This window comes from Lactuca virosa, chromosome 4 (genome assembly GCF_052849685.1).
Source record: "Lactuca virosa cultivar CGN04683 chromosome 4, Lactuca_virosa_CGN04683_v6, whole genome shotgun sequence".
In the NCBI taxonomy this organism is placed as follows: domain Eukaryota; kingdom Viridiplantae; phylum Streptophyta; class Magnoliopsida; order Asterales; family Asteraceae; genus Lactuca; species Lactuca virosa.
The window spans coordinates 378,748,317-378,820,405 of NC_136429.1; the positions used below are offsets into that span (position 1 = coordinate 378,748,317).

Below are 72,089 nucleotides of genomic sequence, written 5' to 3' on the forward strand. Positions count from 1 at the left end.
CAAGAGTTTTTGAATTGTTCAAAACTTGCCCTCAAGTTTTGGAATTTGTAAAGTCGCACACAAACTTTAATTCCATACCCTAGAGTTTTAAAAGTTAAAATTCAACACTTGTACTATTTATAACATTAATGGTTAATTATTATATATATGTATAAGATCAAGTCGTTTTACCGTTAGTAGGTTTCATTCACGAAGCCGATCTATAAGGGGGGTATAAGGTTGTTGCCTATAAAATGGCAACTTAATGGGTGTCCACTCTCACCCACCGCTTCCTTGATCGGTGGAGGGTCGTTAGCCGAACGGGTAAGACAATGACTTTAATTCTCATTAAAAGTATAATGATTATAAAGTAACTAAATATTTTTATCAATTCCCAATCTTAGTTACTTTAGGAAAATGTGAATTTGGTGCTAACCCATGAAATTCACACTTTGTACATTACCAAGTCGTTGGCGGAGCGTGTGTGGTTAACCGGCACACTAACTTGGACTAGTAAGGATCACGAAGGGTGACTTAATGTTTATCATAGATCAGTGGAGCGTGTGTGGTTAACCGGCACATCGATTAGGTGATAATATTAAGGGTACCAAGTGAGTTTGCATGGTTATTCACACCTTGTTTTGTGATCCTCGACATCCCAGTCACAAAACTTGAGAGGGCACAATCGAGATTGAAACATGCCATTGAAAAGTTCAATAAATCTCAAAAGATCTAGGAGTTTCAAATCCAATAAAAACCTAATAAATTATTTCGTTTTTCATGGTGGAAATTGGTGAATCGTTATTTGCCTACCTTCAAATATTTTATAGTTTGGATTACGACATCCCTCTTCCAAGTTATAAAATATTGTGGTGGGTCCTAGCCTTAATATTCCATATTGGGTGTTATATTAAGGACTTGAATCAACTAACTTGATTTTCTCCCATTGTAGATGTCTGGTTCAGACAACTATGATCGTCCCAAATCTCTTGGAACAAACTTTCTTCTTGAAGATGATGTCCCTCAACATCATGCTTCACTTCCTCCACCTCCTCCATTTATTCTCCCTGACCCACAAGCCCGAAGACTTGAAAGGTTCAAGATCACTCAAGCTCTACTAGAAATGAAATATAAAGATGGAAGACCTGTGTGCACTCATGTCTTAGGAATGAAGTCACACATTGACAGGCTGAGAATGTTGGGTGCTGTTATTTCAAGGAAGTTCTTTGTTGACTGGGTTCTTCAGTCACTTCCTGAGTCGTATAGTGAGTTTATTAAAGACTACCATATGACAGATCCTGACATAACCCTAATAGATCTTTCTTATTTGCTTGTTGCTGCTGAGTCAGCAATGATTTGGCGCAATGGTCAAGCAAATATTGATGGAAGGTCTAATTCTCAAACTTCCATGGACATGGACAATGGTAACATTGGAAGTCCATAAAAACTTTCTCTTCCCAATGGAAAGGGATCGGCCTTGGTCAACCCGGTTGACCAAAAGGTAAAGGGAAATGCTAAGTCTGTGATTGTCTCGTGTACCATTCCCAAAGAGTCTATATGTTTTTATTGTCATGAGAAGGGACATTGGAAGCGAAGCTGCCCTGAATACCTGAAATATTTGAAAGCAAGTAAAGACAAAATGTTTGACTCAGCTTCAGGTAAGTCCACTATCTAACTTTATTAAAGTTCCTAATTGTTGATTCTTATTACATGATGTGACTAGGTTGCATCTTGATGTTTAGCAGGATCGAGCAAAAGGAAGGTTAAAAGAAGAGTGTGCTGAATCTGATCACGAAGATGGATTTCTATCGCATGGTTCGTGGATCGAATTCTTGAGCTACTACTTAGAAGTTATGATAGATTGCTAGGAAATATGTAATAGCATAGTTTCCATTTAAAGTTGCATTGTAAGGAAAAGTTTTTCCGCATTTTATGAATAAATAAAATTTTGCTTTACTTTATTTTATATCTCCTTGCAATGGCATTTATGGAAAATTGATGTTTGTATGTTTCTAGCAATAATGGAAATATGAGTTTGATTCTCTCATTTGTGGTTGTGTCTGAATTTACCAAATGAGGAAAGGTTCTCATCACCCAAGCTTCAATTGGACAGAAACTTGGAATCATACAAGCTGTATTGTATGATGAATGAGAATTTTCATCTTTGTAAAATAGAGACTAATTCATTGATCACATGCATATGTGAGTCAATTGAAGGACTAAGGAATTAGATACACTGGGTGTGTACTGTTCAAGGTCCACCACAAAGATCGATAAGACTATTCGTCATGATTTACTAAAGTTTAAGTAAATATGGTTGTACCTACAAGTTGTAGTACAATTCTGAAACATTGGAAAAGTTTCAATGTATGGCAGGACGAATGGAAAGAATCAAATTGGGCAGAAAGATAAAAGGTTTCTCAAATCTGAAAAGATGGGAGAGTACTTTAGTATCTTGTTTTATGATCATCTTAATGATTAAGAAACCATGTCACAATTCATCCTCTAAGGACATCTTAGTGCATTTTATGGCTAAGAAGAGGATTCATGAATTGTTGGAATGATTAAATCAAAAAGATGAATCATACTTCGTTCCAAAACAACTCTTAGAGTCATACTCCAAGATTGTAACATTGAGTGACATAAAGTAAGGTTTAAAACACTTATCAAATGTAGTGTAAAATGTTTTCTACTCCTGTACATTTGAAATTGGTAAGTTGTGATGTCTTGGATAAGACAAAGATCAACTAAGACCAATTGTGTGAAGTGTCTATCTTGATAAGAATCCGCACTATCCCTTGAACATTTGTTTTGTAAAGGAATGGTCCTTGACTAGGGAAACTTATATGTCAAGAGGACAGTGGGAGTCTTAAAGATCCTGAAAGGATTTCAAGATTTAATCAAGAGTAAAACCTGAGTTTTATCACTAGCACACGACTTAAGGTTTGCAACCTATTAAGTTGACATGATTCTTGTTTCTGTGTCTGTTCCTATTAAGTTGACTATGCATATGAGTTCTGTTAGTTCTAAACTGTGTGCATAACAGCTTGGAAGCATTGGTGGGCCTTGTGCTACCAGGTGACAAGAAATTAAGATTGAACAAGTTCAATCCATGTAAGGCTGAATTTGTCACTAACCTTGTCTTGTGATTATGGTTTTGACAAATTCACATGGATAGAAACTCATACACTATAAAATCTAAGTGTCATAAGGTTTCTCTCCGATTCATGAAAATGATGGTGAGGAAACGCTTTCACTAAGTAGATTTTAAGTAGATAGCAATTGTGATGTTTGCATTCTCAAAGTCGTTAGTGGAGCGTGTGTGGTTAACCGGCACATTAACATGGACTTGTGAGAAATGGCAAACAGGTCTAAACATTATGATTACGGCATCCCTCTTCATAATTGTTTAGACACACATGTGGGCTATCTAAAGAAAGATGTATGAGTTTGAGAAGCTTAGATAAAGTTTTTTTCGAAGCATCTCGTATCAGAAGTCTGAACTTTGGTGATGAAAGTCAATAAAGTATTGATTTCTAGAAGTCGATTTCTGAGTACATGTCAAAGCTAGTGGGAGCATAATTGTTGTGCTAAATAATTATTATGCTAGTGGGAGCATAATCAATTATGATGAGTATTGTTAATTATAGAAAACAAGAGTTTCACTTGGAAAAGGTTGTTTTGCTATAATTAAGGGAGAGGAGATTATACTTCATTTCAATCCTAAAAAGTTTAGATTGAGATTTCAATCATCTTTAGTCAAGGATATATATATGGATTTTATGTTGGAATGGTTCAACATAAGGAGATTCTATATATATTGCATTCTCAAATTCGATTATGATTACGGCATCCCTCTTCATAGTCGATTTTTGAAAACATGGCAAATAAAAAATATTGTAGCAAAAGACTGATCTAGTATCAGGTCTTTATGTGAGACATCATGAATCGTGTCCCATATGCTTCGGGTATAGGATCGGTCACATGTGCTATAATATTTATCCGTTCTAAATTTTTCAAAATGCTTAGAGCATTAAGAGGGAAAAAGGAATAGAACCGGATATGACTAAAATGATTAAGCAATTGTCGAGGACAATCTAAGGTTCACCAAAGATTGGTTGCTAAGGGACAGTTGGAAGTATAGTGTCAAATTTTGGAAGGACCATATAAATATATTCTAAAAAGAGGTAGCTCTTGTTCAGATATGATAATCAAAATGGGAATATGGAAATTTTCCATATTGGGAGTTGGATATTAAGAATCTATGAGAAAGTTAGAAAATTTATGCAAGAAGGATGTTCAAAGAAATGTACTTTGAATATGAGACTTCGTTTCCATGGAATTGATCTCCTTTGGAATACTCTGTAATGACTGTTGACAAGTTTTGTGACTTTTGTGCATAGACATTGCAAGAGGATCAATGCATATAAGTTTGGAATCTAACAGATTACAGTAAATGACAAGAATTTGGTATTCTTACATTTACGGTAAGGATTTGGGACTGTGAAATGAGCATCATTGGAATCATGTTCAATTGATCTACTTCACAAAGTAAAAAGATCATAGACAAACATAGTGTGCATACTTGGTGTATGTCATGACTATTGTTTAGAAAACATAGTGTACATGCTTGGAGCATGGGACAACTATTGTTTTAATTCAAGTGTTAAGTTGATAAATCGAAACAGAATAATGTGGAATCAATATGGTGATGAATAAAAGGTGTTTTATTTATATTCATAAGTGTTGAGACCATATTGGATTCAATTATTCTTGTGTTTCACTTTGCATGTTTTGACTTCCATAATAACTAGGTTATTCTTTCCGAATGATTAAGTTATTCAAACCATCCACAGTCGGTCATATGTTTGAAGTAGATATGAATCAAGACTGTCATGAGTTGGTTGTAGAGGTCTAAGATGTTGGACATGGCTACAACACTCATGAGTGCTCCTAAGTTATGAGTATTGGATTCAACCCACGCTCACTTGCATCACTTCATGGAATTTATCTCGAGTGATCGTGAGACGGTAATATCATATAAGTCTTCAAACCTAGAGATATGAGTTGTTACCTATGAGTTGGTTGTACATTGATTGCACGAAAACGCATCAGTAACTTGATGTTATAAAACGTGACTTTGTGTGCAATTCAATAAGTAGTAGAACAAGCATATGAGTCGAAGTTTATCTGTTCCTTCTAGAAATAGAAGCGATATCTGGGCCCCTCGATGATTTTGTTTTGACCTATGTACCGGGCCCGGTCAGAACTAAATTGATGTGTTCGATTAAGTTCTTTGTCAAACAAATCGGAAATCGGGAAACAAACAACTGGACAATAAGTAAGACATTGTTCCATGTATTTGTCCGACTGATATCATGAGAGCAGAGGATTATATGATCACTTATCTAAAATGGCGCTTCATAGTTCAACAAGGTTTGAGAGCTACGATTGCCGGTTGGTTCCTGAAGTCATATCTGCAAATATGTTATTAGACTCATCCAAGTGGGAGACTGTTGGATAAGGTGTGTAAGTCCATAACAATATTTGAGATGTACTTGACCCGACCCGGCATGGTCCATTTGGGTTGCACTTCACCCGAACAGTTTGTTTGGATAATCTTTTGAGAATAGTATGTTCATGCTTTATTAATATATTATAATTTATAATATATTAATATTAAATCATATTATTTAATTAGTATTGGTCATAAATTAATTTAGAATTAATTTGGTGATAAAAAAGGTGACTAATTAAATATGGGCTCTTGTATTTTATGTAGTGTGGGCTAATACTCATTTGGAATGGGCTTGGCATGCATGGGAATCCATGGATAGTCCATGGAGCTTTTAACCCATGGATCCTTGGAAAGGAAGAGTCATGGGTATTAGGGTTTACATGGATGTAACCCTAATCCTCTACACTATATAAAGAAGCTTATGATGCTTGAAATGACACTAGTTGTGTGTGAACAAGAGTGGTGGCCTAATTTCTAGAGCACATATATTATTCTCTCAAGGTTCCAAGCTTTGTGGTGATTTGTGATTCCACTTGAGGCATTTACATTATTGGTGCTAGGCTCTCAAACTCCAAGCAATCAATCACTATCAAAAGGTATGTCATTCTTCTAGTGTTTTATGATTCTAGTTCTTCATGCCATGCTAGTTAGGATGTAAACCTTGGAAATTATTATTTGCATGTATTTTAGAGAAAACATAGATCCAAGGTTTATTAGGGTTGCATGTACACTTAGGAGTGTTAGAATGCTCAAAACCCAACAGATACCACCCGTTGCCTTGGGAAACTTGGTTATGAAATCCATTGTGATCCGCTCCCACTTCCATTCAGGTATCTCCGGTTGTTGTAGTAAACCTGAGGGTTTCTGGTATTCGACCTTAACCTTGGTGCAAGTAAGACACTTGCTCACAAAGGTAGCAATCTCTGCTTTCATGTTAGGCCACCAATATAACTTCTTGAGATCCAGATACATCTTATCTGAACCTGGGTGGACGGAATATCGAGTTTTGTGCGCTTCGGTCATGACCAAGTCTCTGAAACCACCGTGCCTCAGTGTCCAGATTCGATCCATGAGATATAAGGCTCCTCCACCCTTGACTTCCAGGTTTTTATCCATCCCTCTCAGGGATTCACCCGCCACATTTTCAGGTTTCAAGGCTTCTAACTAAGAATCCATAATTTGTGTGGACAGATGCGAATGGATAGTCATAATCAATGATTTGACTCTACGAACAGAGTATTCTTTCCAACTTAGGGCGTCAGCAAATACGTTGGCTTTGTCGGGATGATAACAAATTTCACATTCGTAGTCACTGAGTAGCTCGACCCACCATCGTTGTCTCATGTTGAGCTCCTTCTGGTCGAATATATGTTGAAGGCTTTTGTGGTCTGTAAAGATAGTGCTTTTTGTACCATACAGGTAGTGCCTCCAGATCTTCAGAGCAAATACCACTGCTCCTCACTCAATATCATGTGTGGTGTAGTTGACTTCGTGTGTCTTTAGCTATATTGAGGCATAGGTGATGACCTTTCCCCGTTGCATAAGAACACATCCAATCCCATGGTTGGATGCATCGCAATAAACCACGAAGTCTTCTATCCCTTCTGGGAGGGATAGTATCGGTGTGCTGCATAAGGCTCGCTTCAGGGTTTGGAATGCTTTTTCTTGTTTCTCTTCCCAGCCGAAGGCCACGCCTTTCTGGGTCAATGTAGTAAGCGGTTTTGCGATTTTAGAGAAGTTCTGAATAAACCTGCAATAGTAGCCAGCGAGGCCTAGAAATTGACGAATTTCTGTAGGCGTCTTCGGTGCTGACCAGTTCTCAATGGCCTTTATTTTGGAAGGGTCCACGTGAATTCCCTCTTCGCTAACCACGTGACCCAAGAATTCGACGCTTCAAATCCAAAATTCGCACTTAGAGAACCTCGCATAAAGCTTCTCTGCTCGTAGGGTTTCTAAAATCTGACGTAAGTGTTGACTATGCTTCTCCTTACTACGAGAATAGATAAGAATGTCGTCGATGAAAATGATAACGAATTGATCTATGTAAGGACGGCACACCCGATTCATTAAGTCCATGAATACTGTAGGCGCATTGGTCAATCTGAATGGCATCACTACAAACTCATAGTGTCCATAACGAGTTCGGAAGGATGTCTTGTGAACATCTTCCTCTAACACTCGTAATTGGTGATAGCCGGATCTCAGATCAATCTTTGAAAAGTAATTCGCCCCTTGCAGTTGGTCGAACAAGTCGTCTATGCGATGTAGATGGTAACGATTCTTGATTGTAAGCTTGTTTAGTTCTCTGTAGTCGATGCACATACGGAACGATCCATCTTTTTTCTTCACGAACAAGACTGGTGCTCCCCAGGGTGAAAAGCTTAGTCTAATAAAGCCCTTGTTGAGCAGTTCGTTAAGTTGGCCGAATAGCTCCTGCATCTCAGCTGGTGCTATACGATAAGGCGATTTGGCTACTAGGTAGCCCCTAGAACTAAGTCTATTCTGAACTCGACTTGACGATGTGGAGGTAATCCTGGTAGTTCTTCTGGAAAGATGTCAGGAAAGTCGCATACTTCTAGGATGTTCTTTATGTCTTTCGTCTCTTGGCTCATATCGACTACATGAGCAAGGAATGCATGACATTCCTTTCGTAAGTACTTTTAGGCTTGTATGCTCGAGATGATACGTAAGTACTTCGCAAGTTTCTGGTTCACGAAACTCCTCTCCGTTCCACTATCAAACAGTATGCATGCATAAGAGTTATCGAGGAGAAACATACCAGTCACCACCGTAGGGTCTGCTACTGCTTCCTCATGGCCTATCGCCATAACTCTTCCCACTCCACCCGCATTCCCTGCTTTCGGGCAATTCCCTTTGAAGTGCCCCACTTCACCACACCCGTAGCAGGCCTAGCCTGCTCCAGCACCAAGGACCTGGGTGATTGGCCTAGCCGGAGATATGTAGAAATGGGCAGTGTGCCCCTTCTTGTTGCAGTTTGTACACTGCATTTCCTGGCAGGGTCCGTTGTGGTGGAAGCTACACTTGTTGCACTTTGGCAAGCTTCCCATATACTGCTTCACCAGCGCAGTGGCAGTAGGTGCTATCGTGGCATAAACATCCACGACGTGCTGCTTTTTGGCAGAGTTCTGCGCCGCGTTCTTCTTGTTGTTGTCCCAAAACTTCCACTTGTTGTCACCGGCCTTGGATGGTTCTGGGATGGCAAGCGTTGTTGTCGTTGTCGGGGTGCGGACTCCGTGATCGATGAGCCGTTGTGCCAGTCGCTTGGCACTGTCGAAGGTAGTGGGGTTTGAAGCTAATACATTCCCCTGAAATGGAGGCATCAGCCCCCAAATGTACCTCTCGACCTTCTTCCCCTCAGTGGGGACCATTCCCGGACATAGAGCCACCAGATCGCTGAACCTGGAGGTGTAGGCAACTATATCGGAACCCTTCATGGTTAGGCTCCAAAGTTCTTGTTCAAGTTTCTGAACCTCGCCCCTCGGGTAGTACTCCTCAATCATGAGCTCCTTCAGAGCTTCCCAGCCCATAGCATTAGCCACTATCAGGGTTAGTGACTTGACATGGCTATTCCACCATGTCAGGGCTCTGTCCGCGAAGGTGCAAGCATAAAATTTAACTTTGCTCCCTTCCGGACAAGAGCAGACCTCGAAGATCGACTCCGTCTTTTCGAACCATTGCGAGAGGGCAATGATTCCACCAGTCCCGTTAAAGGTCCTGGGCTTTCAGTTGGTGAAGTACTTATACGAATACTCCCTAGGGTGCCCGTGACTACAACCTTGGGTGAAGTTAACACCCGATCCACTCCTGCTAGTACCGTTCGTGTTGAATGGAGCTAGGGTCGTCGTAACAGTCGCAGCCATTGCAGCTTGGATAGCTGCCGGATCGAATTGTGGAGGAGGTAGTGGTGTTTGAGCTGGAGTTATCGGAGTAGTGTGTCTGTTTGATCGACGAGGAGGCATCTTGTAGCTATAAGTTCACAAAGATGAAGATGATAGTAAGAATTCAATTGTGAGAATAATGAGAGTGTTCCATGGACTAAATCGCCATAGCCCAACAAAACAGATGAGAGTATGTTTGTAAGGAAGATCTAACAATAGAAGGATGAAAGCATTTGGATAAGGATTTCCCAAAAGACTAGATGTCTGTCAATAATATTGGCATTAAAGATGTAACGAGTTCTGGAAAAGTGACCTTGAAGTAGGTCTTACATCAAACCATAAAGAGAAAATTTTGACAGCACAAAGACCTAATAAGCTAGAAGTTCAAGGTCTTAACATAACAGGAAGATTACAGGGAAAAGTGCTACTTAGAGCATAGATAAGAAGGCTATTCCTTAAATCAAAAGGAAGGATGAGCAGAGCATCTCCTACTGGCGACGGGCACCTCTCGGATGAACCCTTAATTCGGCCAGCTGACGCTCTATATCTAGCAGGTGTCTCTCATGTACTCTTTGGCATGCTCGGAGCTCTATGACTTCAGCTCGAGTTGCAGCTAGCTCTTGCTGCAGAGCCTCATTGTCTCTCATAGCTCTCCCATGAGCAACTTCAATATTGCAAATACAATTCGTATTGGCGTTCGTATCCGCATCGAGCTCCAAGGTTTGTTGAATGGCTGTCATTCCTAGTTCAACATTGCTAGCCACTCCGCGAACCAAGATGGGAAGAACTCTGTCTGCAGATCCTCCCTAACTTAGGTTGTAGAAACTCCGGTCTCCGTTGTAGGGTAAGGGTTGACCCTGTTCACGGCTCCACCTACCCAAGTTCTCAGCCCACAAAGGCATCGGGCCTTGAAAAGCCGGATGAGGGTTAGGATTTGGGATTGGAGCTACCAGGGATAGATCATTGACTTCTGGCTCGAAGTCAGAATCCTTCGGGAAGTTTTCTGCAAATTCATCATCAAAAGGAATTGCATGATTCTCTTCTGGCTCTACATCGAGCCATCCACCATTTCCTTGGTTAGGGAAGTACGGATCTCCATGAGGATGAAATCCCGCCATGATATCTACGCGAGAATAGGGGTAAAAGAGATAGTTAATAGACGTACTACTTAAGATAATTATAAGATGATCCTTACTAGTTACTCCAATATTTGTTAGTGCATACCAGTCATATGTAACCAAGATAGAACAGACCTTCAAATAAGTGACCCTAACTTTAAGTCCACAACCAAACAAGGAACATGAAGTAAAGCAAAGATCACAGATTCTAAGTCTATGACACCTTAGTCACATATAAGCTTAGCGTATCCACTCAGCAACTATTGACATACTAGTAAAGACTTTTTAGTTTGCACATAGGTAATTATAGTAACACAAAATACTCCTATAGTATTTTAGGTTTATGTTTTGTTCTAAAGTTTTCATTGTAGTAGTGTTGGTAAGTTTTTAGACTTGCTGCAACACCACAACCATTCCTAGGCACATGCTAATCACATCTCGGAAAGATATAGTTGATTAGGTTATATCACTCCCAGATCTGATTATATGTCCCCAAGCCTACCTGTGCTGTCCAACAACCACAATACTTTTGTTCTGTTCTAGTATGACACTGATCCTAGTATGAATGCTTGTATGAATACTTTACTAAAATATTTTATTATTTTAAAAGTATTAATTCTTGGTTAGAGTGTTTTAATCCCGACGTGTTTATAGTTGTATATCTTTTATGGGTTGATATACTCGATTCACTATAAACAAAGCTCTAATACCAATCTGTCACACCCCCAAACCAGAACGACGGAAACGTTCGGGGGCGGAGGATGTCATGTATAATATCATAAAAATGCACAATAGTAAACAAGCAACAACATCATCTATTGCATTAATAATATAATTTAATACATGTGTGTTCTGTGTATAGTTTGAAAGACACCAAAATATGAATCAAAATAAAAGACGGGTCTTGAACATGCTCCGTCTTCTCAAAACCTGGTCATCGGTACCTGTGTACTGGTGACCTGAGAATACAAGTAATTTTGAAGGAGTAGATCAACATTTAAGCTGGTGAGTTCATAAGTATTTTAGTGTCAAGGTTTGTATAGGGTTGATGAAAGTGTTTGTAAGTGTTTGATGTAAATGTTTGTAAGTGTTTGATGTAAATGTTTGTATACTTCCTAGAAAATCCTATATTTTCTACTAAATTGGAAAGTAGTCTTATACCAAGACCCGACTGTTCTTTATATTTGTTCTTTTGTAAAAGTGAGTGTTTTTCCCAAGTATGACTATCATTACCAGAAAATAGTTTACATTATTGTTTATGTGAGAAGATCACTATATGAATGTAATGGGAAAATGAAGATGTACAGTAGTATTGTAATAAGTAACTACCGATGTACTAACTACCTTAAACCAATTGTTTAATTAAGGTAAAATGTGATGAGATTATAACCATACTTGATCGACTAGTAAAACACGACGTTCATAGACGTCAAAATGGTATGACATTCATCACCCGTATACCTGCAGGTCCCACTGTAGTTAGCAGCAAGGTGTAGGATGGTCAATCCCGTATAGATTTATACACAAATTCATGCTCTCCCTCCAGGAGACTCTGGTTACCAAATGTGACACAACAGTATATTGCCATGCCATGAATGTGACAACCCAAAATTTCTATCTTGTGCTATTATTCAAATCAATCAAAGTTAGACTTGTTTCTGCTACCTTCAAGCATTGTTTTGAGTCAAATTGAGTGTTCTAAACCTAGTATCTTCAAGTTAGAGTTTAGATTTGGGTTCCGCAAGTTCACCCCGACCCAAAATTGGCCAAACACTCCAACATAAGGAGTGTACGGCCGCACACTTGGGTGTGCGGCTGCACACCCCTCCTCTGGCAGCACACTCACGTCTATAAAGTGAAGGCTTGGCCTTCATTCAACCCTTTTCACCCTCCTAGACCAAAACTCGTTTTCTCTCAAGTAACATCCGATTTTTCAGCTAGATCTTCAAGTGGTAAGTGTTTCTTTCCTTTGATTTGTTGATTCCTTACTCCATCTAGCATAGATCACTGATTTCATCCATGAAATCACTCCATTTTGGTAGATCTTCAAGTGTTCTTCAGTTTCACCAAGAACACCAAGAACACCTACTAAGTTCTTGGGCTCCAAACACCCCTAAACGCTTCTATATTGTAAGTACCCTTATTCTGCTTGTTACTTGCTAGATATGAGCCTTAGAAAACGTCCAGAATATGATCATCAAGGAGTGTGCGGCCGCACACACCCATGTGGCTGTATACCCCTTTGTTTAGTGCTTAAGGGCCTCAAACTCCAATTGTATGCTAGCACATGATCAAGGATAATTAGGGGATGCAAGATATAACCTTGGAATATGTTTTTGACCATTTTTCCTAGGAGTTTGCGGCCGCACACTCCATGGCCGCACACACCAGGCCGTACACCCAAGGGGCAGCACACCTGGTGGCCGCACACGCACATGTGTGGCCGTACACCCATTTTATGCAACCTTTGGTACTTTTAACACTTCAATCTAAGTTTTTCTTAAGTCCTAGGGTGTTTTCCTTACATGATTAGTTGTATAAACACTAATTATATACATATATGTGCCAATATATGCTTATTAGGATCCGTTGTGCTCAAGTCTTCACTTGGCACTTAGCATCCTACAAACCGACCTTTCATTCATACCACTCACTGCAGGTGAGTTCATACCCTCTTAACTTACCTTTTAAATGATTTTAAATGCTTTTATGGGGGGGGGGGATACAAGTAGAAACATTATAGTTATTATATCAATCGCATGTCATTAATAGCTATCAAACAATGGATTTCTTATACTTCAAACTGTGTTTTCAAACAAACTACTTCAAATCGTTTTACAAACTCTTTTATATGCAAAACTCTTTATCAAACTCTTAAACTTATATTTTTTCAAAAGCATATCTATATAGATATAGTTATATAAGTAGGATTGAAAGGACTTAGGACTGACAACTCGCCTTACTTCCTGTTCCTTATTTGGTTGTGGACTTAGGGTATCGTTTATTTGTCCGAAGGTCGTTTGAATCTTAGTTATATATTATGTCTATGTATATAGATATAAAAGTTCTTATTCAGTTCAGATCCTTTGGGTAGCAAAGGTGTTCAACCATGTTCATTCATACCAACAACATTGCTAGTAAACTATAATAGGTATAGTTTAGGAAGTCACTAATACTATTACTAGAACAACGAAACATACTAAGAGTCAGTTCATACATGAGTCAGTACATACTATAACGAGAAACAATACTTACTATAAAGAGAAACAGATAGAGAATACTATAACGAGAATCAATACATACTATATACTAGAGAACATACTACATACTAGACGGAGAGAATACTACACCAGAACATACTATAATACTAGAATACTATAACATTAATGTGAGATACTACTTCATGGTGCGGCATATACTATTGTGTCACGTTTCGTACCCAGAGTCTCCTGGAGGGAGAGCGTGAATTTGTGTATAGATCTATATAGGATTGACCATCCCACACCTTGCTGCTAGCTACAGTGGGACCTGTAGGTATACGGGTGACGAATGTCATATCATTTCGACGTCTCGAACGTCGTGTTATACTAAGTCAAATCAAGTATGGATACAATCAGATCACATTTTACCTTAATTAAACTAACAAGTTTAAGGGTAGTTAGTACATTAGTAGTTACCTAAATAAAACTACTAATACATCTTTACTTTTCCCATTTCATTCACATTGTGAATCTTCTCACATAACGGTAATGAAAAACTATATTTTTGTAATGATAGTCACACTTTGGGAAAACTCACACTTTTACAAAAGAACAAACATAGAAAACAGTTGGGTCTTGGTAGAAGACTACTTTAGTAGAAAATATAGGATTTTTCTAGGAAGTTTACAAACATTTTCAACAAACACTTACAAACTCTTACATCAAACACTTACAAATACTTTCTTCAACTTATACAAACAACGACACTAAAATAATTATGAACTCACCGGCTTAAATGTTGATCTACGCTTTCAAAATAACTTTTATTCTCAGGTCGCCAGTAGACAGGTACCGATGATCAGGTTTTCAAAGAAGATGGAGCACATTCAAGACTCATCTTTTATTTTGATTATTCATTTTTGGTGTCATATAAACTACTGAACACACTTGTATTAAAATTATTACTATTAATGCAATGGATGATGTTGTTGCTTGTTTACTATTATGCATTGTTGTGATACTGTACATGACGTCCTCCACCCCCGAACGTTCCGCCGTTTCGGTTTTGGGGTGTGACAATGAAGTAATGGCTCACATTAATGTTATTTTTTTATTGCATTTGTATAGTATGTTCCTTCTGTTCTAGTGAATAGTATGTTCCTTCTGTTCTAGTGAATAGTATGTTCCTTCTATTCTAGTGTATAGTATGTTCCTTCTGTTCTAGTGTATAGTATGTTCCTTCTAATCTAGTGTATAGTATGTTCCTTTTGTTCTAGTGTATAGTATGTTTGAACTGACTCATGTATGAACTGACTCTTGTATGTTTCAATGTTCTAGAAATAGTAAGTAGTAATCCTCTAAACTATACCTATTATAGTTTACTAGTACTGTTGTTTGAATGACTGATCATGTTTGTACACCTTTGCTACCCAAAGGTATTGAACTGATTGGAAGAACTTTTATATCTACATACATATACATAATATATAACTAAGATTTAAATGACACTCGGACAAACAACCGATACCCTAAGTCCACAACCAAACAAGGAACAAGAAATAAAACGAGTTATAAGTCCTAAGCCCTTTCAACCTTATTTATATAACTATATCTATATAGACATGATTTTTACAATATATAAGTTTAAAAGAGTTTTGTAAAACGATAAACAGTTTATGTTATAAAAGAGTTTTAACCATTTGAATGGTTATTGATGACTTGATGTCAGTTTATAAAATGATTTGAAACAGTTTGTTTGATAACACAGTTCGAAGTATAAGAAATCCTCTTGTTTGATAGTTATAACTCACATGTGATTGATAGTATAACTATATTGTTTTCAACTTGTATTCCCCCCCCCCCTCATAAAAGCATTTAAAATCATTTAAAAGATAAGTTAAGGGGTATGAACTCACCTATAGTGAGTGATTCGAATGTAAGATCGATTAGGATGCTAGGTATGCCAAGTGAAGTCTTGAGCACAAACGGATCCTATTAAGAATATAATGACACATATATTTATATAATTAGTGTATATAACAACTAATCATGTAAGGGAATAACCTTAGGGACTAGGAAACACTTGGAGTGAAGTGTTACAATCACATATGATTGTATGAAGGGTGTTCACGGCCATACAAGGGTGTGTTTACGGCCAAGGGGTGTTCACGACCAAGGAGTTTACGACCATGGGTTGAAGGGTTCACGACCACCTCATGAACTAAGAAGGGTTTATGGTCCCAAGAAGGGTTTACGGCCGTAAAGTCTTGAAGTTTATGCACAAAGTGTTTGTTTCTTGGTTGTTTATCAAGTGCTTCTAATGGATAACAAATATATGGAAGAGATACTTATGTTTTGGAAGCTTATAGGGTGATTACGACCCAAAGAACTAATGTGTGTTCTTGGTGTTCTTGAAGAAAAGGATGATGATTTGAAGATCTAACCCAAAAGAGTTGAATTCATGGATGAAATCAAAGGGTTTAACAAGATCAAGAAAGATATCAAGAAACAATGGAAGAATTACTTACAAATTTGAAGAGAAATGGAAGTGTTCTTGATGATACTTGAGAGAGAAACGAGTTTTCAGCCTTGAAGATGTGAGAAATGAGGAAGAAATGAAGGAATCCTATACTTGAAGGAAGGGGTTTACGGCCAAGCTTGGGTTTACGGGCGTAAACCCACCTTGGGCCGTAAACATCCCTTGATGGATGTTCTTGGCTCAACTTGAAACCCATTAAATCCTTACTCTCAATACATAGCATTAAGTCTTATGGGCACAAGGCTTAAAAACTTCAAGAATAATCCTTATCAAGGCTAAAAGATAACAGAAACTAGTCTGACCTTTGATTGAATTGAATGACTTTACAAGTTAGAAATTTCGGGTTGTCACAGGGGACAAACCCTAATTTTTAGGGTTTGGACCCTATTTAAACAACATTATGACCCATGATCCCCCCCATTTCTCAACCTCCACTAACCTTTGAGCCTTATTTCGAAACCCTAGCCCCTTTATAGAATATTTGATCCCCTTTGTGTGTGTTGGTGAGCTTTGAGGAAGGAGAGTGTTGAAGAATGAGCTTTGATCAAATAAGAGCTTGTAGATCCAGATTCTACTCATCAGTTCCAACTTTATTAAGGTATAAAGCTTGGAACTTGCTCATTGTATGCTTAGATCTAGTATTATGAAGTTTTGGTCACTTTTGGTCCCATGAATGACATCTAGTTGGAATTCTGCCACTCTAAAAGTTAGGAGTTGCTTATTTTGATGTTTCTGAGGTCCCTAATCCATAAAGTTAGCATCTTGATGGTTGTGGATCAACCATGCATGTGCATGTGTTTGTATCCATTGTACTATCTACACGGATCACAGGAGCCTGAGGTATTTGATTGACCAGCTGCATCTGAATATGAGGCAGTGTAAATGGTTGGATATGGTGAAAGATTATGATTGTGAGATCTTTTATCACCCGGGAAAGGATAACGTGGTGGTCGATGCTCTCAGCTGTAAGGCAGTCGCAGCTCCGATCAGGTATGTGTGTTTGAATATGACAGTGATTACCCCACTTTTAGAGTAGATCCGGGAGGTTCAAGTCAAGGCTATAAAGGAAGAGCACCAGGAGAGTGAGCGCATAGTAGGTCATGTGGCTTCCTTTGATTATGATAGTCGAGTATTATTGACCCTTCACTAGAGAGTGTGGGTTCCATATTAGGGTGGTGTACCAAATATTGATGGAGGAGGTGCACAAGTCAAGATTTTCTATTCATCCCAGGGCAACAAAGATGTATAAAGATCTCCGGCTAGATTATTGGTGGCCATGCATGAAGCGGGATATGACATGGTATGTGGAGAGGTGCTTGAATTGCAGGAAGGTCAAGGCCGAGAATCAGGGACCCCATGGCAAAATGGACCCGTTGGAAGTTCCTGTTTGGAAATGGGAAGAGATTACGATGGATTTTATCACAAAGTTGCCTCGGACGGCGTGCGGGGTGGATTCGATATCGTACATTGTGGATCGATTGACCAAGAGCGCGCATTTCATTCCGATTCAGGAGAGTATTTCAGTGGAGTGGCTAGCCAATATCTACATTCGGGAGGTAATGGCGCGGAATGGAGTGCCGGTTTCTGTGGTCTCTGATAGGGATGTTCGATTTACTTCCAGGTTTTGGAAGAGATTCCACGAGGAGTTGGGCTCTCGTCTACACTTTAGCATGACTTTCCACCCGCATACTGATGGTCAGAGTAAGCAGACTATCCAAACATTAGAGGAGATGTTGTGGGCATGTGTACTGGATTTCGACGGTAGTTTGGATACGTATTTTCCTTTGGCATAATTTTTGTATAACATCAGTTATCACGCTAGAATTGATCGACCTCCTTTTGAGATACTCTACGGGAGGAAGTGTAGGACCCCGATTTTTTGGGGAGAGGCCAGTCAGCGGGTCATGGGGAGTACCGAGGTGGTGCTCAAGAAAATGAAATTAATTTAGCAGGTCCGCAACAGACTTCAGACAGCACAGAGTTGGCAGAAGAGCTACACAGACAGACTCCAGTCAGACTTGGAATTTCAGGTTGGAGATATGGTACTCCCGAAGGTGTTACCTTGGAAATATGTCACCCGATTCAGGAAGCGGGGGAAGCTGGGTCCTAGGTATATAAGTCATTTCAGGGTTATAGCTCGGGTGGGCAGGGTTGCGTATCGTTTGGATCTGCCGGAGAAGCTCAGTCAGATCCATAGTACTTTTCATGTCTCTCAGTTGCGGAAGTGCTTGGTTGATGATTCCGTAGTGGTTCCACTGGAGGACATTTGGGTGAATGATCTCCTAAATTATATAGAGAGACCAATGACGATCCTTGACTGGAGGATGAAGACTCTACGAAGCAAGGTCGTGGATCCAATGAAGGTGCAACGGCAACACCGAAAGGGTTCTGAATGGACGTAGGAGCCTAAGGTGATATGAGGGAGCATTACCCGGAGTTATTTTCGGCAACAAACTTTGAGGACAAAGTGTAATTCAAGTGGGGAAGAATTGTAACACCCGATTCAATGTACTTTTCATTTTTTACCCTTTATGTGTAAATAGTTTGCAAATTTGATCCCTAGGGGGCATTTTTGCCATTTCCGGAAATATGGGGATACGTTGGGCGTACGCACCAAGGGGACAAACCCTAATTTTTAGGGTTTGGACCATATTTAAACAACATTATGACCCATGATCCCCCCATTTCTCAACCTCCGCTAACCTTTGAGCCTTATTTCGAAACCCTAGCCCCTTTAGAGAATATTTAATCCCTTTTGTGTGTGTTTTAGTGTAAGTTGGTGAGCTTTGAGGAAGGAGAGTGTTGAAGAATGAGCTTTGATCAAATGAGAGCTTGTAGATCCAGATTATACTCATCATTTCCAACTTTATTAAAGTATAAAGCTTGGAACTTGCTCATTGTATGCTTAGATCTAGTATTATGAAGTTTTGGTCACTTTTGGTCCCATGGATGACATCTAGTGGGAATTCTGCCACTCCAAAAGTTAGGAGTTGCTTCTTTTGATGTTTTTGAGGTCCCTAATTCATAAATTTAGCATCTTGATGGTTGTGGATCAACCATGCATGTGTTTGTGTCCATTTGGTGAAAGTAGAATGCTAAATTTTGGGTTTGAGTTCTTTTAAGCCATGCAAAGGCTCTAAGTTAATGAATTTATGAATTAAGACGTCCCACTAGGATTGGATCTGAAGTTTGGACGTTTGGTTGCAAATATCAAGTGCTAAAAGGGGAAAAAGTGCTTAATTCGAGTCCCTAATCAGGCATGTTGCCTAGTATGTCGGGCGTACGTCTAATACGTGTAACATACTAGGCCTGGTTTTGGGCTTTGCGGTTTGGTCCGTATTTGGCCTATTAGGGTTTTGGGCATTGTTGGGTCATTAGCCTTTATGATGTTGGGCCATTGTTAGGCTTTGGGCCTTCTTGGATTTTGGTCCATATTGGGCTTTGGGTAACCTTTAGGAAATTAGGCCACTATTGGGCTTTTAGTTCCATTAAGTTAGGCCTCGAATATTGGGCTAAGTGAGGAAATGTTAAAATGGTCTTTTACCCTGGGTGTTAGACCAATGAACTAGATTCTCGATTATGGATTATGACCCAATTATAAATTGGGGTTTTATTTGGTTGGTTAGTACGGGGATTCTCCGGTTCAGCAGCCCGAGCATTTATTGAATGACAGCAAATCGATGTGAGTTTGCTCACTATATTATAGGACACTAGGATATGTTATGTGCTTGTAGTCTTTGTGACTTATGTTGTATGTGTTGTATGCATGTGTGCCTGTTTGCTATATGTGTGTGGGGCAAAATAGACCCGAGGGTGAAATAGACCCGGTACAACCTTAAGCTGACATATGAGTTGAAATATACTCGGGGGTGAAATAGACCCGATACGAATTTGGTCCGACACATGAGTTGAAACAGACTTAGGGGCGAAATAGACTCGGGGGTGAAATAGACTCGACACAACCTTGAGTTTATGTTTTAGGTATTTCCGGATTGAAGGAGAAGAGCTTGGGGTGATCGTATCGCACACACCATGACTTCACACTTATTTGACTCTAATGTGTTTTGGATGATTATGAATACATTATGATTTCCATTTGGTTTTTATTAAACACGTTTGGTTGATGTTTTAATTAATATGAAAACAAAAAATTTTGGTTCAGAATTTTGGGACGTTACAATGTAAGTGCTTTTGGATCTTTATTTTACATCATTTCTATTTTGTTTGCTTTAGTCTAAGTAATTTCGCTAGTTAATTGTTTTAGATGATGATTTAAGTTGTTGAGCTTGCAAAATCAGTAACCCCTCCCAATTTACAATTATTTTCTTTAGTTTAATTAGTAGCAGTAATTTTCCATTGAAATCATACTCGTTCCCATAGAAGTTCGACACCCTACTTACCTTTACTACTCTATTTCGCGACTTGGCACACTGTCTATTTGTGTTTTAGATGGTTTAGATTTGAGAGGTTTTATAAATTTAAAACTAATTCATTAAAAATACACATCATTCGCCAAACATTATGGAAGCAACTTTTGTAGATTAATCGTCTTGTTTATATATTCTTTCAGAGGACTCATCATCTACGTACATGGTGATTCGCATTGAGGACGTACTATTTTCCCTCGTACCTTAAGGCAATCCTTAAATTGCTAATATAGTCCAAATAGTTATGAATGGCGAGTTTCTCCTTTGATAGGATTGAGATGAGAGAGAAGTATGAGTTTGGAGACGAAGGAGGAGGGTTGTTGTTGTCGTTCATCATCTACAAGATGAAAGAAGTTTAATTAGTTTGAATTTATCCTTAACATATTTTTAATCCTAAATGGGTTATTAACAAGGAAAAGATCCATATTTGGTTTTGCGATGTGTAAATAGATGTCGTAAGCACACAACAAAGTTATTTAGGTAGGTAATGCAATTTGCCAATTTCAAACTTTTGAAATTTCTAGATCATTTGAGATTCATTGACGTTCAATAGCATGTTAATCTCGATTGTGCTCTTCTCAGATTTACTGACGGGGATACCACAAACCATTAAATAGATGTTAAATCAACCATGCAAAATCGCTTGACCCTCGACATAAAATTATTCTCATATTGACATACCGGTTAAATACACATGCTCCATCAACAAAACAACTTCACAAGCGACTCATCATTTTAACTTATATTCTTGTAATGACATGCTAATTAACCACACACGTCTCATCATCAGAATATAACTAAAATATATGTTTTCATAGGTAGCACATGACTCACGTTTTTGTATATGTAAAATGGGGATTTTGTTTTATTACTCGATTAATAATTTTAATCTTGAAACAAATTTCGATGGGGTCATGAGGCCAACCCAAAAGGACTATGCTATTATTATAAATATTATCAAAACATTTTAATGATCTTTGACAATGTTTACAACATTTTTTCTTTGCACCATTTAATTCATTGGAATCTTTAGCAGCCTCCCTTCTCCGTCAATCGTTGATCACATTTTTAACACTCCTTAGCTTGCCTACCACCTTAATATCCATAAATTTATTGTTGTTAAAAGATCTCTAAACATTTGTGACTACCACATCAATACCATATTTCGAAATCCAAAAATTGAAAAACTTAAAGGAGGGGGACCAAAGTCTAACACATTTGATCGGATATAATATGAGTGATTCGAGTACACTCAAGGAAGAGTAGTGATGGAAGCAAATGAAATTAAGGATAAGAAGTTGTTGCAGACGAGGAATCTATGAAGTTTACTTAGTTTCATGCTTCCATCCTGCATAAACTATGCCTACCCATGTTGTGTTAAAAAAACACAACATGAATAAAACCGTTAAAAGTAGCAACAATATAAGGACGAAAGACGGATTTGAGACGTTCTTCCGTCCTCTGACAGAATTGAAATCCCCCAAAACTCCCAAATGCCAACAATATAGGGACGATAGACGGATTTAAAACGTTCTTCCCTCCTCCGACGGAGTTGAAATTCCCCCAAAACTTCCAAATGTCAGGGTTAGATGATTTAAGATTTTGAAAATCCGACTATATATATATATATATATATATATATATATATATATATATATATATATATATATATATATATATATATATATATATATATATATATATATATATATATATATATATATATTCTTAGGTTTTTAATGGTTTTTTTTTAATGTTTTGATAAGTTTTCTGCAATTTATCTAATTAAATGATTTGAAACTATTTTGTCGAAGTGTTTTAAATAGGTATTTTAAACTATCTATACTTGTTTCATTTATGATGATTATCTTTATGTAGAATAAAATCATGTCTTGATAATTGATATTGGAACTTCACTCAACTATATGAGGTTTAAGCCCATATCTAAAAACCCAAATGCAACAAACCCATTTTCTTTCGGCCCTGCTCTTCATAGCATCTATATTTACTTCCACTCAAAAACCTATTTCTCCTTGCCCAAAACCCTAGCCTCCCCATTCCTCTCTGCACTCCGATCTCGCAGAAATGGCCGCCGCTCGTCCCCTCGTCACCGTTCAATCCCTGGAGTCCGACATGGCCACCGACAGTGCTGGGATTCCTCTCCCCCAAGTCATGAAGGCTTCTATCCGGCCCGATATCGTCAATTTCGTTCACTCCAATATCTCCAAAAACTCCCGTCAACCCTACGCCGTTTCCCGAAAGGCCGGCCACCAGACCTCCGCCGAGTCATGGGGTACTGGACGTGCAGTATCCCGTATTCCTCGTGTTCCTGGTGGCGGAACTCACCGTGCCGGACAAGGAGCTTTCGGTAACATGTGTCGTGGTGGACGCATGTTCGCACCGACCAGGATCTGGCGCCGCTGGCACAGGAAGATCAATGTCAACCAGAAGAGGTACGCTGTGGTTTCAGCCATCGCTGCTTCTGCTGTGCCGTCGCTCGTGATGGCTCGTGGTCACCGTATTGAGTCGGTGCCTGAGCTTCCATTGGTTGTTAGCGACTCTGCTGAGGGCGTTGAGAAGACGCAGAACGCTATCAAGGTTTTGAAGCAGATCGGCGCTTATGCTGATGCGGAGAAAGCGAAGGATTCAGTTGGTATTCGTCCCGGAAAGGGAAAAATGAGGAACCGCAGGTACATTTCTAGGAAAGGACCATTGATTGTGTACGGCACTGAAGGTGCCAAGCTTGTGAAGGCTTTTAGGAACATTCCTGGAGTGGAAATCGCGAATGTTGAGAGGTTGAATTTGTTGAAGCTGGCTCCTGGTGGACATCTTGGAAGGTTCATCATCTGGACTAAATCTGCTTTTGAAAAGTTGGATTCCATCTACGGATCATTTGATAAGACAAGTGAGAAGAAGAGGGGTTATGTTTTGCCGAGGGCAAAGATGGAGAATGCTGATCTAGCTCGGATAATCAATTCTGATGAGGTTCAGTCTGTGGTTAAGCCGATCAAGAAGGAGGTAAAGAGGGCTCCAATGAAGAAGAACCCATTGAAGAACTTGAATACTATGCTGAGGTTGAACCCCTACGCCAAGACTGCCAAGAGGATGGCTGTGCTTGCTGAGGAACAGAGGAAGAAGGCTAAGAAGGAAAAGCTTGACGCCAAGAGGCAACCCATTTCCAAGGTATATATTTTTCATTCCCAATTTGGTTTAATTGAATGTTTATACACTTCATCAAATATGTGCTTATCCTTGCTTGTTTTGGCTGTTCTATTGTCTATTAACCATGGTGCAAGATATACTAACCAATTTCCTTGATCAATTTATCTCATAGTAGTTGAAATACCTTCTTAAGTCCAATTGACATTTCACCCATTAAAGAGCAAATGTTTTTAGATGATCCTGATTCCTGATAGTTATAGTTGACATAGCCGATATAGCACAACTTAATTCTGAAAGTCAGTAAACTAATTTCTGATTTAATAGATTTTTAGTAATCTAGCTCTACTCTTATTGACCCTTTTTATGATTTTCCATGAATTTTCTTAACTTCGTGTTCTTCCAAACTTTTATCTTTGAAACTTCCTTGCTCATTTACATAAAAATATCAGATTTACAATTTCACAAATTTTATCATGATTGCACTCTTACATTCCACATCTAATTGCAATGAATATCAATGTGCATTCATCGATATTTTTGTTATAGCATTCTACTTTCATTATTTCATATCACAACATTGTACTTTGAGAAATCTATCCAATTATAGAAACTTTCATATAATACAAAACAATTTTTATTTCTATAATTGGGTAGTTTTTTCAACGTATAATGTCTTGATATGAAAAGTAATTTTGTAATAGAAAAAAATGAAAGTATGATGCTATAAATTGCAATGCTTCAATAAAAAAAGTTGAAAGCATAAGAGGTTATTTGATATGCCTCTTATTGTGTCTGGTAAGAAGAGACTGAATCCTATTCAGACTATTTGATACCACAATAAGAAGCTTCTGATTTGTTATTTGTTGTATTTTATATTAATTTTGTGAGTTGATTTTAAACAGGAGGAAACTGCCAAAATCAAGGCAGCTAGCAAATCATGGTACAAGACAATGATATCAGACAGCGACTATGCTGAGTTTGATGTTTTCACCAAGTGGCTTGGAGTTTCACAGTAATCCTTCTCTTCCCTCATATGTGTTAGGTTTTTAAGATAAGAGTTTATAAAGAACATTTGTTTTGTGTTGTTTTTTTGATAAGATTGGATTTTTATGGGTTTAATTTTGCAACAAGTTTTGTTGTGTGATGGAGTTATGGTTATGGTTGGAACTTTAATCTTAATCTATGTTATATTTATGTTTGGTTTACTCCTAAATGCTGCATTTGAACAAGATCTTTTTAACTGGATAACTATGTATAATCGAAAGCATTTTCAATCAAATTTGTTAGACATTTTTTTTATGAACGAAGCCTTTTTTTAACTAATAAGAGGTGCACAAAGCCATTATGGCTAAACCTGAGCTTTTATTTTATTTTATAAAAATAAACTTCAAGTTGATAAGCTTTGGTGTGAATAATGCTATTGTGTTCACCCCTTTATATAATTGGGTGATAATGTGTTAGTTAAGAGTTGGCTCTATTCAGAGTTGTGTCAGGTAAGAGCTTGTATTATCTGTAAAGAGCTTTTGGACCATTTTACAAAGATATATTTAGGTGATATGGTTGGAAGAAGTGTAACAACAATTAAAAAGAGCTCAATTAATGCAAAAAGATACCCAAAGAATATTGTTTATGGGTTTTGCCTCTTTAATGCAAAAGGATGACTGTAGTCAGTTGAAGAGCTCTATTATTGTTGTCAATGTTTTAAAAACCGGTTTGAACTGGCTGGTCGAACTGGTTGGACCGGGAACCGGAAAAGGGAGCGGTTCAACTAGCACCGGTTTTATGTCTTTTTCTAAACCGGAATGAACCGGTCGGTTTTTACAAAAATCCGGTCGAACCGGTTAAATTAAACCGGTTAAATAAAATAAAAACATATGGAAATGAATCATTTTCATAGCAAATTTTATTTTTTTCACATCTATTTAGATTTTTTTTTTGAATAAAAACACATGATAAATGTGATAAAGTTTTTTAATGCGTTTGTGATTATCAAATTATATTTTATTTCTTTATTATACTTTATTTTATTTTTTATGTACGTTGATTGATGTAAAGTTCACGCTTATGTGTTTTTAATGTATTTGAATTAATCTTCAACTTGTATTTAAGTGTATTTTTAATGTTTAAACTTGTGGATGTCTGTGTATGTAAGAAAATAGAAAAAACGATAAAAGTTATAGAAACCGGTTGAACCGACGGTCGAACCGATAAAACCGGTTGAACCGAGAACCGAGAACCATATCGGTTCAACTAAAAAACGGTTTTTAAAACATTGATTGTTGTCCTTGTACCCGATACCTTCTCATTTTCCTTGTGACAAATATGTGAATCAATGTGAAATTATTAATTGTTAAGCCACTGCTGAGTGTGTTGCCTTTAAACTATTATGGCACTTAAACGAGAAAAAAAAAAAAAAAAGGTCGGGCTTTTAGGTCCGAGGATAGCCCAGGCAAAAGCCTGTTGGGCTTAACATGTTAACTCTTAGGTGGTGCATATGGGCTAGGCCTTTCACTTGGCTTGGGTCGACCAAACTTTGATTGGGTCTTGCTTTTGGGCCTATAGATTGAATGGGCGTTTATGTACCTCTTCATAAACGGTTAACCAATAAAGAGTTGGTCAGTTAGATTTAAAAATCAGAGCAATATAGGGGTGAAAACGAGCCGAGCCGAGCCCGAGCCTGACCAAACTCGAGCTCGGCTCGTTTAATTTTAAGGAAGCTCGAGCTCGAGCTCGATTCGAGCCTTAAAATGAAGCTCGAGCTTGACTCGTGAACAATTTAATGGGCTCGCGAGCCTAATCGAGCCTAAACGAGCCTCTATGTATGTGTATGTGTGTGTGTGTGTGTGTGTGTGTGTGTGTATATATATATATATATATATATATATGTATGTATGTGTGTGTGTATGTATGTATGTATGTGTGTGTGTGTGTGTATATATATATATATATATATATATATATATATATATATATATATATATATATATATAGGCTCGTTTAAGCTCGTTTAGGTTCGCGATCCAACTAATTGAAGCTCGGCTCGAGCTCGTTTAATAAACGAGCCTCATATTTAGGCTCGAGCTCGGCTTAGGCTCGTTTAATTCGATCTCTAGTCGAGCTTTTAACGAGTCAATCCCGAGTAGCTCACGAGTAGTTCGCCTCACTTACACCCCTAGAGCAATAACCTGTTTGCGTTTTCAATTTAATGAGAGAATTTCATTTATACCCTTATTAAACGTCAAAATATCATATTTATCCAACCTAATATTTAAATATCATATTTGTCCTCCTTAATCTTATAAAATATCATATTTGCCCAAATATATATTTTTAACTTTTTAAAATCTCTTTTTATATATTAAGATAATTAAAATAAAAAAAATAAAAACCAAATAGACCATATTTCATCTTCTAGGCCTGTTGTTAACTTCTCGCGGCGTAATGTCAATTGCTAGTGCTTTTTTATTTTGAATTTTTGCTACTTATAAAATAGAGAAGGTGATTAAACCATGAGTTTCTTTTACTGTTTGATTTTGTATTTTTTTAAAAGTGAAAAAAGAAAAAGTTTAAATAGCTATCGCCGATTGGTAAGCCGATTGTTACCAATTGCAATTCTAGTTATATGTGGTTGTGTGTGCGGCAATGGATAAAAAATTTGAGTGTATTATAATATATTTTTTGTGTGTACAGGTCAAAATTTGACTCTTTGTGTTTCATGAGTTTTTATTTTAAAGAATGAACACAGTGTAACACTTATTGTTTCCGATGGCAAACTTCAAGTTAGTTGTTGATGGAGTTTATATGATTTAGAAGTTAAGGGTAATAGGGTACATTTAATTAATATTTTCAATTTTAATAATTTTAAAATATTTAATAAATGGTTTTGGGCAAATATGATATTTTAAAGTTTAAGAAGGTTAAATATGATATTTAGATATTCGGTTGGACAAATATGATATTTTAACGATTAATAAGGGTATATACGAAATTCTCTCTTTAATTTATTAAAATCGAGCCCAAATTTCACAACTAATCCATTTGTGCACCTGTATCATTTGTACACCTGAATGATGCCATACATGCAAGATATGTTCAAGTTCAACCTAAATTTGATATCTCAACTTAACCTAACATCTTTAATTAAATGGATAGTTATTTTTCAATATTCAACTTGTTAAAAGATGGTTGATTTCGGGTTAACATATTTATTGTTTCTAACCAACATGCTTAATGAACGGGTTGAATTGGGTTGACGTAATTAAATTTCAAAACTACGTAGTTAAATTTCAAAAATTCAATAAACTAAAAACCTCACACTTAGGGATGTGCTTCGGGTCGGAACCGACCCGAACCCGAATAACCCGAAATCCGAATTGGATGAAAAGTGGGAACCGAAACCCGGACTGATTATATTAATATGGGACCGGTTCGGTTCAGGTAATACGGGTTTCGGTTCGGTTATTAACCCGAAAGGACCAAAATAACCCAAAAAAACCGAAATGACCAGAATAACCCAAATAAATTGAAATGACCCGAATACCCAAAATAAGGAAATTTTATATCTAGTTCAAGAAAAAAAAATTAATTTAATATATTTTTTTTCTTGAACTAAATATAGAATTTTCTTATTTGGGTTATTCGGGCAATTTCGGTTTATTTGGGTTATTCAGGTCATTTCAGTTTATTTGGGTTATTCGGTTCAAGTGAGTATTCACTTTTCGGATCGGTCTTTTTGACCCGATTAAACCTTTATTCGGGTAACCCGGACCGAATAACCCAAAACCCGAATTGGGCAAAAATAGATACCCGAGAACCGACCCAAATAACTTATTCGACCCTAATTCAGGTCGGTTCGGTCCGGGTTTCGGTTCCGGTTCGGGTATTCGGTCCAAACGCACATCTCTACTCATACTTAATTAAACAAGTTACAAACTATAATAAGTTGAGTTTTTTAAAAGAATACAACCATAATTACAAATTAAATCTTCTAATAATATTAGAAATGTATGGCTTCTAAACTTTCATCTTGATTGTCTATCTTCTTTGTCATGATGGCTTCATAAAGCTCCGAACATTGTGAATCTTTTTTTGCTAAAAAAATAAATAAATTAATGTAATTTTTTAATTATAACAAATTCATGGTTATATATAACACAAAATATTCAAATAGAAGCTAGAACAAACCTACTCCATACACGAAATCCCTTACACAAATAATAGTCTCAACTTTGAAAGCTTCACATAACTTTTATAAGCATCAATGACCTATTGACCTTATTACATGAGTTGAAGGCACATCCAAATGTATGTTGAGATATGACTACTAGATGTCCTTACACATTCGAGCAGGAGTTGAATATCAAATCTCACAAGTTCTCCATCAATCCAAAATATTCAATTTGTTCACTCAATAATTGCTAACATTATCGTCATGCTTAGGTATTGACTCACAAGGGATTGAAGGTCTTAGTTAGGGTTCGATTTTGTGAATCAACTAACTGAGCAACTAAAAAAGACCTTTGGCCTAGCGATAAGGAGTGACACTCTCAAATGAGAGGTCATGGGTTCAAGTCTCATTAGGAGACATAAGTGGTTTTAGGAGTAGGTTAGTTTGCCGGTTCAAAAAAGAAAAAAGAAAAACTGAGCAACTGTTTTTTTTTCTATAAGGGTTATTTTATTTTATATTTTTAAATATAAAATGATTAGACGTTCATATTAAATATGTCACAACTAGGAATTTTAATGCTTTGTAAACATTAAACAAGGATAACATTATAACTAAAACTTGAAAGCATGTATGATGCTTATTCAATGACAACAAAATTCCATCAAACACTCTATACAAACACTCAAATAGTCAACAAAAGGTTGGAAACCCTAGAAATCCCGGTTTAAGTCCAATATGGACTAGGATTTCCTTATTGGGCCTATTGGACCAATAAGCTTCTAATTTGACTATTTTGGGCTTAGAACTCTTAAATGGGCTCTCATTGGATCCACTCTCATGAGACTTAACCTTTTTGGGCCTTATAAGTCTAAAATGGACTAGTTTACCTTTAATGGGCCTTGTTGGGCCATGACAAATCCAATTAGCCTTAATGGACTCAAATCCATTCTTTTATGCAACATTTGGGCCGTGAACTACTTTAAAGGCCCAATGGGCCGAAAACCATCAAATTGGGCCTCATAATATGGGACTCAAGCACAAAAGGCCCAAACAATTCTTTTCCTTCTCCCTCTCTCAGCCCAAGTAGAAAACAAAAAAAAGGGAATTAAGAGGATTAAGGAGGGTTAGCCACCTCCTTATTACATGTTGGACTTCCATGCAACTTCACATGTCTCCATGCACCCATCCCTTCACTTCTCTCTCTCTTCTCCTTCTTCTACTCTCGGCCGAGAGCATCAACACATACACACACACACACTTAATTCACTTCCAAATCCTCTCAAGAACACCTTCATTCCTCCTTCAAAATTTTCGAGATTTAGGGCATTTCAAGAAGGTTTTCATCCAAGAATCACTCCAAGATATATACTTGTGGTAAGATCTTGTCAACATACTTTCTTTCTACAACTTAATCACTCTTCTTACCACCTTAAATTCTTGATCATACTCCCTAGAACTCTTCAAATTCGAAGGTCTCTTCAAGAAGATTGTTAGGGCCGAGAATCTCATCAATCTTTTCCATTTCTTCTACAAAACCGTGAGCAACTAAGCAAGGTGAGTTCATACCCCCTTGTTTTCGGTTTTTACTTGTTTTTGGGGGGAGAATACAAGTATTATGTGATGATCTATGTGTGTTTGCATGCTATATGTGATTTCTTTAGTTTTTGGTTGTGATAATATGTAATATTTGCTATATTTTGAGATCTATAGCAAAAAGGGTGAAAGAATCATAAACACAAACATAATAAACAACATATATCATAGATCTAATGGTCCTTAAGTTTAAAAAGTGAAAAACAAAACCAAAAGAACCTTACAAGTGTCATTTTTTGCAAAAATAACAAAGATTGGGTATAAATTGTAAATTGTCGGTTTTATGAGGGTTATAAGTTGTTTATTTGTATAAAAGCTGATTTTTATGAAAATAACACTTTTCAAAGGGTCAAAAACATAAATTTTAGCTTAATGGGCTTAAAAGTGGGCCTAATGGGTTTTGGGCCCAAGGTTACGAAAAAAATGAGATTTTGAGGGGTTGAATTGGAAAACTTAGCAAACTATGGGTCTAAAATGTAAATAAACTTTTTCAGGGGTTAAAAATGAGTTATTACCAAATTTGGACTAAAAATGCAAAGTTTTTGATTTTGGGGTCAAAATTGTAAAACTTACGGAATTTGAGCCAAAAATGTAAACTTTTTACAAATAAAGGCTGGAAATGACAAATGCAATAGTTTTGGGCAAAAGTTTCTATTCAAATAAAGTTTGGGTGGAAAATGTCAATAAAAATGGTTTAAGGACCAAAAATGTCAATTTTCGTAAAAAGGGACTAAAACTGTCATTTTTATAGAAAAAAGTGTCACAATGGTTAAACTAAACGTTTTTGGGCCAATTAAAACGACTATAACTTTTGGGGTTAAAAATAGCAAGTTTATAACACATAGTTTTAAAAATATATATATATATATATATATATATATATATATATATATATATATATATATATATATATATATAATAAAAACTTCGTTATAAATCAAACGTTAAAATATTTCGTTATTGCGAATAAACATTTAACATACCACGAATACCAACAATACGAACTCAAACTCGATAAAACATAAGCGATTCAAAAGTTGGGCTCAAATACCTTCTATACGTGCTATTGGGCCTCTGTGGCCCAATATCATGTTTATTGGGCCCGATATATTCACACATGTTTATTGGGCCTCTTGTGACCCAATTACATGCCTAAGGGACCCTCAATGGCTTTTACATGCTATTGGGCCTCAGTGGCCCATTGGCATTGCTAGTAAGGTCCAAATAAATCATATGCGTAATGGGCTAACGCGTCCTTCGTATACTCGACAGCCTTAAATAACATACGTGATTAGTAGGGCCCCCGTAGTCCTCTTCTCTTCGTCTGTTAGGCTTACCTTCTATTCAAGTAAACAAAAATCAGGTCGTTAATCAAGGTTATTCAATTTCATTTGGATTAGTGAGTAATAACGGGCGACACCAATAAGTGTCGGTCGTAGTCTGTAGTTATAATCAAGTCTCCTGGAGGGAGAGCGAGAGTTTGTGTATAGATCTATACGGGGGTGACTCCCCCACACTTAAGTTGTTCACTACAGTTAGACTCGGCCAGTCTAGGGTGACAAAATCTTAAATAAATTTCGGCGTTCGCTAGAATGCCAAGACAGACGAACTAGTCATTATTATGCATGGTTATAACGACTCACATAGAGATCCAATACCATCTAAGTAATCATGGGAAATCATATTCATTCGTTGTGACGATACAATAATACAAAACGATCATACTATTTTATCGGAAAACATCGGGTTTTCCGGGGAAACAACATTATTCACTTGTACTTTCAATAACTATAATGCAAGAATTTATCATGAGAAACATATCATTTTTACACGTTTTGAAATCATTCACGCATATACTTATGGATCATCACACCTATTGTATAAACAATTGTCGTTTCAGAAAATATCAGATTTTCTGGGTTTTACAAACTATACAAAATATTTTCATATCAAACCTCTTATAAACTCACCAACATTATATATGTTGACGTTTTCAAAATAACTTGTATTCTCAGGTAACAGATAAGCTGAAGAACAATACCAAGTGTGTTAGGATGTTATGTTTTGAAAACTCTCAAACAATTTATGCGATGGATATGTAATATTTAGACAATGTACTTGATGTGAACAAGGTCAGTTGTAATGTATTAATGCATGGTGATGTTTATGTTATGTTTCATATATATTCATTGTGATGATATTTCAATTTAAGTCACGCGAGCCCTCGGACGTTTCCGCCGTCTGGTTCGGGGGTGTGACAAAATAAATATCAAATATAAATAATTAATTTATTTAAATGGGTTAGTGGGTTGAAAATTTCAACCATAACCCAACTCATCCAGTTAAATTGATCAAACAGGTTGAAACTTTAATCTAACCCGTTAATTTAGAGTTAACATGCTTGATTACTTTTTTTTTCAGCTCTAGTCACACTTAGACAAAATTGCCCCATCATTGGCCTAAAATTCTATGATTTTAGGCTTTGAATTTCAACATTTTCCTAAGTTAGTATACTTTTAAAATATCCTTTATTCGTTTTTTTTTCATGTAATTTGAATGAATCAATAACCTTTGTCAATGGAATGCTATACAGGATTGAGAATTTTAATACTAAAGTTTAGCAAAACTCATAAGTTTGAATTTTGACTAAACTTATAAGAAGTAGCACCGAGGAGCCCTTCAAAACATTGGAATATATATATTCTTTTTCTTCAAAAGTGTGTACTTTCTCTACCATTCTCTAAACATATATCAGATACTTCCATCTTATATCATAACCGAGTACGTTAACAACATATTAGTCAACGATATCTCATGTGTATATCCCAATATATTTGTCAACAATATGTATCTCATGTATACATACTTTATTATTACGAACGATTGTCAATTCCATACATATCTCTAACTGATAGAGATTCCTTCTTGTACCAGCCGATGCATTTAAGCATCAATAATAGATAGATCACTCCAAGAAAATCCATTCCATCATTTTTGATTTTCATGGCATCAAAGATATACTTTCTTAGTTATTTGTTCTAATTCTCCGGAGATACCCCAAAATAGATGGTTCCTATAACATACTTAAAATTTCGGCGATAATGTAATTGTGATTCTAAGGATAATGATTAAAGTTTGTGAAATGTTTGGAAGTATCATAGTTTTTGGAAAATGATGAAAACGGTAAAATTGGTAAATAATAGCAAATTATGCTTTAAATGTCATATGAATGTAAGAACTATGTTTGGACAAGTTATAATATATATTAGGATAAAAAGTATATGAAATGATAAGCAATTAGGCAATAAATGGTGAAAAACACAAAATACATTGTTATTATAGAATAAAGTGGGACAAAAAAGGAAATTCAAGTGTTAATGATAAAGGAGAATAAATAAGTTGTGTAAATAACTTATGAACCTCATAGAAGGACTATGAGAACTTATGAAAACAAATATTTGAGAATATGAAAGTGAGTTTACGAGTGAAGACTAAAAAAATATAAAAAAGGTCATAGGACAATAGTACAATTTGAAAGAAATTAGTATGAAAATGTGTTTTATATGTAAAGTTAATGTTAAAATTTTACTTAGACATGTTATGTTATTGCTGTAAATAGACAGAATGCAAACATGTATGTGTCAAGAAATAGATGAAAATCCAACATAGGTTGCTATTTTATAACAAAGTGGGACAAGATAAATTGATGTCAAGACATCATGATCAAGTAACTAGGAATTATTTGAAGTACCTTTATGAATTGGAAGTATAGTAACATAATATGTTGTATGGGGTTATTACTTATGAAAGATGACTTAATTTGGGGTCACCAACATTAGTATGTAAACTGCATACACCTAAGGCCAAAATCCAAGCAGACCGAGTGACCAAACATCCCTTCACTGTTGTGGGATAAATGTTTGAAAACAATCATAACAGTAGAAACAATGAAAACATTATTTGTAACATGCGTACTTTTAAAACCTTTTAAAAAACCACGATTGCACATTTATCATGATATTAATTCATGATAAAAATATGATTTTACTAAAACTTTCAAATATTTATCAGAGTTTATAAACATTTGGTGTTGCGAAACTAATATCACAACCATATTACAAGGGAAAGAATTATACAACCCAAAGACCATGCAAAGTCTTCCATAAACATTCACTAATAATGCTCTTCTAGTCCTTAGCTTCTAAACTTAAGTATATAGCACATTTAGAAACAAAACTTAAGTCTAAAGACTCAGGAGATAAATGGATTTAGACTAAAAAAATATTAAATATACTTTCAAAATATTTCATAAGAACTTTAACTTTTTGCAAGCATTCAATATTACAACCTTACGAAACTTCATAAGTATGAAACGTACTTTCATAACCTCATAATTACTTTAACAAAACATGAAACATTCGATATCATAAACTTTCCGGATTACCTGTACGTATACTGAGTCTATACCCCTCGCTGGTTAACTACTAGCTTGTATCATATATAGGGAGTTCATACCTCTCGTCGGTTCACAACTATCTCCTTACTAACTACGATAAAGCAAATTCCATTGTGGCCGTTGGGGAGTCTATACCCCTCGACAACTACTTCGCAATGGGAGGTACTATCCTAATAATGTATCATTCATCTCATTACCAGGACATGTTTGGACACTTCCCTCACCATGAATGCATTCATAACATAAAATTTCAAACTAAAATCATGAATAAATTAACATCTATATATATATATATATATATATATATATATATATATATATATATATATCATCGGACTTTTAGCGATGGTTTGGACTTTTTTCCTATGGTTCGGTCATTTAGCTATGGTTCGGCCATTTCACGACGGTTCGGTCTTTTTCCTATGGTTCAACCATTTCTGGTTTGCCCATTCCCAAGACAAAAGGTACTCCTATCACATCAGTTATAGCTCATATACTTACCATCCCGCTGCACAACTTTAAACCTACTCTCCAAGATAAAAAGGTACTCCCGACACTATATATATACCTCTCAAGACACTTCCAATGATATGCTCTAACTCTCTCTACATACTCATCACACATACCATCGGGTTCCTTCCACTCGAAGGACCCGACCCACTTTTCGTATCGATACTAACTTGATCGTCGGAGGTCGCTCCCAGGACGCAAGTCCTGAGGCGACTCTAACGATTCTCGTTTATGAGTGTAACAGGAATCAAATCAGGGCTTGCTAGCTGCATCGAAGAAGATATACAAGATCTCGACTCGATCAACCCCGTGACGAGTTTCAGGGTTATATCTAGTATATAACTAAATGTAATCCTATAGTTGCCTTTAAACCACAAAAAATCACAGAAAAACAAATAAAACATATATAATTGCATAAATTATATAGGTTTTAACTAAATTAGTTTAATCAGATCAAATTTGAATTTAAATTAAACTATTCGGATCTATGTTTTAAAAATCAAAATGAATTGAATTCATTGATTAAATTAGATGGACACTTTAAAATGAACACCCTAAACATTCCCATAACTAAATTGACGTTTGCTAATCATAAAAGTAGAAGGAGTACTAGATAAATAAGTAAAGTAGAGGGGTACATTCTGAATCCACATGTGGCGTGGCGTCCTAATCCTGCATTGAAAGGCGTGCCGAACTATTCTACGTTATCTCTCCGGTTCATGTCAATTTGATAAAGACACGTGCTTATTTATATCATTTTATAACAGGTCTAAAATGTTTTTACTTCAACCATACCAATTTATAATATTGGGGCTAAATGCCTAAATGTTTTATATACATGAAGGAACTCAAATAGGTACAATAAATTGTCTTTTCACTTTAATCATATTATAAATGTTAATTATCTGAGAATAATGATATTATATTATTCATTTCATATAAAAAATGATTTTTTTAAATACTTAACTTAAAGATTAAAAAATAGCTCATATAAAATATATCATTAACAAAAAATATATCATTAACAAAATCTAATTGACAACTATTAAATTAGTCAAATATTAAATACAATATTGAAAATTTTCATTTTCACTAGAAAGGTTACATCCGCTATGCGGGAGCCAGAAGCTTTCAATGTTGTTTCCGAATTGATAAATATGACAGACATAGAAAGTGCAAGGATGAAAAGATTAAAAAATAGCTCATATATATTCATTTCATATAAAAAATAATTTTTTTAAATACTTAACTTAAAGATTAAAAAATAGCTCATATAAAATATATCATTAACAAAAAATATATCATTAACAAAATCTAATTGACAACTATTAAATTAGTCAAATATTAAATACAATATTGAAAATTTTCATTTTCACTAGAAAGGTTACCCCCGCTACGCGGGGGCCAGAAGCTTTCAATGTTGTTTCCGAATTGATAAATATGACAGACATAGAAAGTGCAAGGATGAAAAGTCCGGGCTTTGTCCCGGACAAAAAATGTAAAAGTTTTGACAGCAAGGACCAAAAGTGTGAAAATGGCTAAAGAATTAAAGGGGTAGGAATTAACAACTTTTTAGAAAAGGGATCAAAGTTGTCAAACCGTTAAAGTTTTGTGGCCAAACTTAAATATTAAAATGTTCCAAAAAAGTGTAAAAATATTGATTGCAAGGACCAAAAGTGTCAAAATGGGTAAAGAATAATGACCAAAGTTGCCAAAAACATCCAAATTTAGTATTCCTAACTTCCAACAATAATACAGGGACATGAATAAATTAATTAAAGAAGTACAGAGACCGAATATGTAAATCAAAGGACCAAACTTGAACAAAGTATCCCAAATTTACTATTCCTTTATTCCACAACTTTAATATATATATAATAATTATAGGGATAGTCGTTGGTGCGCCCCTCGAATCCCTACTAGTTTTTATTGTAATGTTGCTATTTTGTACCAAGGATAAAGACAACCTATTTAAAGCCCATCTACATCCGTTATGCTTACAAATCGGCTCTTTAAACATTCTGTAATTCAAAAATATATCATGGTTTTTAGCAATTTAACATATAGCATAAGTGATTTTACAAGGACATACTCATTATTCCACATTTAGCTTATAAATAATAAACTAAAATTTGAAGCTTATATTTCAGGATGCAAATACTTTAGTTTAATATCACTATATATTAGTCGTATATGTTAAAAGTGTTAAATTAATTCACTAATTATAAATTTAGTTATTTAAAAAATAACTTATTATAAAAAAATTGATCATTGAGAAATTGTAACATGAAACCAATTAAAGTTTAAAAGTAGAAAATCTATTAGATTTTAGAATACGTAGTATTAGCATTTTAATGGATTATTATGAAATGGTGATTTGAGAATTGATATTTTTATAAAGATTGATGTAGCTACCATTTAGATCACTGTTTTTTTTGTCAACGTTTCTCCAAATTTAAAATCTTTATTAGGTTATTAGTATAAAAATATACTTTAATATCTTCTTTACCATGTAAACCTTTTATTTTAAAATCATGGCTCTCTCATATTAAAACTATTTTTGACTAAAATAGAAATTTAAAAAATAATTATTACAGTAATAATAAGAACAGAGTCAATGATCCTATTTTTTTTTTACTAAAATAGAAAGTTAAGAAATAATTATTACAGTAATAACAACAACAGAGTTAATAATCTAAAAAAAAAGTTGGCTAAAAAGACATCCCTTTTTACCATATGGACACCCTACTTAATTTTTAAAATATTTTTATTGGTTAAAATTGCATTGTTTTCCGAAAAAATTGATTATAAATAATTGATTATAGGTTGACTTTTTATAAAAATGATAACAGGGTGTTTTAGTAGCAACACCAAAAAAAAAAAAAAAAAAAAAAAAAAAAAAAAAAAAAAAAACATGCATGTAACTGTGCAACGTTTTTCTATGTTATCCAGAAATTGTTAATTTTTGAAAATTATAATGACTATTTATGAAACGTTGTCAAAAGCGATTAGGAAATAGTCATTAACTCAATCATTTTGGTGTTAAAAGAAGAGGGAGGAGGATTAGGATTTAGAGTGTGTCCATACGTCGACCAGTTGACATTTTTCAAATAATAACCGATTATCCAAAACCCCCATACTTTCGATCTTTTTCTATACAATACAATTTCATCGATTCAACTACACATATACAATCATCATCATCATCATCTCCATCTCTTTCTCGCATTTCATCAATCATGTCGTCTGCAATATCCAATTCCAATCACACCAACGTTAACGAGTATGTTGACGATGATCAGTCCACCACCCGAAGAATCCGCCTCCTTTCGCTCCACCTCAATCCGCCAATCCTCCACCATGACCACCAGCTTCAGCTCGAAGCTTGTTCTGGGCGTACCAAGATGAACGTAGACGCTGAAAAACTGACTAGTTATTTGAGGGGAAAACACAGGGATGTTCAAGAAAAGATTTTCGAGTATTTTAATTCGAGGCCTGATCTTCAAACCCCGATTGAGATCTTGAAAGATGATTATCGGGAACTTTGTATGAGACAACTTGTGGGTCTTGTTAGAGAAGCTGGGATTAGACCTTTTAGGTATGTCGTTGAAGATCCTTTGATATATTTTGCAATGATTGAAGCTATCGGGAGTGTTGATATGTCTCTTGGGATCAAATTGGGCGTTCAGTACAGGTGATTCTTCTACTCTTCATTATTTCTGTAAATTAATCTCGTCGATTTACTAACTGGGTTTCTGGATTAGAATTCTTGTTCATGAAATATATAATTTAATCTATTAATCGTCATTTATGACGGATGGTGATTGAAACATGATGCTTAATCGATGCTAATTTCCATCTTGTTCTTCGATTATTTACTAATTTATCTTCATTGTTTTTTGAATATGAATATGAAATCTATAGATTAGGATGATGTTTCAGTTGATGTCTCCATTGTATCTGAATCATCTGCTTCTGCTGCTAATGCCATTGACAAAAATATCCGATTTCATGTAATTTACATTAAGAAGTCAATAAAGAAATCAAACAATTGGGGAAAACTAGAAATCGAAGCCCAAAAAGATGGAATTTACTCCGGTTATATCTAATTTTGGATATTGTTTGATTGCAGTTTATGGGGAGGATCTGTGCTAAATTTGGGTACCAAAAAACATCGTGATAAGTACTTCGAAGGCATCGACAATCTGGAGTATCTTGGCTGTTTTGCTATGACCGAGCTTCACCATGGTATGCTTTTCTGTTTATTTCTTATGAAATGAAATAACAAATGAATGGAATAGACAATTCCATGATCTGTGTCTTGCAGGAATGGAATTACATTCCATTCATTTCCTATTCCATCGTTTCCATTCATTTCCTATTCCATCGTATCAAACACATCAACTAACGAGTTATCTATTGACCCCTTTATCTTCAAGGCTCAAACGTTCAAGGCATTCAAACCATTGCCACATTCGATCCTATAACCGATGAATTCATCATCACCACACCAAACGACGGAGCCATCAAATGGTGGATCGGAAACGCGGCGGTTCACGGCAAGTTCGCCACCGTTTTTGCGAAGCTCATGTTACCCACTAATGGCGTCGTTACCGATATGGGTGTCCACGCTTTCATTGTACCAATTCGAGATCTCAAAACCCATAAAACACTCCCCGGCGTTGAAATCAACGATTGCGGCCATAAAGTCGGTCTCAACGGCGTCGATAACGGCGCCTTAAGATTTCGCGATGTCAGAATCCCGAGAGATAATCTTCTAAATCGATTCGGCGATGTGTCAAGAGACGGGACGTACACGAGTCCTCTTCCCACCGTTAATAAACGTTTCGCCGCCACGCTCGGCGAGCTTGTCGGTGGCCGTGTAGGGCTCGCTTATTCATCCGTCGGTGTGCTCAAAATCGCTGCCACAATTGCGATCCGATACTCGTTACTCAGGCAACAATTTGGGCCTCCAAAAAAACCTGAAATTAGCATTCTTGATTACCAATCGCAGCAACACAAATTGATGCCGATGTTGGCCTCGACTTATGCGTTTCATTTTGCTACTGTGAATTTGGTTGAAAAGTATGCGCAGATGAAGAAGACCCACGATGAACAATTGATTGCGGATGTTCATGCATTATCAGCTGGGCTTAAATCTTATATAACTTCTTATACTGCTAAGTCGTTGAGTATTTGTAGAGAAGCTTGTGGAGGCCATGGATATGCAGCTGTTAATCGGTTTGGGAGCTTGAGGAATGATCATGATATTTTTCAAACGTTTGAAGGGGATAACACAGTGCTCTTACAGCAGGTTTGGTTTTTTTAAATCCATCGACTCTCTCAATTAGTTCTCCATGTGACACAAAGTAAATGGATTTACACAGGTGGCGGGTGATCTATTGAAGCAATATCAACAGAAGTTCAGTGGTGGGACCCTTGCTGTTACATGGAACTACTTGAGAGAGTCGATGAACACGTATCTTTCTCAACCCAATCCAGTCACTGCTAGGTGGGAAGGTGAAGACCATTTAAGAGATCCTAAATTCCAATTGGATGCTTTCAGGGTAATAATTCTTTTATTTTTCTTAGCATTTTTAAATTAGATTCTGTTTCTAATTATTGTGAAATTTATTTTAAACTAAATATATATTAACATCAATAATGTTTTTAGTATCGAACATCTCGGTTGCTTCAAAGTGCTGCAGTCCGATTACGGAAGCATTCAAAGACTCTTGGAAGTTTTGGTGCTTGGAATCGATGTTTAAATCATCTTTTGACTCTTGCAGAGTCCCACATTGAAACTGTCATCCTTGAAAATTTCATTGAAGCAATTAAAAGGTGAATTAACTTTTTCTCTCTCATATATTAATTGGTGATCTAAGGATTAAGGTGTTTTTTTTTTCTTATCTAATTCAGGTGTCCAGATGCAAATTCTAGGGCTGCTTTGAAGCTTGTTTGTGATCTTTATGCCTTGAATCGCATATGGAATGATATAGGAACTTATCGCAATGTGGACTATGTCGCCCCTAACAAAGCCAAGGTAATTAGTAATTAGTAATAACTAATAAATAACCCTTAATTTTTTTTTTAATCAATATAAGAAATTTTGTTTTCAGTTGTTACCTATAATAATATAAATCATGTATTTTTGTAGGCGATACACAAGCTAGCGGATTATTTGAGTTTTCAGGTGAAGAATGTCGCGAAAGAACTTGTGGATGCATTTGATTTGCCTGATCATGTCACAAGGGCACCGATTGGTAAACAGACACCAGGTGAAGCTTATACGGAATACACTCATTATGTTGGGTTCTAGTTGGAGTAAAATACATTGCTATTACACACAATCATAGAAGAAAGGTAAGAAGGCTATGTTCAAGTCTGAAAATAAGAATTCAACAAGTGTGAAATTGTTGTAAAATTGATACTTTTTTGGTTTCATAAGAGATTAGCTATGCTAGATTCCAGAGTGTTTTTATGGCAATTTGGTCTTAAATGTGACGTGATTATTAGATAAGTTTGATATTTTCACATCTTTATCTTTATTTTAGAATAATTGTCCTCATTTTTCTTGGATGATAAGGAAACCTCGGACCCATATAATACCATGCACACCACATGGATCGGACATAGCATCCCCAAATGAAGGGAATTGGAATTGGAGGCAACTTCATTGGAGTGTTTTATTCCAAATCCTTTCACAACTAATCCACTCAAGAATCAAAAACGTATGTGGTCTAGCATTATTAGTGGATGTGAGTTGACCATTTCTAATTTTCTATTATAAAAAAAACCACTCAAGAATTGGTGATTCTCTTTCAAAACTTCCAAAACTCGAACATCATCGAAACCTATATCAATGGGGGTATAAGGGGAAAGATGAGCAATCTTGTCACAACATGAAGGTAGGGCATTCGATTACGAGTGAGGACATCCAATGGCGCAAATAAAAATAATGTTCAAGCACATATAGGCGATAAAACAAATGCCTATAATATATCTTTGTGTAGATGCAAACAATAGATCTTGAAGGTGTTGTTCTTAGAAAACACTCATATCCACCCATTTCACCATCTGTAGGCCAAGCTACATTTTAATTAGAGAAAATGACTTAAAAATGTAACGAAGTTTCAAAAATGTACAAAAAAGACCATTGTTTTTTTTAGTACACAAAATACCATTTTACCGGCTATTGTAGGTTACCCGGTTTTCAAATGTTCAAAAAATACCATTGTTGTTTTTTTAATACAAAAGATACCATTGTTGTTTTTTTAGTACAAAAGATACCATTAATGTTACTATTTGTATACAGAATACCAACGAAGTAAATGAAAAAATGACTTAAAAGTGTAACGAAGTTTCCAAAATGTTTAAAAAATACCACATTTTTTGTTAATTGTGTTGTTGTCGGATTATGTAGAACACAATCACTGGAGATCATGAACCGTCATATCAGTTCACAACAATTGTGCAAATCTCTTTCATTCCTTCACTCGATCGTTCTTATGGTAACAAGAGAAGTAAGTGGGTAATAACATTAGTTAAACATTCTTGCTTCCCCATCACATTATATGCCTTAAACCTAAAACATATATACGTTATATAGATGCACATATTAGGGAAACGAGTGTGACGTTATGTCATGAGAATTCATAAATATGGATTTAGATACAAACTGATCGAGTGATGGAATGAAAGATAGTACACAACTGATGTGAACTGGTACGACGGTGACTAATCTCTGATGACTGTGTTCTATATAATCCGGAAACAACGAAGTTAACAAAAGGTGCTCTGAAAAAACAACAATGATTTTTTTTAACATTTTGGAAATTTCAATGGTATTTTTTATACTAAAAAAATAATGATATTTTTTGAACATTTTTGAAACTTTATTACCTTTTTAATACATTTTTTCGTTACCTGCCGTAACCGGTTACCCACAAGGTTTATTTGAACACATGTGTACTTCATTGGTATTTTGTGTATAAAAAATATACTTTAATGGTATTTTGTGTAATAAAAAAAAACAATGGTCTTTTTTTGTATATTTTTTAAAATTCATTACCTTTTTCCCTTTTAATTAAGGTTGTACATGTACACATCTAATTTTGGAATTTTTTTATAAAGTATATATTGTTTTTCATATGGACACTCTTTGATAAAATTAAATGGACGGCTATGATCTATCATAAAACAAAACTTGAAAATTTGTTACAATCTTAATTTTCCACAAATATATTCGGATGTATTAGGGGATAAGAGATTTAGATGGTTACCAAAAAAAAATCTTTTCTAAACTTATAAGGTACATAAAAAAAATCACATCTAAAATTAGAGGTGAGCATGGTGCGGTTTGGTGCGGTTTTAGGGCCAAACTGAACCGCAAACCGCAATGTGCGGTTTTTGAATTCTAGAAACCGTTGGGTGCGGTTTTTCAATGGTTCGGTTTTGCGGTTTTTGAATGCGGTTTCGGTTTGTACCGGTTTGGTGTCGGTTTTAAACCGAGTCAAACATATTGTGCGGTTTTTTTATGTTTACCGGTACGATTTTTTTAACCGTGATGTTCATGTGAAGATTTATAATTGTATGACATGGTGTCATTTCGTCTCCTCACATTTAGAAGCTGTAATTTTGAGTTTTTTTTATGTTGTTTACTTGATCACTTCATCTGCAACCCATATTCCCAAGCTCATTTTTTTTATTCAATTTGCGCTTAGAGTTTACAAGCTTGCAAGTTGTAACCCACATAGTGTTTACACTTTACACATAATCATTAAGTCACAAACACAAAGTGACAAACTCACATATTAAATCTAATACCTAATTATTAATTACTGTAAAATTCAATATATAATATATGTATAAATTATAATTTATTAGTTTTTTAAATAATATGTATAATTGTATAATATAAATTAGTGATTTATTTTAATGTTAATAAGCTTGCGGCGCGGTTCGGTTTTGGTGGTCTGGTTTCTAGATAAAAACCGCACCGCACCAATAAATTCGGTTTTTCAAAAAAATAAATCTGCACCATCGGTTTTTGCATCGGTTTCGATTTTTTGGTTGCGGTTTATTGCGGTTTTTCTTTTATCGGTTCGGTTTTTGCTCATCCCTATCTAAAATGGAAAAAGTTAAAAGACAAAATTGCAAAAATGGTCCATGTGGTATGCATTTTTTTGGGGTTTTAGTCCAAACCCCGACTTATGGATTGGTGGTCCTTTTGGACTAGTTTGTATGTGAAAATGGTCCCTCCGAAAATTGAAATGACTAAATTGCCCTCTTCATATATTTTTTATATTTTTTCTGTTTAATTTAATGTTTTATTGATAATAAAATGGGGCCCACACCCCATTCTTTCTTTCTCTCTCTCTCTCTCTCTCTCTCTCTCTCTCTCTCTCTCTCTCTTTTCACACACAAACACACAGATCTATTAGGATCATTTGGAGGCTTCAGATGAACTCATTCATCCTCAATCTTAACTCTTTCAAACTTCCCCAATCTCCAAATTCATGTCTGATAAGCTCTCCAAAACAAACCTTAATCTGCAAACTTCACTTATGGATCGTCGTCGTCCACCATAGTTAGACACCCACCAAAGATGGATTGCCGCCATTCATCAAAGCTATGATCTTCTCGATTTTGCCAATATCATTTCAACCTCCGCCATAACTTAACTACCGCCACCCAAAGACACGTCCTTGCTAACAACAGTCTCACTAGAACGATTCCCGAAGAGCTAACCGCTCTTCCTGATCTTAAAAAATTAGACCTCGCCAACAACAATCTCTCTAGCAAAATCCCAGTTTTAAAGAGAAATTTGGATCTACACACAACTAGTTATGCTATATCGGAAAGGTAATCACCAATTCCATCCTTCTCTTCGCCTTCAACAAAATCATTCCAGGAATACCAAATTCATAAATTCCCAAACCCCCAAATCAATTATAAGAAGAGAAAATCCTGGAGACTTGCAGCTGTTCTAATTTCGAAAATGGAATCCTGGGGACTTGTTTCCTGTAAACGAAAGGATAACGAAAGCTTATCATTCTACAAATAATTTCTGAAGGAAAGTTGCACTTCTAGGAGGTTACCGGAGGGTGTAACAACGATTAATTCCAAAAACACAGGACCATGTTTAATTTGTAAGAATGTTAGAAATGGACCTTATTGACCTTCAAGAATAGATGAAGCATTTACAACCAAATTGATACATATGAACGACCAACTTGAAGAATTGAAACACCGGGAAAAATCTTTTTGTTCAGCTATAGAGACAATAAACGAGGAATTGCAAGAAGCTCTTTGGGAACTCTTTTTGTGCTGTTGTAAACAGATGATTTAATTGAATAAATGAAGATCCAATTTTTTAGATGGGTTTTTTAGGTGTAGGTGCAGAGAGAGAGAGAGAGAGAGAGAGAGAGAGAGAGAGAGAGAGAGAGAGAGAGAGAGAGAGAGAGAGAGAGAGAGAGAGAGAGAGAGACCCTTCTTATTATTTTAATTATTAAAATAAATAAATTAGTTTTTGATTTAAGAAGAAATGAAAGAAAAATAAAAAATAAATACTCCAAAGGTATTATAGTCATTTTACTATTCAGAGGGACTAAAAACACAATAAAACTAGCTCAAAAGTACCACAAAGCCAAAAAAGTTGGGGCTTGGACTAAAACCCCAAAAAAATATTTAAGAGGGTCTGAATTTTTAAGATCTGAATTTTAAACATGCTGTTTGTTTAAACCCTCTGAATTTTTGTGCTTAAATATAAAAATGACCATTTTACCCTTCTGTATTATTTTTTGCAAAATCATAAAAACACCATACAAAATCCAAATTAAACAATCAAAGATAAATATTTGACAAATCTATCAAATTATAACAATCAAAATTGCTTTGTTTTAAATTATATGCTAATATTGATCACATTACAAAAATTGATGTTAACAGATCTGCATACAAATGCAACAATCCAAATAAACTTAAAAACTGCAGCAATAAACATCAGAAAAATCACAATGGAAACTGCATCCATTATCACCCTCATCTTGATTGCATATTGGTCATTATCAATCACCTATATCAACCAAACAAAGGATACATCAGATTTTATCATCCACATTGAACATTTTAAGAGAGAATATTAACAAATATACATACAAACAGTTTTTATCATCCCAGGTTTCTTTTCTGCAAAAAGATTCAAGATAAAGAAATTTAAATAAATCATAAGTTGAAACAATTTCATTCAAGCATTTCATCAAATGGTTCATATGCATGTAAAATAAACATGGGAAAATCATAAGTTGAAACAATTTCATTCAAGCATTTCATCAAATGATTCATATGCATGTAAAATAAACATGGGAAAATCAACAATATCTCATCAAAGTCAAACCAAAATCAACAACATTTCATCAAAATCAAACCAAAATCAGCAACAGTTCATCAAAATCAAACCTAAATCAACAATATCTCATCAAAGTCAAACCATATTTCAAACCAAATAAATAATTTCAGCAACATAACCATAAATTCAACAATTTTTAGAACCCACTACAAGCATTTCAGCAAGTTTTACAACTGATTTCAAGGCCATTTCACCGGTTTCAGCAAGAAAATCAAAAGAAAACATGAGACTATAAAGAAGAATACCGATTTCAGAAGCTTAGGTGTGTTGCGGCTGTACGAAGTGCTGTATGACGGAGATGCTCAATGGCGGAGGTGTGCGGCGACCTGAGGGACGCCGACGCCGGTCCCTTGACGTCTGATATGCAACGTCGGAGATGCAGGGGTGGAGCAGCAGCCGGAGCCGACGACGACGGCGATTGCAGGGAGGAACGAAGACGACACCGTTGACGGAGATGGCAGGGAGGAACGAAGCTTCAACAGATGGTGATGGAGGATTTGGCAGTGTGCATCGATGAGAAAGAAAAAGGTGGAGGCGCGCTGGTAAGAAGAAAAGAAAGACGTGAATTAGGGTAGTTCCGTCATTTTCTTTTTCAAACGCGGATACAAGTCTGAAAAATTAAGAGTCTTTTGTCCAATTCAGATGTATTTATTTTTTAAGAGGTTATCAAACGAGCTACATCTGAATTTTTAAAAGGTTCCCTCTTAATTTTTCAATTAAGAGTTAAACAAACGGGTCCTAAGATGGTATGATTGACAAATAGACCCGATAAGCAAAATTTTTGACCCGTTTATTTTAGAGTAAATTACACGAATGGTCCCTATGGTTTGGGATAATTTGCGTGTTTGGTCCCTAACTTATTTTTTTAACTTTAAAAGTTCTTACTGTTTGTTTTTGTTACGCGCTAGGTCCTTGTCTTACCTAAAAACACTATTATTTAAATAGGGAAAAATGGTGGGGTAGGTAAGGTAAGGTGAGGGGGGTGGAGTTGGGTTAGGGATCAAAAATGCAAATTATCCTAAACCTTAGGGACTTTCCGAGTTAAAAATGCAAACAATAGGGACTTTCCGAGTTAAAAATGCAAATAGTCTTTTTAGATAAGAGAGGGATCAAGCGCGTAACAAAAACAAACAATAGGGACTTTCCGAGTTAAAAAAATGAGTTAGGGATCAAAAATGAAAATTATCCTAAACCTTAGGGACCATTCGTGTAATTTACTCTTTATTTTATTAGCTCATTTTAATTGGACACATGTGTCTTTCTGGATTCGTAACTGTTAACCATAGTTGTTGGTAGCCTTTTTTGTACAAGTCCAATCAACCACAATCCACGTTTCCTCAATTGCTTTTTTGGTGGTGATGGGCTGCTCCCAACGTAAATCTGATAGCTGCATTCGTTTCGTCCAACAAGAACTACACAAGTTTAATTGTCTTAGTATTAAGACAATCATGCAAAAGAGGAGAGTATATTTAAGGGCGTTTGGACTGAAGGATTCCGTAACATTTTGTGTCAAAATTTATTTTAATCTTCTGGTTAATTAAATACAAAAAATTTCAATTACTAGCATTTTTAGAGAATGCTTTGGCTTTATCCACATTTGTTGAGGTTTTGTCTTTGGTACCTTTCCATGTGTGGGGCATCTAATCTTATTCTTAGGTTTGTAGGTATCTTACAAGCTACGCAACAAACGTTTTCGTACAAAAGATCACATATGATTCGTGTACGAAAAGCTTTCTAGATGGGGTGAGTTAAGGTATACATGTTTACACTTTTAAAGGTATACATGTTTATTTGCATCAAATTTGGTTATAATCCAAGGTTATAACGAATGGTAACAAGGATATTACTTAAAAAAAATGTTATCTTAGCATTAGATCAGATTTATTAGTCTTATTGCATTCTTAGGCCTGACGGAGCCGGTGCGGGAAGGAGGCGCGGGGCGTTTCCTATTCCGATGAACACCGCACCGTGGCTGCGGGTAGCGCTGCGCGGGAAGAAGCCGAGGGGAAGGGTTGCCGCGTTCTCGCTCCACCGGTGATTGGATAGGAAGATTTTTTTTTTGAATACAACCGTTAAAAAACGGTAAAATTTGTTTTTTTTTTTATTTCCAATGGCTATATCATTGAAAATGTAACTTTTTTTACCCCTACAACTTCTATAAATACCCATACCCGTTTACCTTCAATCAATTTCTCTTTATTTTCTTCAAAAAAAAAAAAAAATGAATCCCGACAATTAAACCCCAACCTCCGATAGAAGGAAAAAAACTCATGTTTCGAGTTCAAGCACCTCCGATAGAAGGAGCGCGCGGAGAGACAAGAAATGGAGGATATGAAGTTCTTGACGGAAAACACCGACCATCTCTCGGGACCGGCTATCGAGCTCGTGATGAAGAAGAGAGAAAAAATTATGAAAAAAAATATTTTCCATAGGTTGTTATTGGTTTGTTTGATTTTTTATTTGTGTTTTTTTTTAATATTCTACTTTTTTAAATCTTAGGTTTATTGTAATTTTTATTTTAATTAATGAAATGCATATTCTTTTTAATTAAATTTTATGTTTATTATTAATTTAAAAATTATAAATCATAAAAATGAATTATTTTATTTAAAAAAATAAAAAAATAGATAGTGAGGGAAGCTTCCCACCCGTTCATTTGGTTTAGGTGAGGGAAAAGAAAGTGAGGAAAAAGATGACGTGACGGAGAAAAAGTGAGGGAAACTCCTCACCCACACCCTGCGGTCTTATTGCATCTTTACTAACCCTATATGTAACATCCCAAAATCCAACACCAAAAATTTCATTTTTAATTTAATAATTCATAAAACAGATTATTGAAAACATCATTAAGTTATCTCATATCATAAAATCCCATAAGTCATATGTCTCAAAACAAGTCATAATAATGTCAGAGTACAAATCCCAAGAACATCATAGTGCGGAAAATCGTGGTGTGATGCGCTGCAGTCATGCCGGCTCCTTTCCCTTCGAAGAAGAAGTACCTGAAACCAAAACTGTAAACCGTAAGCACGAAGCTTAGTGAATTCCCCCCATCATACCACATACCATATAATCACATAACGCCTAACATATCTGGGTGCTGACCTCCCCTTCGGTCTCTTTCAACCGGTAACTGCCTAGCATATCTGGATGCTGGCCTACCCCTTCAGTCTCTTTCAACCGGTAACTGCCTAGCATATCTGGGTGCTAGCCTACCCCTTCAGTCTCTTTCAACCGGTAATCGGGGACTATTTCACCCCTACCACTACCACATAATACCCTAGCATCTACATATAAATCATATACTGCCTAGCATATCTGGGTGTTGGCCTCCCCTTCGGTCTCTTTCAACCGGTAACCGAGGACTATTTCACCCCTACCACTATCACATAATAACATAACATACTAGCACATAAAGCATAACAGATAGTGGCAACCAGACAATTATCACAAAGACAATCATCTCAACTATAATCAATACTAGTGGGCCGACATTGGTGCCTTTGACCCACTCTTACTGGAAGGTAACTCACCTCGATAACTGGGAATAGCTGCAAAGACTCCTGCTCTGAAATCAACCCCTCTCAGACTCCTACACATAAACATTTCCTTTAATTACCCTTTTCATACTCATAACCCCTTCAGGGTCAACTTTGGTCAAAGTCCAAGTCAAAGTCAACATTCTGGTCAAAGTCAACCTTCTGGGTTGACTTAACTAGCCGAGTTGGTCCATCAACTCGCCGAGTTCCATAAATCATAAACCCTGAAATCGCGACCCAACTTGTCGAGTTTCTCATAAACTCGTCGAGTTTATCTCACCATAGAATCGGGATTTTCCAACCTGACTCGTCGATGTTGGGTTTTATGTACTCTAACATTCATATGGTGCACATACAACCCTAATGCTTTGGATCTAAGTTTTCTCTAATTATACATGCAACATTGGTTTCCAAAGCATGAAGCCTAAACTAGCATACAAAATTTAACATATGAATCATAAAATAAGTTAGAAAGTTACCTCTTGATGTACCTAGTAAGACTTTGGCCTTGAGAGAACTTAGCACCCCAAGTGTTGTGCCTCAAACAAGTCACAAACACCAAATAAACAATTAGATGGATATGAGAGAGGCTAAGGAGATTAAAAATCGATTTCTCTTCTTGGAATGCAAGTAGTGGTCGATTTTAGGGCTTATCACAACATACACACACACACACACACACACACACACATATATATATATATATATATATATATGTGTGTGTGTGTGTGTGTGTGTGTAGAATATCAAAGGTCATGTGTAACCCTAATCCATACACATTAGCCCATGATCCATCCATTTGATTTGGATAAATACTTCATGGATTAACCCATAAGCCCATCACAAATCAAACCATGGATCATTAGCCCAACTCATATGTATCAACATAATTTGTCTCTTTTGATCACTAAATTAATTCTTAATTAATTTCTGATCAATACTAATTAAATAATATGATTCCTCAATTAATGTATTATACTTATAATATATTAATAAATCATAAATAACCTCTTACTCAAATATACATCTATCAAATTGTTCTGGTGAAGGCAACCCGAAATGGCCCATGCTACTATCGGGTCAAGTACATACCAATTATAGTTATGGGCTTAGACACCTAATCCAACAGTCTCCCACTTGGATAAGTCTAATAGCTATAATTGCCAATGCAACTTAAAATCCGATTAGAAATCGTAGCTCTCAAAAAGCCGTTGTCGAACTCTGATGCGTCCATTAGATAAGTGATCATATAATCCTCTGTTCTACAAGATATCATGCGGACAAATACATGGAACATAGTCATACTTATTGTCCTGCAGCTTGTTTCCCGATTTCCGATTTGTCTGACATAGAACATAATTGAACACATCAATTTAGTTCTGACCGAGCCCGACACATAAGTCAAAACAAAATCATCGAGGGGCCCAAGATATCACTTTTCATCCTCTTAGGATAAAAGGAACAGATAAACTTCGACTTATATGCTTGTACTAACTATTCGTTGAATCATACACAACATCACGTTTTATAACATCGAGTTATCGATGCGTTTTCGTAGTATCAATGTACAACTAAGGAATAATCGCCAACTCATATATCTTGGTTTGAAGATTATAGAATATTATCGTCTCACAATCACCCGTGATAAATTCCATAAGTGATATGTGAGCGTGGGTTTAGTCCAATACTCAAATCTTATTTCAAGAGCACTCATGAATGTTTGTAGCAATCTTTTGATATGTCTAACGCCTTAGACAATCATACAAAAACCCATTCATGACAGTCTTCTTTCATAACCTACTTCCAAAGTATGATTGATTGTGGATAGTTTGAATAATCTTATTATTATGGAAGTCAAAACATGCAAAATGAAACAATAGTAAATAACTGATACAAGACAGTAACACTACTTATAAATAAAAAAAACACCTTTTATTCAATCATCAAATGTCAATTACATTTTAACTATTACAAGTTTCTAAAATTCTATCAAATCATTAAAACTAATATCGTCCTTCAGCCCGATTCTTCTAGCGTGCTGCAAGTGCTTGACCCTACTCAGTCCCTTCGTAAGGGGATTTGTTGGGTTCTCCTCTGACGATACTCCCTTCATTACGAGGAGTCCTTCTTCTACTCGATGTCTTATGAAGTGATATTTTATGTCGATGTGCCTGGATCTGCCATGATCCTTTGGTTCCTTGGCTAAGGCTACCGCACCCTCGTTGTCACAGAAAATCTCCATAGGCTCCTTTACAGCTGGTACAACTCCAAGGTCTCCGATAAAGTTCTTTAGCCATATCGCCTCCTTCGATGCTTCACTTTCTGCTATATACTCTGATTCGCACGTTGAATCAACTACAGTCTCCTGTTTGGAACTTTTCCAAGTTACTGCTCCACCATTTAAGGTAAATATCCAACCCGAATGAGAGCGGAAATTATCTCTGTCGGTCTGAAAGCTGACGTCACTGTACCCTGTCACTCTTAAGTCATCACTCCCACCGAGGGTAAGGACCCAGTCCTTAGTCCTCCGCAGGTACTTTAGAATGTTCTTTACCGCAGTCCAATGAGCTTTACCAGCATTCCCTTGATATCTGCTAACCATGCTTAGAGCAAAGGCTACATCAGGGCGAGTACATGTCATAGCATACATAATCAAGCCAACAGCAGAAGCATATGGTATTCGACTCATTTACGCTATCTCATCATCTGTACTTAGACTATGAGTCTTACTCAGTTTTGTATTGCTCTGGATAGGTAATTCTCCTTTCTTGGATTCCTCCATGCTGAAACGTTTCAACACCTTGTCCAAGTAGGTAGTTTGACTAAGTCCTATTAGTCTTTTACTCCCGTTTCTCAATATCCTTATCCCTAGAATATAAACAGCTTCTCCGAGGTCCTTCATAGCGAAACACTTCCCAAGCCAGGACTTAACCTCCTGCAAGGTTGGGATGTCATTTCCTATGAGCAGTATGTCATCCACATACAACACGAGAAAGCTAACTATACTCCCACTAGCTTTGACATACACGCATGACTCATCCTCGCTTCTCGAAAACCAAACTCTTTCACTTTCTCATCGAAACAAAGATTCCATCTGCGAGATGCTTGTTTCAATCCATAAATGGATTTCTCAAGCTTACACACTCTATTAGGGTACTTTGCATTGACAAAACCCTCTGGCTGATTCATGTAAACATCTTCAGCCAACTTCCCATTAAGGAAAGCGGTTTTGACATCTGTAACAACCCGTTATTTTCAAATCTGTAAAAGTCAACAAAAGTCAACCTAGGTCAACAAAAGTCAAACATGTCAAATAAAAGTCAAATTTCTTGAACTGTTAATTTATTAAAGTTAAATTAATAATTTTAATATGTATAAGCCTTTTATTATAAAAGTGTTGCAAAAATATAAGTAAATTGCGAGGACCACAAACTCTCGCATGACACACCTCGGACCGCAAACCCTATTTTCGGCCGCAAACGTGCGAAGTCTTATCCCCTTCGGATCGAAAATGAATTCTCGGTCGAAAACCCTTCAAACAGCAAACCCTCCTCGGTGGTTTTTCTCTTTTCGGCCGAAAACACTTTCCTCGGTTGAAGTTCTCGGCCGAAAACCCTTATGCTAACTCCCTTTTTCCTTCCTATTTAAGCAATCAAAAGAGGATACTTCTCATTTCCACTCCAGTAAACGAGATTTCACCATTTTCTTTCAAATTTCCTTCACTTTTCTCTCAAGATTTCTTTTCATTCCAAGAGCTTTACATCAAATTGTTACAAACTTTGGTAAGTATTATTTATAAAACTAGTGTTATTAAACACTTTAAATTATTAGATTATCTAATTTATACTCGTTATTACGTAATAATAATATTAGGCTACGGCTATAATCACGCGTTCTAATCCGATAATTTTCACGACCACATCGTAACCAACCGGGAACCCACACAAAATGTGAATTCATACCCCTACATTTTCATAATTTTCACTGTTTTAAGGGGGGGGGGGATACAAGTGTAACACAATAAAATTTGTGTTAACATCTGAATGTTTTCAATATTTTATTAACTGTTACCGTTATTAAAAATATATATATTTATATATGTATAAATTATATAATTAGGGTTCAACAGGCTTAGAATTGATAATTTGACTCCATTTCATGTTCCTTGTTTGGTTGTGGGCTTGGGGTAGAATTATTTATTCGACTGTCTATTTAATCATAATTATATAAATATTATATTTATATAAGTATAAATGATTTCAAGCTCGTTAAACAAAAATTATAAATTTTGCAAACTGTTTTAATTACCATTTGAACTTAAATGTTGAATTTCACGGAACGATCGTATTACAAGTTTTACAAATTAAACAAAGGTTCTCATTTCAGTAAAACACAAACATATAAACTATAATAGGTATAGTTTATGGAACTTACATATTACTTTTCAAAGCTCAGAATTCAATATGAATCTTATGCACTACTTTACATACTCAGAAAAACATGCTGGAAAACAAACATATAAACTATAATAAATATAGTTTATGAGATATACTTACAGTTTATTCATAACAAAGTAACTTTTCATTATTCTATACGTAATCATCAATATAACATTTGTGAGACACACTTCAAGTACTTATTTGAGTACCAACCAAGTCCTGAAATTATAACCAGAGTCTCCTGGAGGGAGAGCGTGACACTTGTGTATAGATCTATACAGGATTGACAATCCCGCACTAGAGCTGCTTGCAACAGCTAGGCCGGCAGACCTGTGGTGACAAATGTCGTACCGATTTCGACGCCTGAAGAACGTCGTGTTCAGGCCATCTTAGGTCATCAAGCATGATTATAATAACTCACAATTTGGTATTGAATAATATGATTAGTGTAAGAATAAGTAAACAATTTCACATAGTTTTATTAAATAATAAAACTATAATACAGTATTTTACAAGTACAACTGGTGAATCCAGACATATACAACTTTACAGTTTTCATACAGGTACAAATACAGAATACTATTCTAGTACAGAGAAAACATACTTTTCATAGTTTTATGTGAGTCAGAACTACATTTTACTATCTCAGAGTACAATAACAACTACACGTTTGATTACAACATATTACAACAGAAAATATAGGATTTTCTGGGGAAAACATACTTACACTTTCAAGGAACAAATGTCAGATTTCAGTTACAAACATGCTTATGAACTCACCAACTTAATTGTTGGCACTCTTTTCAAAACTACTTGTATTCTCAGAAAATCAGTAAACAGGTACATCCACAAGTTTTTGAGAATACGGAGCTTCATAGACTCATGTCTTTTAAACTTTTGCTATACATTTTTGGTGTCAATATACAATAACTTGAACACATATGTAATAACTTATACTTTATCAATACATGGTTGTTGTACTTTGATTACTATTATGCAATTGTTGTGATACTGTACATGACGTCATCCGCCCCCGAACGTTTCCACCGTTCCGGGCCTTATAAGTGTGTACTTTCCCATCCATGTCGGTCTTCTTCTTAAAGATCCATTTGCACTTGACTATCTTACCGCCTGGTACATTGTCAACCAAGTTCCAAACTTGATTGTCATACATGGACTGAATCTCGCTGTCCATTGCCTCTTTCCATTTAGCAGACTCAGGGCCTGCCATGGCTTCCTTGTAGTTGTTAGGTTCATCCAAATTTACCAGTGTGCTATCACTGATAAATGTATCACCTTCAGTAGTAATATGGAAACCATAAAACTCAGGTGTCTGTCTAACTCTACCGGAGCGCCTCAGAGGAAAGGACTCATCAATTGGTTCAATAGGAGTTTCCTCCTCGGGTTGAGTGCTAGTGTTTGAGGTTCCTTCATCACTTAACTCTTGAAGTTCTTCAAGGTCAATTTTCCTCCCACTGTCCTCTTGGCATATGATTTCTCTCTCGCGAAAGGCTCCTCTCCTCGCAACTAGACAACATTGTCACTCGGTCTATAGAAGAGATATCCAAAGGATTTCTATGGGTAGCCGATGAAAATACATCGCTCACTACGAGGTTCGAGCTTGTCGTGAGTCTCTCGTCTTACGAAAGCCTCGCAACCCCAAACCTTGATGTGGTCTAATGAGGGAACCTTCCCTGTCCACATATCGTGAGGTGTTTTGGAAACCCTTTTAGTTGGGACTAGATTAAGGATATGGGCAGCAGTCTCTAAGGCATACCCCCAGAATGAGATAGGTAATGAAGCTCGACTCATCATAGAACGAACCATGTCCAACAAGGTTCGATTGCGCCTCTCAGCTACACCATTAAGTTGTGGTGTCCTAGGCGACCTCAATTGTGAAACAATTCCACATTCTCTAAGATAGTCGTGGAACTCGATACTAAGATACTCTCCTCCTCGATCGGATCGAAGCATCTTTATCTACCTGCCCAATTGATTCTCCACTTCTTGCTTAAAATCTTTGAACTTTTCAAAGGTTTCTGACTTATGCTTGATTATGTATATATAGCCATATCTGCTGTAATCATCAGTAAAAGTCACATAGAAGAGGTTTGCATCCCTTGTGGCGGTTCTGAAGGGTCCACACACATATGTGTGTATGAAATCCAACAGAACCTCACCCCTTGCACAAGTGCCAGTGAAGGGTGACTTTGTCATCTTTCCAAGTAAACAAGATTCACAAGTGTCATCCAACTTTAATTCAAAAGACTCCAAGACTCCATCCTTTTGGATTTGGGCTATGCGCTTCTTGTTATCATGTCCAAGACGACAATGCCATAAACATGCTTTATCCAAATCATTGGATGAATCGATATGCAACACATTATTTCCTAAGTTATCTACAACCATCATAGTTTCATATATGCTATTGCAAGGTAATGCTTCAAAATAAATTACACCATTAAAATAAGCATTTATTGAACCAATTTCATTATTAAAAGAAAAGGTAAAACCTTGTTCATACAAACTGTGAAAGGAAATAATATTTCTCGCCATATCAGACGAGTAGCAACAATTATTCAAATCTAATTTTAACCCACTACTAAGCAATAAAGAATAAACTCCAATCTTGGTGACAGGCGAGTTTTTCCTATTTGTGAGAGCAAGATCTATGCGCAGGGACAAGGTTTGAGAACTCAAACCTTGAGTGAATGCTTGAGATCAATGTCTGCTTGATAATGGATGTTCAAGTCTAGACTGGAAAGACCAGTCAAGTCTTAGATGATCAGTTCAACAAATGATCAAGACATTAATTAAGAACAAGTAGATGATGATCAAAGTAAAGTTAATAAATGAAGAACAAGAAGAATGTTTTTAATGTGATAAGAATAAATGCCAAAAGTAAGTGAAAGATCCGTAGTTGACTTGTATTGAATGCTCCTATTTATAGGAGTGAATGTTACAGCGAATTATCCAAGATGTTTACATAGGACCGGACAAATGGCATAAGCCTGACATTCTGATTGTCCTAATACAACTTTAGACTAAGTCCTATGAAACGTTACATCAAAATACAAGACAAAAGTAATAAATGCACAAGAGACAAAACAGCTTCATGCCGGACAAGTGTTGTTCCGGAGATGATAGCTTGATGCGGATCACTATACATTCTGGACATCAGGTTTGGTTCCGGAATGTGTTCCTCTTCAGTATGCTTCTCCTCTTCTCTTCTCCTGTTCCAGACATATTCCGGATTACATCTTCCTTAGGAACCAACATACTTCGGAATATATACTTAGGATTGCTAGAGGTTCACTTTCAGGTTCCAACAATCTCCCCTAAGTGAACTTAGCAATCCATCAATCTTAGTTCATTTCTTCCTTGATGAAGGTGTATGCTCGGAACAACCACTCACGCACCGTAATGTACCAAGTCAGTTGACTTACAAACTTTGCCTTAACCTGTTCCGGAGCTTCAGACTTGGACGCCCGGGATATGAACTTCTGCAACGCTTTGGTGGGAACTAGGTGTTTGTCAAGGACTCGGAAGAAGTCCTTCTTGTTTGTTCTTCTGGTGGTGTAGACAAACCCTAGAACCGGTTCTTCAATTGGACCATCTGCAAGAAGTTCGGCTTCCGGAAGAACAAAATCAATCTTTGCAACGAATTGTTCGGTTCCATAGAGGTGAGCAAGTTCGTAATCACAGCGGCAGAACTCAGCAACATAGTCTTTGAGGAAGCTGAGAGTTGCGTGGTAGGCACCCATACTGATATCATCCTTTTGATTTTCTCTGAAGTAAGCAGCAAGAGTAAGGATGTCGTTCGGATTCATTGAAGGAAAATCCGCATCAGTAACAGTCCTAGGAGTTGGTTTGTTCCGGAGGAGATGGAAACGGAACAGAGGACAGTTCAGCTCAAATTTTACCAAAATTTTTCTTCCAAAGCCTTGAACTTTGGTGATCCTCTTTCTTGTCCATACTTCCTTGAAGGGTTGAGAATTCTTGGCGTAAAAGGTTTTGAGCCTTTCACGCTTTGTCCGGATGATCACTTCCGGATCATCGGTTGGGTGGAGCGGAGCAAACTTCGTGTAGAATTTGCTAAAAGGAGAGAGAGGAAGATCCAGTTGATCAGCATCAATAGAGGGAAGTTCATAGAAGAGTGCTGGGATGATTTCCTTTGCTTGAAGTATGCCTTCACGGCAAAGAGGAGAGATACCACGCATCGGATCAGGATGATCTTTTAAGGCTTGAATCTGGATGCTGTCCTCTAGTGCCTTTTGAATTTCTTCCTCAGAACATCCAAATTTTTGTTTGAGTGGAGGTCCGGAGTGAAAGGCTTGTTGTTCGGAAGTCATCAGTTTCTTCCCTTTGTCTCTCTGAAGAGCATCAATAACCATCTTCATATTCTCGTCAATGACGAATTCCGGAGTAGGAGTTGGAAGCGGTTCTTCTGGAATTTCATCTGGGGTCCGGAGAGGAGAGCCCTTGTCAATTGGAGCTATTTTTGGTTCCAGAATGGGAGTGGGAGACAGCATAGAGGGAGTGGCTCTGAAGGCTTGAGCTGTAAGGAATGATTTTGCCTTGGCCATTTTGACTGCCATTTCAAAGGCGTCCGGAAGAGAGGATGGCCATGAGACTGCGGACCAGATCCTCTTCTGTTCCTCAGTTAACACCTTCGGAGTAGTCAGCTTTGGAGCTTGAAGACCAAGAACTAATTTGGGAGCTTCATCCGGAATGTATACTTCATTGTCTTCATCATCTTCGGTTCCCTCAGTGATTCCCAGAATTCCGTCTTCATTTTCGGAATGGAGGTCCTCATCCCGGAGTATGAATTCCGAGGCTGGTTTCCATCTTCTGCTTGGGCCTTCTCCCCCTCTTGCGTCGGTGAACTTTGAGACCGGTGCAAGCGTAAAATATTCCTTGATATCATCAAGTTTGGAGAAAACTTTCTGAAGACATATGGAGAGTTGAAGAGTGAGAGTGTCATAGGCTTCAGCAGTGGGAGCTTGTTCGTAGGGATGCTTGAATGTGCTGCTGAGGATGGAAATCATCTCATCAAATTTTCTGTTCGGAACATCCCTTGTTGGATGATCAGATTCATCTCATCCTTCTTCCGGATCTCCTTCTCCAATCGTTGAATTTGTTTCTCATGACGAACATGAGTCTGCTTGATTAGTTCGTTGGTAGCAGACATAAGATCGTCATGAACCTTGAGCATTGAGGAGATGGTGTTGAGATAATTGTCAACAAGAGTGTCATATTTGGAGTCAAGTTGCTCAACAGTGTGCTTCAGCCGGATGGAAATCAGCTGGTCAAGTTGGGCTTCTCTCTTAGCTATAGATGGTCCGGACTGATGGGAGAGAGATTGAAGAATGACATCAAGTTTCGAATCAAGTCCTGAGACGTTTTGATCCAGTTTGGAGTTCAGCTCAGTTACGGATGCCTCTACAGAGGATACTTTAGCCATAGTGTCCTCAACGTTGGTGCAGATTTTCAGAAGGGCAAAAGGGTCAACGTGGTCACCAGCTGAGGATTCCGAATCAGAATTAGAATGTTGCGGAGGAGGCTGGTGTTCGTTCAGATCTGAGGAGGGACCTGGTTTGGTTGCATCATCATCTTCAAAAAGGTTTGAGTGGGAGCCGTCGTCCAGAGTGGTAGAGGAAGAGGATCCGAAGTCAAAGTCAGACTTGGATACATATGCTTTGAATTGATAGTGAACGGAAGTCATGAGATGAGCATCCGGAATGGTTGTTGCTTCTTCCTCCAACATAACTTCTTCTGAAATTTCTTCTTCGGGATCAGTGAGGAAGATTCTTTGATAAGTGGTGATTGGGGGTAGCTCCGTAGTGAGTTCATTGATAACGTCATCGTCAGTGGGAGGAACATAGGGCAGATTGCTTTGGATGACCCTGTTCCTCATGGAGATGAGAGTGGACTCCATTTGTGCTCGAGAGAGGTCCGGACGTCGAGATGCGGCCCTGTTCACATAATCTTCCCAAAGAGGATCATTAGTGCCTGGTCGTCCTGTACGCCTTCCGGGTATCAGACCAGTTGTGGCATCGAAAGTTGGAGAGACTGCTCCTCCTTCCGGATGCTTGGGTTCCGAAACAGTGGTTCCGGAGTGTGTGCGTGTAGAAGAAATAATGGGAATATCAAATTTGACACGTGGGTGTGTTCCAGGGGGCTGCAAGGAACTTTGGTCAACACCGGCATCACCCTTTTAGGAGGATGAGGGTGGAATATGTGGAGACTCCCCGTGAGTGTGTGCTTGTGATGATGAAACATTGAGGGGTACCTCAGATGAGTGGGCAGGAGGGGTGTGCGGACGGCCAGAATCAGCCTGAATGTCATGGGTGCCCTCCTGTTGAGAGGGGGCACTGACTTTGGATTTCTTTTTGGCCTTGGGCTTGGTGGGAGAAGCCTTGTGTTTGGCTGGTTGCTTAACTTTGGGTCCGGACTTTGCAGGATTGGCCTCTTCCGGAGTAGGCTCAACTGAGACCGGGGCAGGTTGTGTTGGGTTGAACACAACCGGAGTCTCAATATGGTGTTTCAAATGGGGAGAGCCGGAAGGAATGATGGCCAACATATTGTCCGGAAGACGTCTGACCGGACCAAAAGATGATTGGTCCGGAATTTTATATGACTTAACAAGTTTAAAAGATACACATACCTCCGGAGGAATAGTGCTCACCGGAATGGGTACGTTGAGTTCTTTGAAGATATGTTCAATCGTCAGGGCCCAAAATCTAGGGCTCGAAATATCGTTTGGCTTCCTTTTGATGGCGAACTTGCAGAAGTCTTGCCACAATACCTCTGGAAGATCGACAATGTTGTTGCGTCCGGAGTAAATGCTGAAAACCACATTCAGCCAATCTTTGCTCAAAGTATCCGTACCGCCATGCTTGCCAGATAGACCACGGATGATAAGATGCATAAGGACGGTCCAGAGCCCTGAAACAGTAGTTTTCTTGAAATCTTTTGCCCTAAAGTCTTGAGTGTACCCGATGAAGTTGAGAAACGTCTGGAACTCTTCAGCAGTTGGTTCCACCACTTCGAACCAGTAGTATTTTGTGCAACTCTAATCGCCTTGAGAAAGGTCGATTTGTAGACTAGAATGGTGCGATCACCAATAATGGGAGTTAACAGAACACCATCTTCGAGCTTGATGCTGGTGAAGGCACGATGAAGATGAGAGAGTGGAAGTGGAGGATCAGGGATTTTGGTCAATGGAATGGACAGAGGATGATTGGAAAGAAACTCAATCATTATTCTGATTGATTCGTCGTAGTCAAGGGGGTTCAAGGAGAACAGTTGGGTAGTGTCCCTGAGAAAAGGTTCTGGATCGGCAGAAGATGATGAACCCTTTGATCCTTTGGATGATTTCTTCCTGGCAATGGATTTCTTGGGAGTTGGAGCAGTTGAAGCTTGGTTCTTGGAGGACTCCATTGAAGAAGATGAAGAAAGCTTGAAGAACACTAAGAACTGTGAGGGTTTTTGGGAGGTTTGAGAATTGAGAGTGCGTAAAGAGGTAAAGTGCAATGGGAAAAAGTATTTATAGGTAGGGAAAGACGGGTCGGGTTGAGAAAGGGTAGTGATGAGGATCCGATATCCATCGGGTTGCATTTAATGTTTTGGGGTGAGATTAGACAGGTGAGGTGAAAGGGCAAGGCAATTTGGGGCCAAAAGAAGAGAATGTAACCGTCAATTCGATTTCCAGTTTAGAGGGCGTGCAATCGTGTCACGCAAATCGAGGAAGATTGGATAAGGATCTCCCTGAAAAGTAACCGTTGAGAAAAACCGTTTCGCCTTATTACCTTTTGGTATTACGGATGAATTGATCCGGACAGTGCATGATCCGCAGGGTAAAAGTTATGTTCCGGAACAAATTTTGAGAATGCCGGAGCACTTTTTGGAAATTACGGAGCACTTTTGAAAATCCGGAGCACATTTTGAAATTCCGGAGCAAATTTGAAATTCCGGAGCAAATCTGAAATTCCGGAGCACATTTTGAAATTCCGGAGCACATTTTGAAATTCCGGAGCAAATTTGAAATTCCGGAGCACATTTTGAAGTTCCGGAGCAAATTTGAAGTTCCGGAGCACATTTTGAAATTCCGGAGCAAATTTGAAGTTCCGGAGCACATTTTGAAATTCCGGAGCAAATTTGAAATTCCGGAGCAAATTTGAAATTCCGAAGTACATTTTGAAATTTCTTTCCGGATTGGATTTTCCGGAATTCCTTTATTGAGAGAGCTCCGAAATAGAGATTCGGATGATGGTTGATCTTAATAATCATGATGAAGAGAATGAACTGTACAGCTTAAAAAACTCAAGGGATAATTAGTAATAAAGACAAGTGAAATGATCCTATGTAGTCAGAGGGAAAATAGTTCCAAAGCAAAAATAATTGAGTTCGGAGCATATTTTGCTTCTGAATACTTCTATCAGAGAGAACATGTCTCCTGAAAGAATTGAGGATCAGGCATCATCATACCCATTTTGTTCAGAAAACCATTAAATTTGGTTTCGTCTAATGCCTTAGTAAAGACATCAGCAATTTCATCGTCAGATGGAACAAAAATAAGTTCGATGTTGCCATTTAGAACATGATCTTTAATAAAATGGTACCGGATGTCAATGTGCTTCGTCATGGAGTGCTAAATTGGATTGTGAGAGATTGCAATGGCACTTTGAGAGTCACAGTAGATGGGAATGCGTTGAAATCGGTAACCATAATCCAAGAGTTGAGATTTCATCCAATGAACTTGAGAGGTACAGCTGGCAGCAGCAATGTATTCAACTTCAGCTGTGGAGAGAGCAATGCAGTTCTGTTTCTTGGATGACCAGCTGACTAATCGACCACCTAGGAATTGACATCCACCTGATGTACTTTTCCTATGGAGTTGAAGACCACCATAGTTTGAATTAGAGTAGGCTTGCAGAAGGAAACTTTCATTTGCTGGATACTAGATTCCGAGGTTCTTTGTACCTTTGAGGTATCGAAATATTTGTTTCACAGCCAAAAGATGAGACATCTTCGGATTGACTTGAAATCTGGCACATAAGCAGGTTGAGAACATAATATCTGGGCGACTAGCAGTGAGGTAGAGTAAGGATCCAATCATTCCACGATACTTCTTTTCATCCACGGAAACACCCGAAGGGTCGGCGAAGATTTTGTGACTGAAGCCCATAGGTACCTTGGCTGAGGCACAGGTGTCCATAGAGTATTTCTTGAGAAGCTCAGAAATGTACTTCTCTTGGTGAATGAAAATACCTTTGTTAGTCTGTTTAACTTGAAGGCCAAGAAAAAAAGCTTAATTCTCGATTCATGCTCATTTGGAATCGACTTACCATAAGTTTGGCAAAGTCAGCAACCATAGATGAATCCGTAGATCCAAAAATGATGTCATCCACGTAAATTTGTACCAGCATGAGATGCTTTCCATTTGATCTTCGGAATAGAGTGGGGTCAAGTATACCTCTTTGAAAACCTGAGCGTTTGAGAAAATCGGTGAGTGTCTCGTACCAAGCCCGAGGAGCTTGTTTGAGTCCGTAGACAGCCTTTCGGAGTTTGTAACAGTAGTTTGGAAAGGAAAGATTAATAAATCCGGGGGGCTGTTGAAGGTATACTTCTGTATCAAGTTCACCATTAAGAAATGCACTTTTAACATCCATTTGGTAAACTTTGAAGCCTTTGTGGGCAGTATAAGCAAGAAAGATTCTGATAGCTTCAAGTCGTGCAACAGGAGCAAAAGTCTCGTCGTAGTCAAGACCTTCAATTTGAGTAAAACCTTTAGCTACCAATCTTGCCTTATTTCGGATGATAACTCCTGCATCGTCTAGTTTGTTGCAAAACACCCATCTAGTACCGACAATAGGGTGATGTTGAGGAGGAGGTACGAGAGTCCAGACTTCATTTCGGTCAAATTCTACCAGTTCTTCTTGCATGGCTGTAATCCAATCAGCATGCTCTAATGCTTCCTTGATGGATTTGGGTTCAACCATGGATATGAATGCTGAAAAATGACATTCATTTTGGATGTTGGTAGCTGAGCGAGTTTGTACACCAACATTCAGATTGCCTATCACTTGGTTCGGAGGATGATCCTTCGTCCAAACATGCAATCGAGGGAGTTCTTGTGCAGCTGAAGTTCCTACATCAACAGTGGAATTGATTTGCTCCCCCTGAATGATTTGAATATTGGGATGATGCTCCCCCTGAACTTCTAAACCTGAGAGGTTGACATCATCATCAGAAGGGAACTCAAAGAAGTTTTCGTTTTCATCAATGTTGAGAGGATTAGAGTCATCAAAATCAGCAACTGCATCTTGGAAGCCATCCACATTTGATTCAAGAGAGGGATTTGCATTATTCTCTCCCTCAACCTGAGAAGGTTGAAATGGTTCGGAATCAAATGGAGGTAGGCTCGGAGGTGGACCGAAGAGGTTGTGAGAAACTGGGGCTTCCGAGGGAGGAATTGGAATTAGAGATGATCTTGATCGATATTCGGAATCAAGAGCAGTTTCGGAAGGACCAAAGAGGGTTTCAAAGTCAACTTCAAGAATGGTTTGAGGGTTCGGACATCCTGGCGGAGGAGCATCAGACTCCATGATATGAGTTGTGATGTGAGTGGGGCCAGAATTCCGAACGAAGTTGTCATCAAAGGTAATATCAAAACTTTCTTCCAGAACACGAGTTCTTCGGTTGAGAACTCTGTAAGCCTTTGATTTGGAAGAGTACCCAAGAAAGATAGCTTCATCAGCTTTAGGTTGGAACTTTGTAAGCTGATCACGGTTGTTTTTTATGAAGCATCTACATCCGAAGACATGTAAGAATGAGATTGTTGGCTTTTGACCATTCATTGCTTCGTATGGTGTCATGTTGAGACGTCGATTGATGATACTTCGATTTTGAGTGAAGCAAGCAGTGGATACAGCTTCAGCCCAAAGATAGAGTGGTAAGTTTGCATAGTTCAACATTGATCGAGCGGCTTCAACAAGTGTTCTATTGCGTCTTTCAACTACGCCGTTTTGTTGTGGAGTGTAGGGAGCTGAGAAGTTGTGATCGATTCCTTTTTCTGTGAGAAATTTTTCAATGGTGGAATTGACGAATTCCGAACCATTATCACTTCAGATTCTTTTGACAGGGAGTTTGATAAGAACTTCTATTCCTTTGATAAAATTGATGAGCTCAGAGGCTGTTTCGGATTTCAGCCTAAGGAAGAAAACCCAGGTGAGCCTTGTAAATACATCAACAATCACAAGAATGTATTTCTAATGATGAAGACTTTCTACAGTGGATGGTCCACAAAGATCAATGTGTAGAAGTTCCAATGGATCCAAGATGGACTTTTCTATGATAACAGGATGACCTTTCTTTGATTGCTTACCACACTCACATGCAGCACATAAATGATCATTTTCGAACTTGAGAAGAGGTAAACCTCTTACCATTTCGCCTGATACAAGATCATTCATGTACCGAAAGTTCAGATGTGCAAGCCTTCGGTGCCATAACCAACTAACGTCAGGAACAGCTTTGGAGAGAAGACAGAGTTGCGGTTTGCCAATAATCATGTTGATGTCAAGCGGGTACATGTTCTTGTTGCGAAGTGACTTAATCAAACATTCTTTTCGGTCTTCGGTCATCACATAGCTATACTTTTTGCAAAATTCCACACGTCGACTTGAGTCAGTGAGCTGAGCAACACTTATCAAATTATGTTTCAAATCAGCTACATAAGCAACATGTGAAATAGAGAAGTTTCCATTGGTGAGAGTTCCATAACCACAAATTTGAGAATTGGAGTTGTTGCCATATGTCACGTAACCAGCATTTGGTGAAAGCTTTAAATCTCGCATAAAATCTTTCTGCCCCGTCATGTGCATGGAGCAAGCACTATCAATATACCATATTGTTTCTTGCTCCGAAGCACAAAGTGCCTGCAAAATTAGTGAGCAATGGAGTTTTTAGGCTCCGAGTTAGACTTTGGGAAGTAGGCATGGGCTTTGGACTTTGATTGTGACTTGGGACCAACTTTGTGTTTCTGGGTGATGTTACTGGAATTCTTTGGAAACAGGCAGAATGCTAAGGTCTTTTTATCTATCCAGTAGTCATATTCAACTACTTGTGGGTGCGGAGCTGACTTCTTCGGACCTTTGGTCTCCGAAGGATTGACAGTTTTTGTTATCTCCGGAATTGTTGTTTTGTTGATAGATGATTTGATTTTCCACACAAGATTTTTGTTTGAAGATTTTGAAACAGTGGTTTTTGTACTTATGGATTTGTTTGATGACACATTGTTTCTTGAAGTTCTGGGTTTAAAAATTATGCCATCAGATTTTGCAATAAAGACAGATGAAACATTTTGAGGTGCCGATGAAGTATTTCGGATGGTTTTGACATTGTGATTAACATGAGTTTGAGGAGAATTTGAGCTAAGGACTTTCTTATGTTCCGAACGAACATGGGGTTCGGAAGGTCTTTTTAGGATCCTAGTTGGAACAAAAGAATTTTGACTGTGAGTAGGGACACGTGAATTCCGAGACGAATTTGGTTTAGAGTTAGCAAGAAATCTGGAGTTTTGTCTGGTCTTGACTTCCTTTTTGTAGGCATTTCTAGCTTCTACCTTGGGATCTACAACATCTTTCCTATTCAACATTGGTTTTCTCTTAGGATGAGGAGAGGATCTAGAGGTTTGTCCTTTGGATGGATATGTAAACTCAGGAGTAATGGGAACCAATTCGGTCTTTGAAAGCACTAAGGATTCCGATTCACATGAATCAGAGGACACATGGCTTGAGACTTCTAATTTATCATCCGAAGATGCCCAAACAAATTTCGAGGCATTGATTTCAGTTGTTTCTGGAATAACTTCCTCAATCACACAGTTGTTTACGTGATTACTTTTAGGAACATAGTCTACACAATTTGGAAGACTATAATGATATTCCGTGGTCCGATTCAGGTCCAGGTTTATCAGAGGCGGAAGAGGCATGGAATCAGGACACTTAACAACTATTGGTTGGAACTCAGGAATTAGGGACTCAAACGGTCTTTTATCCTCCGGAAGGGGTGATAAGGGAGAGACAGGGGTGTCCGAGTGTTTGATGTTCGAAACGTCTCCCATGAATGTTAAATCTTGCAAATCCTTCAGGGGACTAACAACTAGTTTCGGAAACTCGCTTCCGAGACCAGGAGCTTTGGACCATGGATGACGAAAGATATGAGTCATCCGAATGCCAGCTTCAAGCATGTCTACAGAGTTATCAGAAATCAAATTATTTTGTTCAGAATAAGTGATTTCACATTTATCTTTCAAAATGATACATTCATCGTTTGACATTACAAGTTCGTGTTTTAGAGACTCGATTTTTAATTTCTTATCCTCAAAACGTAATCTAAGACGACTTAATTCACAGTCTTTCTTCTCACTGGCTTCTATGGCAGACTCATAGGCTTTATAGATGGTGTTCATATCTGTTTGGATCTGGGTCAGATAAGGTTCACATAAAGTCAAATCAAAATTATTGTCAGAGATCATGGATTTTACCTGCTGAACGATGCTTCGACCTGGTGGATCGTTAGTGGCCATGTAGCAGTAGTGAGGTTCAGCAACATCATCTTCATCTTCGGACCTAGAAGACCAATAGCCTTCATCACATTCAATCGTTTGTCTTGCCATCAAACACATGTTTCTTCCAGTCACAAAATCCTCATCATCTCCGGATGACCAATATCCTTCGACATCTCTTGAAACCGTAGTAACAAATGCCTTTTCACTTTCAGCCATTTCTTGTGCTCTTCGGACATAGTAGGCTGAGTCTTTGACTTTTGGTTTTTGTGGAGTATCAGCTAGACAATCTTTGGCAAAGTGATTTGCATGACCACATTTATGACACAAGATCTATGGTTTGTCTGATTTGGAATTTTGAGAAGATTCCGGAGTGGAGTTTGGTTTAGTGAGGTTAGGCTTGTATGCAGGAGGATTTTTGGAGGTTTGTGTGACATCCCCTAATTTCTCGGCCAGAAAAGACCGATTTCGTTTATGCTTTTTAAAATAAAATCAGAGTAATCCTTTTAAAAGGTGTTGCGGAATTTGTTCCCATAAAAACATGATAATTATATTATCAAATCATTTCTGAAGAAATGTATTTTATTCACTTAAACCATTGGGATGTCATCGTCAATATAGAAACATAAGCATAAACAGAACTTACACTCACTTACACTAGTGATCTACATCTCTTTTAATCTCTCAGTGTGAAGTAACTTCGTATCGATACCTGTGATACAAACAAACTGAGTGGGTCAGGCTTGGGAGCCTGGTGAGCATATAGGGTTTTCAACCCACAATAAATAATTTATTATGCTTAAACATCAAACAATCAACCCAATTACCCAATCCCCATTATCTTATTTATTTCTTAAGGATTTACCCTAAGAATCAAATCTCACTCATTCCTAAGGATTCATCCTAAGGAATAGGCACGAAGTCCATCGCTGCCCAAGGTTCATACAACAGGCACTACGTCACATAGTCGTCGGGTTTATACAATAGGCACTACGTCTCATAGTTGCCAGGGTTTATACAATAGGCACTACGTCTCATAGTCGCCAGGGTTTATACAATAGGCACTACGTCTCATACTTTCCAGGGTTTATCTAATAGGCACTACGTCTCATAGTCGCCAGGGTTTATCTAATAGGCACAAAGTCACATCGTCGCCAAGGTTTATACAACAGACACTAAGTCCATAGTTGCCAACATACTAAATCCGTAGCTACCAACGTACATCTATACTGTACTAAATTCATAGCTACCAACGTACATCTATACTGTACTTTTATCCCTCATACTTTATCTACCCATGTTTTACCCAACATATTTGAAGATAAAATACATATACATTTTAAATCATTTTAAACATGTATAAAACATTCATTCAACATCCATCTCAAATAAACAAACAACATATATACACATATCACGTATTTTATATAAAATACTTCATATTTATGTGTAAGATGAAAGTGACTACACACTCACCTGATTTAATGAAAATCAGGCAGCAATTCGTTTCCTAAAACGATCGTTTCTAATAAAACTGGGAGTTTTATTGAGAAACCGGGCTCTGATAAAGGTCGGGCTTCAAAACTGAAAAGATAAATTTTTCGGGCTTCTCGGGAATCTCGGGACGTGTTTCGGGCTTTGGAATAAGTACCGGGGCTTCGAGGGATGTCGGGATAGTAAAAATATGGAAAAAGGGGTCAAAAATAACAAAATCTCAAAAGTAACCGGGAGGGTTCGCATGACCCTTCTATTTATAGGGTCCGAAGTCGGTCTGGTGGTGGGGTCCGCAGGCGAGGGTGCGCAGGTGGCTGCACGTGCGAAGGCCTCGGTGGCAGCTGCTGATTGGACCGAGGTCTAGTGGTCCATCTGCGAGGCTCGGAGCGGTATATGGTTGAGGATGTGTTTGGTGAGGAGCACTGAATCTGTTTTGGTATGGTTTGAAAGAGGGATTGAATGGACGTTTGTATTTCATTGAGAGTAAGGCAAACTCTTGTTGGAAACGGAGTTCGGAATCCAAGGTTTCGGAATCATCGTCAGGATAGATGTGTGTGGGTAAGGTAGTTAAGGATGACTGAGTTAATGGAACAGTGGGTTTAAGGTTCCGGAGTAGGTGAGTTCGGAATGGTTGATTCAAAGGAACTGACGAGAGCAAGTGGTCCTCCTGAAAGTTCCCTTATGGTTTGAGCAACGTTTGATTCATGTCCTTGAAAAAAAGTTGATAGAGTTTCAATTTTTTTTAAGGAACCATTGCTTTGAAGACAGGACTTTACATTTCCCCATCCTTTACCAAGGGTGTTAATGAACTTGAGATTGTACTCAAGAGGAGTTCGAACAATCCCATGAGCAGTCATGTTGTTGACTACGATTCGATATCGGTTGGAGGCTGAGGCTACAGATTCACCTGGAGTAGTGGTGAAGGTGTCAAAGTCATTGACAACCGAGGTCAGGCGCTTGTCCTTCATATTTTCGGAACCTTCAATCAGATCCTGAAGAGTGTCCCAAATCTCTTTGGCTGATTTACATAGCTTGATGTGCTCAAAGAGTGATGGAGGAACACCAAACACCATTTCTGAGAAGGCAACTTGATCAGCATGCAGTTTTTCAATATCATCTGCAGTTAGAGGGGCTGGACGAGCTTCATCCTCTCGCATGAGCTGAGCAGCTGCATATCTTACAACTGTTCTTACGGGAACATGAGGACCTTCTTTGACGGATCTCCAGATTTGTTCACCTTTCTCTTTGGCTAGTAAAAACCTTTCCATTCTAACTTTCCAATGATCATATTCTTCCACAACTAGCAGTGGGGCATGTGTAGGGCCACCCACGCTATTTGCGATTTGCATTGAAATCATTTGTTGAGGATTTGAGGCAGCCATTGAAGTCAAGATATCTTCAAGCTTAAGTGGTATATAGAAGAACTTTTATCCTTAACACAGAAATGGTTGAAATACCAAGGTAAATTCAAACCAACTATAATCTAATCTTATGGATTCAAAGGACAACCACTCGAGCTCTGATACCAATTGTGAGAGCAAGATCTATGCGCAGGGACAAGGTTTGAGAACTCAAACCTTGAGTGAATGCTTGAGATCAATGTCTGCTTGATAATGGATGTTCAAGTCTAGACTGGGAAGACCAGTCAAGTCTTAGATGATCAGTTCTACAAATGATAAAGACATTAATTAAGAACAAGAAGATGATGATCAAAGTAAAATTAATAAATCAAGAACAAGAAGAATGTTTTTAATGTGATAAGAATAAATGCCAAAAGTAAGTGAAAGATCCGTAGTTGACTTGTATTGAATGCTCCTATTTATAGGAGTGAATGTTACAACGAATTATCCAAGATGTTTACATAGGACCGGACAAATGGCATAAGCCTGACATTCTGATTGTCCTAATACAACTTTAGACTAAGTCCTATGAAACGTTACATCAAAATACAAGACAAAAGTAATAAATGCACAAGAGACAAAACAGCTTCATTCCGGACAAGTGTTGTTCCGGAGATGATAGCTTGATGCGGATCACTATACATTCCGGACATCAGGTTTGGTTCT

The 72,089-nt window shown here is 37.2% G+C and overlaps 2 protein-coding genes and 1 long non-coding RNA gene across 4 annotated transcripts; all 3 read left to right on the plus strand.

The window, feature by feature from the left end:
- The first annotated feature begins 22,697 nt into the window (after positions 1-22,697).
- On the plus strand, positions 22,698-25,047 carry LOC145108793 (large ribosomal subunit protein uL4). The gene is made up of 2 exons (XM_079045885.1): positions 22,698-23,863; positions 24,745-25,047. Exons 1-2 carry the CDS (start codon positions 22,766-22,768, stop codon positions 24,856-24,858), a joined length of 1,212 nt encoding a protein of 403 aa, XP_078902011.1. The 5' UTR covers positions 22,698-22,765; the 3' UTR covers positions 24,859-25,047.
- Positions 25,048-38,600: 13,553 nt separating this feature from the next.
- Positions 38,601-42,104, plus strand: ACX2 (acyl-CoA oxidase 2). The gene is made up of 7 exons (XM_079045886.1): positions 38,601-39,262; positions 39,701-39,816; positions 40,008-40,882; positions 40,956-41,135; positions 41,243-41,409; positions 41,488-41,611; positions 41,726-42,104. The coding sequence occupies exons 1-7, from the start codon at positions 38,808-38,810 to the stop codon at positions 41,885-41,887; spliced, it is 2,079 nt and encodes a 692-aa protein (XP_078902012.1). The 5' UTR covers positions 38,601-38,807; the 3' UTR covers positions 41,888-42,104.
- Positions 42,105-47,413: 5,309 nt separating this feature from the next.
- Positions 47,414-49,530, plus strand: LOC145108795 (uncharacterized). 2 transcript variants are annotated; one of them, XR_013708550.1, is made up of 2 exons: positions 47,414-47,520; positions 48,643-49,530. It is a non-coding gene; the product is annotated as an uncharacterized LOC145108795 (long non-coding RNA). The 2 variants fall into 2 exon arrangements; XR_013708551.1 differs by having other exon boundaries at positions 47,458-47,520; positions 48,635-49,530.
- Positions 49,531-72,089: the final 22,559 nt, after the last annotated feature.

Coding starts and splice junctions, on each gene's coding strand:
- LOC145108793 (XM_079045885.1), top strand. CDS start 22,766: ATGGCCGCCGCTCGTCCCCTCGTCACCGTTCAATCCCTGGAGTCCGAC. Junction 23,864..24,744: donor AGAGGCAACCCATTTCCAAG/GTATATATTTTT, acceptor GATTTTAAACAG/GAGGAAACTGCCAAAATCAA.
- ACX2 (XM_079045886.1), top strand. CDS start 38,808: ATGTCGTCTGCAATATCCAATTCCAATCACACCAACGTTAACGAGTAT. Junction 39,263..39,700: donor AAATTGGGCGTTCAGTACAG/GTGATTCTTCTA, acceptor GTTTGATTGCAG/TTTATGGGGAGGATCTGTGC. Junction 40,883..40,955: donor ACACAGTGCTCTTACAGCAG/GTTTGGTTTTTT, acceptor GGATTTACACAG/GTGGCGGGTGATCTATTGAA.